The sequence below is a fragment of the Pongo abelii genome, chromosome Y (genome assembly GCF_028885655.2).
Source record: "Pongo abelii isolate AG06213 chromosome Y, NHGRI_mPonAbe1-v2.0_pri, whole genome shotgun sequence".
NCBI classification, from domain to species: domain Eukaryota; kingdom Metazoa; phylum Chordata; class Mammalia; order Primates; family Hominidae; genus Pongo; species Pongo abelii.
In genome coordinates this window covers 43,513,125-43,585,213 of record NC_072009.2, presented here as the reverse complement: position 1 = coordinate 43,585,213, position 72,089 = coordinate 43,513,125, and the positions used below count along the sequence as shown (strand labels likewise).

At 38.4% G+C, this 72,089-nt stretch overlaps 1 pseudogene; it reads right to left on the bottom strand.

The window, feature by feature from the left end:
* Nucleotides 1–24,076: 24,076 nt before the first annotated feature.
* Nucleotides 24,077–26,470, bottom strand: LOC129053470 (testis-specific chromodomain protein Y 1-like; annotated as a pseudogene).
* Between the last annotated feature and the right edge of the window lie 45,619 nt (nucleotides 26,471–72,089).

Genomic DNA, 72,089 nt, shown 5'->3' with positions numbered 1-72,089 from the left:
ATGGTAAAAGATACCACTGTAGAAAAATTGTGGGTGGCATTCTTGGACCTTTAAAGCAGGGCCCACAATGAGGCATGGGAAAGGAGGAAAAAGCAAGAGATAAACAAAGGCATTAGTGATTGAATTACAGGTCTGCAAAATCCAGGACTTTTGAGCTGTACCTTCTAACTGCTGAAAGTTTGGCAAGCCAGGACTCTTCAGGAAGAACTGCAGAGAAAACAAAACGATGCCGCTTCAACCCAGTCCAGCCAGTGGTGGTGACCACTGGAAGGTGGAAGGCCTGCAGAGACATAGTTTTTATTCCAGGGTCAGATTTTAGATGACCAGGTAAGACTTATGCATCCCAGGGCTCAATTCAGGCTTTAATTGTGTCTCACCAATGCACCACAAGTAGCAAATTCTCACTGTGTGACATCACAAAGAGTTATTTATCTCGGGTCCAAAAACTTGACGAAGGTGCACATAAAGTGTCGTTAGAACTGAAGTTTAAGAAGGAAATTAAAATAGCTCTCCACAGTGGAAACCCAAATTTTTTGTCCAGTGTGACGCTGGTGTTTGGTGTCCTCATGTACTGGGAAATGGAAGAATGTGATGACTGATCTTGGAAAAAGCCTTATTCAGCTTGGCTTTGGAATTTTGCTTGGGACCAAACAAGTGTTGATGTGAAAGCTTGGCCGACGACCTCTACCCATGACTAATCAGAGGCTGACGTGATTATTTATACTAGTTCAGGTTATATTCCAAAGCGTGTCCAGAAAAGTGCCCACTGAAACTTGTTGTCGCCCACCGTGTACTTTCCTCACCTGAAGAAAAGCCGCTATTTTTGGAAGTCCACTGCTTATACAAAAGATGAGGATGTTTCCTTGTTGTTCTTGTTTTTCAATCCGTATGTTTGTGAGCATATTTTGTGCATAAAGAACAAAGATCTGTCTATGTTGGACTGTGTTTCTTCATGTGAGTGGGCTGAAGGTTTGTGCAAGTTTACTAATACGTGTCTGTAGCCTATTTTTTGGTAAGCTGGATCTTTGTTCCTAGAAGTTATACCAAGGGCCCCCTCAGCTACCTAAATATTCTCTGCTGTTAGCAAGAGTACAGCCCTACTACCTAACTAACTTCCGTTAGACAGAATTGATCTTTCTAGCTACTTCCTACTAGGGAAGGGGGGTTGCCCAATGAGACATAACAGCTGGAGCTCCACCTGAGGTCAGGATAAGGTTTCACAGAAACATGGTGTTTTCATAAGTGGTTTCATTTGCAGTACCATTTGGAGTTTGGTTTCCTCTATGTGAGAAGAAAAATTTGGGTTATCCAAATATATGTTATAAAATCAGATAAGCTGAGGAAATAAACAGCTTAAAAATTCTGAGGCTGCTGACATGCCCTGTAACTGACAGCTGTAGTTATGCCAGAGAAGTTGTGGATGCATAGGGCTTGGTTTTGCTTAGCTTTCTTAGTCTTATCCCCACAAAGACAAACACCACTTGAGACTAGAAGATAATGTCCAATGTAAGATTTGAAAGAAATTTTTCTATTTTTCTTGTTCATTTCTGTAGAAATCAAATATAATAGGCCTGAGTTGACAGCAAAATAGTCTAAAATTTAATAGTTAAAATAATTATTGGCATAAACTGTGGGCCAAATTATTGTTCTTAAATCAGCTTTCTACATTGCCATTGATGAAACTCTTCTTCTTGAGGAACCTCTGATAAGACCTCTTAAAGCCAAGCACAACCATGAGTTTTACTTCCAAATACTCATGTGTTGCAGGAAGTTACAGACCCCAAACAGAGGGACCTGCTGAGGCTGTGGCAGAATAATGTAAATTGTGAAGATTTCATGGACCTTTATTAGTTCCCCAAATTAATAATCTTATAATTTCCTATGCCTGTCCTTATTTAATCTCTTAATCCCATCATCTTCATAAGCTGAGGACGTATGTCACCTCAGGACACTGTGACGATTGTGTTAACAGCACAAATTGTTTGTAAAGCATGTGTGTTTAACAATATGAAATCTGGGCACCTTCAAAAAGGAACAGGATAACAGTGATGTTCAGGGAACATTGGAGATAACCATTAGGTCTGACTGATTGGGAGCTGGGCAGAATAGACACATATTTCTCTTATTGCCAAAAACAGGTAAGAGAAATATCATTGAGTTATTTCCCTTGTAGGGAATATTAATAATCAACAGCCCTTGGAAAAGAATGCATTCCCAGGAGGAGGCCTATAAAATGACTGCTCTAGGGGTGTCGGCCTTATGCAGTTGCAGGTAAGGGATGAAACACACCCTCACCTCCTGCAGCACCTCCAGGATGGCTTGGATTAGGACATTCCAGCCTGGTGAATTCCAGTAAGACTGGTTCTCTGCTCTAGAACCCTGTTCAGATGTTTATCAATGACACTGCATGCACAGCAGGACATGGAACTTCATTAGTAATTCTAGGTTCACCCTGACATTGTGATTTCACCCTGACCTTGTGCCTTGTGATCTTTTATTGCCCTGTGCAGCGTGTGACCTCTGTCTCCCATATCCTATGCATACACTCCTTTCCCTTTGAAAATTGCTAATAAGTCTTGCTGGTTTTGAGCCTTAGGGGGCATCACAGAACCTGCTGACATGTGATGTCTCCCCCAGACACACAGCTTTAAAATTTCTCTCTTTTTTTGTAACCTATCCTTTTATTTCTCAGACTGCCTGACACTTAGGGGAAATATAAAAGAACCGAGGTTGAAATATAAGGGGTTGGTTCCCCCAATACCTATGACTTGGTTAAACTTTTTGCTTCTTGAGATCCAAGCAAATGGGATTTCTGGGCATGTTAATAAATGACATTCTTTGATATTTGAGGTTTCATAAAGACTGTTTCAGGGTCTAAAAAGGCCTTTGTTTTACAGCTTATTTATAATGACTTCTAGCCCTTTTCTACCTTCTGGTTTGGGAAATAATGCTTCTGGCCAGAAAAAATAGTGCAATCCTTAAGGTAAATACAGATGCATACAGTGATTGTAGCCCAGCAACATTTCCCTCGACATCCCATGCTTCTTAGTTAATATTACTTTCCACTTAGTGGAGAAAAAGAGTTTGTTCTGCAGCCATTCATATGGAGGCTTCTATATGGACCACAATATCTCTACCTAGTAATAAAGTGGGATTTTTAGGAATTATTAAATTGGTATGACTAAATAGAAGGTTGTTTCAACTATAACTAAGGGGCTGAGAAAATATTCTATAAAGGTCTTTTGCTGACACATCCATCATTGTCACATCAGGGGAGGAGAGAAAGCCAAGATTGAAAAGCAGAACAAAGACATCCACTCCAATTTCCAGAAGAAAGTCTACTTTCCTCCCTTCCACCTTCAGAGTCACCCAAGGATTTTGAAGAGTTTGGAACTCAAAGAGTATGGCAGCTGTTAGAGCTGGGGAATTGATCTCCAGGAACTATCAGTCTTGCTGGACCATTTGTGAGATTGGTCCTGGACTTAGTGGTGTATGGCTCATTAATCAGCACACCCTTCTGTGGTCACCACCACTGGTTGGAGAGTGTTGAGGTGGCTCTCTATTGTTTTCTGAGCATTTCTTGGGAAAGTGTCCTCTCTTGCCACACTGATAGCAGTTAGCAGGTGCCACTCAGGGACTTGGATTTTTATAAAACTGTATTGGGTTAGCTAGAGTCCCTGTTCTTCTCTTGTCTTTACTCTTCTTCTTTAATGACTCGTCATGTTTCCTATTGTAAAATCTGAAGTGCCCACATTCAGGAAGTTCTTCACAGTGTTATTGAGATGAGAACGCTAGCTTGAGTTAGGGAGGCAGCAAGGAATTGGTCCCTGGAAATCCACCAGTCTGCCGGTTCATTTCTCATTTACACGTAATAGATAAGCAGCCTTAAAAATATCTGTCTGCAGACACCAATAAGATAACTAACACAGAGTGTTGTATCTCGAGGTCCATATTGTCACAGACAGAAGAAGCTTCAGTCCATTCAGATAAAAATCTTGTGCAAAACTCTGGGTCACTGTGAGAAGAGAACCAGCCAATGCACAAAAATACCTTTGTCTTTTGTGTAATCAGTTGGCTCCCAGGAAGTAGTTTATTGTCCATTTTTTGGCATAAACACAGTGAGTGCTGGTGGGTTCTGGTTGGCACATTTGTTTCTTTTGGAACTGTGAGTCCAGCCTTTATAAATTACTGTTTAATTCCTGATTAAGCCTGGGCCAAATTCTTGAGCCAAACTTTTACATCACCTCCTGATAGGTCATGAGATGAGCTGAGCAGTAGATATAAATTATGACTACACCTCCTGATTATTTGTAGGCAAGTTTCTTGGGTTAAGCTTTCTAATTATTCTCAGGCGAAGACCGTGAGCCAAGCTGAATCGCATGATCTTCAAAGCAGTACACTGACTGAAAACATTTCTTTCTCTTGCTAGTTTGTAATAACCCTGAACCCCAACCTCATATTGGGAAACACATTTGAGTCCTTATTTTGTTTGACAGAGAGCTTTCTTCTCATGCTTTTTTTTTTTTTCTTTAATCTCAACTTTGTTTCTCAGCTTCTTACTTTTTTTTTTAATTAAGGCAAAGATCTTTGGGTATAATTACAGACAAAGGGATACTATTACAACTTGGTGCATTGTTGAGACTACACATATGTTGCTGCATGGGCTGGGAAGGAAATAATTCATCAGAATGGTAAAAGTAGACTTTAAACTTTCAAATTCATTTAAAAAATATCTTGTTTGTTTTAAGACTTTTTTTTTTTTTCATAAAGAGACTGGCAATGACATGTGATATAGAGGAGATCCTAGGTATGCTAAAAGTTCCAGCTTGAGGCTACATCTCAGTGTTATCTGATTACCATTAGACTAATTCTGGTCTGTGACAACTCATCAGGCCATTGACACAAGGACTTCCCATTTTTATCTATAGAATTTACAATTTTTCTTTTCACAGCTATAATGTCTTTCATATTTTTTCTATGCAGTGTTGTGGGCAATTTTACAGCCTAGGTATGCAGGTTTCCTTAACACAGTCACTCCTTGTCTTAGTAATTAGTAGTGAAATTTAAAAAGGTTTGTTTTTGGGATTTCTGTGAAACAAGAGGAATTCAAGATTTCACTATAAATTTTTACCTATAAAGGACAATTTTGTCCCTCAATAATAGATAATCATGGCACTGTATGGGAGGGATTTGACTGCAAATAAATACTCTTTCCTTTATTTGGAATTTTTTACAAAAATATTATTTTCTTTCACATAAAAGTTACACCATGAGACAAGTTAATTTTTGACTGTTGGGAGGCATTTAGTGGAGACAACATATCTAACCCAAAATCTCTCTCTCTAACTTTTGAATAAAAAGAATTTTGTGTCAGAATATTCAACCTAGGATTTCTAATCTTACATCACTCACTAGTGAAATGAGTTTTCTTTCCTACCTGGAGCCTGGTCAATCCATTGTCCAAAACTTACAGTTTTGAAATTCTTTTCCCATTTACATTCTGCCATCAGTGATTAGCCCCTATGTCCTATCTTTAAACAGGCAGCCTCCACTATTAATTGTTGGTAGAAAAACAGTGTTAAAGAGCAGATTTTAACCTCTTTGCTTTCCCCATCTAATGAAGGGCCATTCAGACATTCAGTTTCTACCGTTTTGAGCCAGCTGTTCTGCATGGCAATAGTTTTGCATTTAAAATGTTTGAAAGTCAATCTTTCTCATTCTCAGCGATTCTGATATTTCACTGGGAACATGGTTAGGAAAGCCAAAGTTAGTATGAAGATGCTTCCTCTCTTAAAATGTCTGGCACAAATTTTATTACTACATACCATTTGCAAGACCTCTGGGGTAACTTTCAAGCCTTTGGGGTTCAGTGGGTCTAGGATAAAAACAGGGCAGAAAGCTACAGCCTTTCACAGGTGAGTGTAGCTAGTGCTTCTGACTAGCCCCTCCAGATTTATGTGTAAAGGCTATGCTTGCATTTCTAAGCAGCACCTATTACAGTTTTGGGGGCACAGATGAGACAAAGGAAAAAGATGAAAAAGGATACCCTAACACTTTCTATGTATCCGGGGTAACACCAAAGGAGGAAGTCATCTGAATGATAACTTGTTTAGCGTCTGTTTCTAAATACCAACAAAGCATCTGTAGACTGCACTCCCCTTGAGTGCACTTGGAAGTCCTGGAACTCCATTGACCCTGAGTCTCTAAATTTATAAACAATAATAATAATATTCAACAGGCAACAAGGTAGCCATGTGGCCATGATCCTGATAGGAGGACAGGTCCTCTCAAAGAGGCATAATTTCAATAACATCTAACAACTACGTCTTTTTGCTATTCAAAGAAACCTTTAGATTTTGTAAACATTGTAAAATTACCCCTGCACCTTTGGGAACCATACGAGGTAAGTCTACGTACACAATTTTCCAAAGTCAAAGAGACAAATCTCTAGAGAACCATCAAATGCAATTTCTGAGTGCCCTGTCTGACTCCTTTAACCGGGGCTCAGAATAGTTGTATAAAAACACCTCTTATTGTGCAATCCCAGTAAACCTCCAACTTTACTGCTGCCCCTATAACAAATGCACAATGAATATTGTGCTACTAAGGTTTAAATGTCCTTCTCATGACAGTAAACTTATACACATAAAGTTGGACTTAAGACAGTTCCCTGATGAACCTGATAGACATACACAGGTTTTCCAACATTTCAACCAACAGTTTCATCTTATGTGCAGAAATGCAGTGCAACTTTTAAGCCACATTTTAACTACTGCTGAAAAACCGGCAGCACTGCACACAGCAAAGGAATTTGAAGATGAACAACGGACATCCTATAGTCAGTCAAAAAATAAACAGAAGTGAAAGATGAAAAAATGGGTAAAAAAAAGACAGAATTACTATTTGCAACAGAAAGAAAAACAGTGCTGTTTGAAAACCCCAAATGAAGCCTTAGTAAACCTACAGGTGAATAGAAAAGGAATCACTTTCTACTGTGCATATTAGCAGGCTTCAAAAGAACCAGAACAAAACTTGTTAATTACTCTGAATTGTCCTTGTTGAAGTCAGAAACTAGAAAAAATCTCACAGGTTATTTGGAAAGGCTGAGAGAAGCTTTAGCAAAACATTCATCTCCATCTCCTAATTCAATCAAGGGATACACAAATTTAAAATACTAGTTTATTTCTCAGCCATCCTCTAATATCAGAACAAAGCTACAGAAGCAGGCCATGGAATCAGATAGCACTGTGGAAAACTTTCCGGGGTGGCTTTTTTTGATCTTTTAAAACAAGAACTGGAAAGAGGAGACCTAGAAAGTAGAAGGGAGTCACAAGAGAATGAGAACGGCATTATTGGCCACTTCAGAGGCCTATAAGGTCCAGAATCTCCAAGATGCATCTGCTGATTTCTACTAGTGTGACAAGCTACGGCACTTTCAAATGAATTGCTCAGACAGAAAAAGAATATATCTCAACTTTGTCCAGCCTATGAGGGAGACCAGTGAAAGTAGGAGTGTTCCCAGAGACTTAGGTCACCTGGTCCAGTGCATATTTCCCAGATTGTTCAGCAGGAATAATGGTTCCCCAGTTCTACCAGCCATTCTGATCTACAGGATTCCAGTAATTCTGGAGGTAAAATGGAAATTAAACAACAACAAGAAGAACATTTTTCTAAATTCTAGAGCCTGTTTCTTCTTCTCTCCAATCCAGGGCTCTCCTCCTCCAATAGTGAAGAGAGTTAACTAGCTTGCCTTCTATAGACAGAAAGAGAAGTGTCCCCAGAAACTTCTCGGCCCACTGATCAGTGCCTCATTTCCACATAAGATAAAAAGCAGCCTGTAAAAAAACATTCAAGCAGCAGGCACCAATAAATGAACTAGAACAGAAAGTTGTGTCTGAAGAACTGACTGCAGCTACACAGAGAGAAGAACCTCCAGCTCACTCAGAAACTTGCAGAAACTTCAAGCTTACTCAAATGGGAAAACAAGGCCTGAAATAGAAATGCATTTGTACATTTTATAATCAGTGGACGTCCAGATATATTTCTTTTCCTTTGGTGAACATAAAGAGAGTGGGAGAGTGGGAGCAAGTGCCTTTCAGGGAACAATTTTCTTTTCTTCCTGGATTGTGAACCCTACCTCTATGAATCATTAGTTCAGCCTCAGATCAGTTCTGGACAAAATCCTAGGCCACAGGTTCACTTCAGCTTCTGAAAGGTTGTTGGCTAAGCTGAGTAGCCCCTGTGAATATTCACTTTAGCCACTAATAAGAACTGGGCCGAGGTCTCAGGCTAAGCTTTCTGATTGGGCTGGGATCTAAGGCCCCAGGTCAAACGACGTCACACATTTTTAAAGACAGCCCACAGACTAAGTGCATTTCTTACCATTCAAAACACACAAAAACGCTAAATCCAACTTTCATATTGGTTAACCCATTTTGATCACACGATTGCTGGCATCGAGCTTTTTTATTTCACTTTTTAAACTTTCCCTTCAACCTTAGTGCTCTTTAGTCTTTGAAAAATATGTCTGGGATCTTTATTTTTCTGAAACATAGAAAATAAACCCCCAGTATTACCTTAGATAAGTAGAGACTGTTATGTGTTTGTGTACTGGTGAGGTGACAATAATAGCAAGATTGTGATGGGCTTCCTGGGAACACACTAACACACTGCTAAACTATCTGGCAATAATTAAAAAAAAAAAAAAACTATTGGGTCTCAAAATCTACAGCTCAGCTTTCTCAGACTTCGATACAGTACCTGGGTCTGGTCTTATCAGAAGTTACCAATGTACAGGGTCATGAAACAATTCAGCCCATTTTTCTTAACAGTTAAGAATATTCTTGGGCATTATTTGATTTTTCAGATGGCGGCAGGTACCTTAGTACAGAGAAGTAGCTCATCTTAAATACCACCTCATAGAAGAAACTAAAGCAGATAAAACTCACTGGTTAACTTAAGAACCTAGTACTCAAAAAAATTTAACCAGTTAAACAAATCTTACTTAAGGCAGAAGCCCTCAGTTTTATCATAGTAAAGGCGTTTAATCTCCATATATCAGAAATAGAGAAAACAGACCTTGAAATTATGGATGAGGCTTGAGGTCCAGCTCAAGATCCAGTGGTGTACCTAAGAAAGAAACTCAGCTTGGTTTCTAAAAAGAAATGGGTAACCCACCTCTGAGCAGCTGTGTCAGTGACATTGTTGGTGCCGGAAACCATCAGGTTAACCATAAAAATAACATATCTGTTTCCACACCACCCAGTATACCAGTACTGTGTTTCCTTAAAAAAGTCTCTTGCGAACTGACAGTCACCTCCTTAAATATCAAGCTTTGCTGCTGAAGGATCTGCAGCCCATTTGAAAGCCTGTACTTGCCTGGGCCCAGCAGCATTCTATCAGGGGAAATTTGAGCTGCTGAACGTGACTGCATACATATAGTGGTGTAAACCAGTGAAATAAATAATAAACACTTCTGTTGATATTCTCTGTAAAGTTAAATTAACGAAAACACTCTTAGAAGGCAATCAGCTTAATTAAAAATGGAGATTTATGCTATATGTATATTGAAGACATTCATGTTTGTCTCTTCATGAATCTTGTTTCCTTGAAAAAGTTTTTCTTTCAATCTACTAAATTACCTTTCTCCACTCTCTCTTGACACATCTGGTGCATGCATAAAAGGTTCTTGGATAAAAGCTGATGATGAGGGACATCTTGAGGCTAACAGAAAAGGCACCACCCATTGTCTTTTATGAGATATCTGCATTTCTTATGTAGCTCTTGGAATTAGAAGTGAATAATACCTCTGAAAATGAAAGCATGACTCTTCCTTACAGCTCTGAGTTTCTTTGGAGACGTGGTCTCACTCTGTCACCAGGCTGGAGTGCAGTGGTACACCATCAAATCATTGCAACCTCTGCCTCCTAGGTTCAAATGATTCTCCTGCCTCGGCCCCAAATTAGATGAGACTAAAAGTGCCCACCAACATGCCCAGCTAATTTCTGTATTTTTAGTAGAGATGGGTTTTCACCACGTTGGCCATGATCTCTTGACTTCTTGTTCCCCAATCATGGGCCTCCTAAAGTGCTGTGACTACAGGTGTGTGTCACCATGCCCAGCATCAGTGAGGCTTTTTTATTAGGCCCTGGAAACTATTCATATCCCAGTTCTTAAAGGGCCTCAGCAAGAGGCCAATAATCCAATTGCAAATTTGGTAAAATAAAATTTTATAACTTCTGGAACTTCTGTTTTCTGTGTGGTTACATATGTGTTATGTACATATTTTAAAAATCTAATTAATTAACTTAGTGAAGAATAGGTACTTGGACTAAATATTTTGCTTCCAAAGAAATGAAGGCTGTTGCACTTTTCAGTTCATGTGACTTTAACTTATGAAAAACAACAACCACCTAAGGCTGGAAGATGTATAAAAATAATTACTCCTTTAACAATGCTGTAATAAATCATACTTTACCTGCACCCAGACCGTAATTTTATAAACTCACAATGTTTTACATTCAAGTTATTAATTTTATTATTATTATTGTTATACTTTAAGACTTAGGGTACATGTGCACAATGTGCAGTTTAGTTACATATGTATACATGGGCCATGCTGGAGTGCTGCACCCATTTGCTCATCATTTAGCATTAGGTATATCTCCTAATGCTATCGCACCCCCTCCCCCCACCCCACAATACTCCCCAGAGTGTGATGTTCCCCTTCCTGTGTCCATGTGTTCTCATTGTTCAATACCCACCTATGAATGAGAATATGTGGTGTTTGGTTTTTTTGTTCTTGCCATACTTTACTGAGAATGATGATTTCCGATTTCATCCATGTCCCTACAAAGGACATGAACTCATCCTTTTTTATGGCTGCATAGTATTCCATGGTGTAGATGTGCCACATTTTCTTAATCCAGTCTATCATTGTTGGACATTTGGGTTGGTTCCAGGTCTTTGCTATTGTGAATACTGCCACAATAAATATACGTGTGCATGTGTCTTTGTAGCAGCATGATTTATAGTCCTTTGGGTATATACCCAGTAATGGGATGGCTGGGTCAAATGGTATTTCTAGTCCTACATCCCTGATGAATCACCGCATTGACTTCCACAAGGGTTGAACTAGTTTACAGTCCCACCAACAGTGTAAAAGTGTTCCTATTTCTCCACATCCTCTCCAGCACCTGTTGTTTCCTGACTTTTTCATGATTGCCATTCTAACTGGTGTGAGATGGTATCTCATTGTGGTTTTGATTTGTATTTCTCTGATGGCCAGTGATGATGAGCATTTTTTCATGTGTCTTTTGGCTGCATAAATGTCTTCTTTTGAGAAGTCTCTGTTCATGTCCTTTGCCCACTTTTTGATGGGGTTGTTTGTTTTCTTCTTGTAAATTTGTTTGAGTTCATTGTAGATTCCGGATATTAGCCCTTTGTCAGATGAGTAGGTTGTGAAAATTTACTCCCATTTTGTAGGTTACCTGTTCACTCCGATGGTAGTTTCTTTTGCTGAGCAGAAGTTCTTTAGTTTAATTAGATCCCATTTGTCAATTTTGGCTTTTGTTACCATTGCTTTTGGTGTTTTAGACATGAAGCCCTTGCCCATGCCTGTGTCCTGAATGGTAATGTCTAGGTTCTCTTCTAAGGTTTTTATGGCTTTTGGTCTACCGTTTAAGTCTGTAATCCATCTTGAATTAATTTTTGTATAAGGTGTAAGGAAGGGATCCAGTTTCAGCTTTCTATATATGGCTAGCCAGTTTTCCCAGCACGTTTGATTAAATAGGGAATCGTTTCCCCATTGCTTGTTTTTCTCAGGTTTGTCAAAGATCAGATAATTGTAGATATGCAGCATTATTTCTGAGGGCTCTCTTTTGTTCCTTTGATCTATGTCTCTGTTTTGGTACTTGTACCATGCTGTTTTGGTTACTGTAGCCTTGTAGTATAGTTTGAAATCAGGTAGTGTGGTGCCTCCAGCTTAGTTCTTTTGGCTTAGGATTGACTTGCCAATGTGGGCTCTTTTTTGGTTCCATATGAACTTTAAAGTAGTTTTTTCCAACTCTGTGAAGACAGTCATTTGAAGCTTGATGGGGATGGCATTGAATCTGTAAAACACCTTGGGCAGTATGGCCATTTTCTTGATATTTACTCTTCCCACCCGTGAGCATGGAATGTTCTTCCATTTGTTTGTATCCTCTTTTATTTCATTGAGCGGTGGTTTGTAGTTCTCCTCGAAGAGGTCCTTCATGTCCCTTGTAAGTTGGATTTCTAGGTATTTTATTCTCTTTGAAGCAATTGTGAATGGGAGTTCACTCATGATTTGTCTCTCTGTGTGTCTGTTTTTGGTGTGTAAGAATGCTTGTGATTTTTTTACATTGAGTTTGTATCTTGAGACTTTGATGAAGTTGCTTATCAGCATAAGAGATTTTGGGCTGAGACAATGGGGTTTTCTAGATATACAATCATGTCATCTGCAAACAGGGACAATTTGACTTCCTCTTTTCCTAATCAAATACCCTTTATTTCCTTCTCCTGACTAATTTCCCTGGCCAGAACTTCCAACACTATGTTGAGTAGGAGTGGTGAGAGAGGGCATCCCTCTTTACTTCCAACTACGTGGTCAATTTTGGAATAGGTGTGGTGCAGTGCTGAAAATAACTGACTTTGTGTCAGTTTTCAAAGGGAATGCTTCCAGTTTTTGCCCATTCAGTATGATATTGGCTTTGGTTTTGTCATAGATAGTTCTTATTATTTTGAGATACGTCCTATCAATACCAAATTTATTGAGCGTTTTTAAAATGAAGTGTTGTTGAATTTTGTCAAAGGCCTTTTCTGAATCTGTAGAGATCATCATGTGGTTTTTGTCTTTGGTTCTGTTTATATGCTGGATTACATTTACTGACTTGCGTATATTGAACAAGCCTTGCATCCCAGGGATGAAGCCCACTTGATCATGGTGGATAAGCTTTTTGATGTGCTGCTGGATTCCGTTTCCCAGTATTTTATTGAGGATTTTTGCATCAGTGTTCATCAAGGATATTGGTCTAAAATTCTCTTTTTTGTTTGTGTCTCTGCCAGACTTTGGTATCAGGATGATGCTGGCCTCATAAAGTGTGTTAGGGAGAATTCCCTCTTTTCTCTTGATTGGAATAGTTTCAGAAGGAATGGTACCAGTTCCTCATGTACCTGTGGTAGAATTTGGCTATGAATCCATCTGGTCCTGGACTCTTTTTGATTGGGAAACTATTGATAATTGCCACAATTTCAGAGCCTGTTATTGGTGTTTTCAGAGATTCAACTTCTTCCTGTTTTAGTTTTCGGAGGGTGTATGTTTCAAGGAATTTATCTATTTCTTCCAGATTTTCTAGTTTCTTTGCGTAGAGGTGTTTGTAGTATTCTCTGATGGTCATTTGTATTTCTGTGGGATCGGTGGTGATATCCCCTTGATTATTTTTTATTGCGTCTATTTGATTCTTCTCTTTTTTCATCTTTATTAGTCTTGCTAGCGGTCTATCAATTTTGTTGATCCTTTCAAAAAACAAGCTCCTGGATTCATTAGTTTTTTGAAGGATTTTTTGTGTCTCTATTTCCCACAGTTCTGCTCTGATTTTAGTTATTTCTTGCCTTCTGCTAGCTTTTGAATGTGTTTGCTCTTGCTTTTCTAGTTCTTTTAATTGTGATGTTAGGGTGTCAATTTTGGATCTTTCCTGCTTTCTCTTGTGGGCAACTTAGTGCTATAAGTTTCCCTCTGCACACTGCTTTGAATGTGTCCCAGAGATTCTATAATGTTGTGACTTTGTTCTCATCGGTTTCAAAGAACATCTTTATTTTTGCGTTCATTTTGTTATGTACCAAGTAGTCATTCAGGAGCAGGTTGTTTAGTTTTCATGTAGTTGAGTGGTTTTGAGTGAGTTTCTTAATCCTGAGTTCTAGTTTGTTTGCACTGTGGTCTGAGAGACAGTTTGTTATAACTTCTTTTCTTTTACGTTTGCTGAGGAGAGCTTTACTTCCAACTCTGTGGTCAATTTTGGAATAGGTGTGGTGCAGTGCTGAAAAAATGTACATTCTGTTGATTTGGTTTGGAGAATTCTGTAGATGTCTATTCGGTCTTCTTGGTGCAGATCTGAGATCAATTCCTGGGTATCATTTTCAACTTTCTGTCTTGTTGATCTGTCTAACGTTGACAGCGGTGTGTTAAAGTCTCACATTATTATTGTGTGGGAGTCTAAGTCACTTTGTAGGTCACTCAGGAATTGCTTTATGAAACTGGGTGCTCCTGTATTGGGTGCATATATCTTTATGATAGTTAGCTCTTCTTGTTGAATTGATCCCTTTCCATTATTTAATGGCCTTCTTTGCCTCTTTTGATCTTTGTTGGTTTTATTTCTGTTTTATCAGAGACTAGGATTGCCACCCCTGCCTTTTTTGTTTTCCATTTGCTTGGTCGATCTTCCTCCATCGTTTTATTTTGAGCCTATGCGTTTCCCTGCCTATGAGATGGGTTTCCTGAATACGGCACCCTGATGTGTCTTGATTCTTTATCCAATTTGCCAGTCTGTGTCTTTTACTTAGAGCATTTATTCCATTTACGTTGAAGGTTAATATTGTTATGTGTGAATTTGATCCTGTCATTATGATGTTCCCTGGTTATTTTGCTCATTAGTTGATGCAGTTTCTTCCTAGCCTTGATGGTCTTTACAGTTTGGCATAATTTTGTAGTGGCTGGTACCGGTTGTTCCTTTCCTTGTTCAGTGTTTCCTTCAGGAGCTCTTTTAGGTCAGTCCTGGTGGTGACAAAATCTCTCAGCATTTGCTTCTATGTAAAGCATTTTATTTCTCCTTCACCTATGAAGTTTTAGTTTGGCTGGATATGAAATTCTGGGTTGAAAATTCTTTTGTTTAAGAATGTTGAATGTTGGCCCCCACTCTCTTCTGGCTTGTAGAGTTTCTTCTGACAGATCCACTGTTAGTCTGATGGGCTTCCCCTTGTGGGTAACCCGACCTTTCTCTCTGGCTTCCCTCAAGTTATTAATTGTTAAAAGGTATTATTATAATGTGTAATTGAGAATACCGTATATGAATTTAATCTCCAGGTGTGGTAGAAGAGTAAAAGTTGCTTGTAGTGAAAATAAATTCTAGAAAGACATGGAAATGTACATTTTGCCTAGAAGTAAAGGATTTTCTTTAATTAACGAAAATAAAGCTAACTGTTTACTCAAACTGTGAAAATAGCTTTAAAAAAATTAATCTTGCAAAAGAAAACTGTGTGCACCCAGGCACTAGATTGAAAAGGGTGTTTTTTGTTTTTTTTTTCTGCCATTAAGCATTGAAGTGAAAACACAAGAAAAATTTCTTGAAACATTAATCTTCTCTTTAGCAAATTTGTAGAAGGTTGTTAAAACGTTGTAATAAGTTTGTGAAAATCTCACCTCTTTGTCAATCTTTCTCAGGTTAAATAAAATTTTACATAAGTTTTCATTAAGCTTAGGGTTAATATTGGGAGACAACTACAAGGGGAAAATTTGTCATTCTGAAAGAGATTATTATGTAATATTGAAGGCTGATAAAAATGTTTCTGCCCTTTCAAACATTTCTACCAACTGTATTTTGGCAGAAACAATGATTTATGGAAATCTGGAATTGGATATCATAACATTAAATATCTTAATCCTCTAAAATATTTGGCAGGCTTCCCAGAATAAAATTTTAATCTCAAGGATGTGTTTTCTGAAACCTGTGTTTTTGAGGCCTCATAGAGCCCCTGGGGCATATAAAATAGTTAAATAATATTATAAAACATATTTAAACACATGTGATTTTGATGGGAATATTTTATTTTTTCAGAATATATTTTAGTGAGTAATACTAACACAAGTCTCAAAACCACATTGGGTTTTTCATGTTCTTAATATCTGAAAATATGCTATCAATTTTAATTAAGGTGATTATGTTAAGCTGTTGTAAACCACAGAAGTAACGAAATGTCTTTGCCTATTCTGTTTCTAACCACACTAGACATTTTGTCATTTACAGACATTTAATCTTCATCAAGAATAATGGCTTAAAATTAGCTGTAGAGCTTTATCGGCTGTTGTCAACTGTAGGTTTTTTTATAACAGGAAAATTTACAAAACTTAGGAATAGCTAAAACGCTTATAAGTATCAAGTAGGACAAAAGTTAAAATAGACTAAACTGAGAGAAGAATGAAGCAATCTCTTTACCTTTATTTTAGAACATTTCTAGTTCTTGTTTTGTTTTTTGAAGTCAAGTGCACTTTCTTTTAAGCTAGTTACAGCTTTTAACACTGTCAATTGGTATTCTCCAGTTAAAAAAACATGGAATACACTTTTTTTCTCTATGCCTAGGTCCTCTAAAATTCGGAAAGTGTGTGTGATTTTTCTTAACTTACAACAATATAATTGTTTTAATCAGTGCTACAAAAAATGTATTTTCGTTTGCAACATAACCCAATAGAATAAGCTGGTTGATTTTCAAAGGCTTTGACTGGAAGAGCGTGCCTTCTTTAATGAATTACATCTGACTTTTAGAACCAATAAAAGCCCTCTAAGAAACCCAGCCTTATACTTTGTTTACACAGTCCCAATACAGGTCTTCTAGTCTGTGGTAAGAAAAAAAAAAACCACTTCCTATCAGGTCTAGGAACCACATGCAGTTGGAATCTCAAAAAACAGAGGAGTTCTTCCAAATAATATGTATCTAAGGGTCAAACCTATGGCTGGACTCAGCTTTATAATGTCCTATTTAATATTCCTTGTAGAATAGAGATTCATAAAAGCCCATGAGGAAATCCCATGTAAAGGTATTTCTCACAGCGCTGTACAAAAATTGTCTGGCTAAGTGTAAGACATGTCTGTTTTGCCAATGACTAAAGTTTATCATGATTCATTCTTAACAAAAATTAGGACTAGAAAAAAGATATGTGTCTCAAAGCCTGTCACACCCCATCACCAATTTCTCACTTTATAAGTTGTTTTTAAGATTTTCTTACAATTTTAATTAACCTTTCTTATTTATTTATTTTTTTCTGTCCACCAACTGGTGAGGTCCAGCTACAGTTCTTGGAAAACAGAAAGATATGAGTAATAGAGAAATCTAGAACAATATTCTAATTCTGGGAATGTATTCCACAAATATTTTCAGATAATAGAAGAAAATATGGTTTCTGTAACAGAATTTTTGCTTTGAAGGATCAAATCAAGAAAGCTAAATAAACCCAAGTCTCATGTAACAAAATCTTAACAGGTATAAATATAGCCACAATTATACGGGCATGTTAGCAGCCTTGAAGTATTTCAGCTGTTCTTACTCTCCTTGTCTCGTTGTGATATGCTTTTTCTAATAATCAAACTGGTTTTCTTTTTTTGCCTTAAGTCTATCACACCTTAAAATCTAATGCAAATTAAACCATGAATTAACATATCTTTCTTCTACAAACACTTAAACCAACCCTCAGTAGAATCCTACCTACTGTTTTCTACACAACACTCTTCTCCAGCAGAAAGCATCCGGAAAGACCAATACCAAACTCCTAAGAAAAGTTAGAGTTTTCATTTCTGAGGGAAGATAAAGACAACTTAGCTAGCTTTCCATATGAAAACAGCAAGGCAATGGTTTCTAGAAGACCCCCAATCAACAGCTAAGGGCCTGATTCCAACATAATAATCAGACCAAAAAAGTGTAGGCACCAGTAAGGGATCTAACACAGAAGGTTGTGCCTGATAGTATGGCTGCAGCAACAGAAATAGCAGAACTTTCAGTCCATTCAGATAAAATCTTGTACAAACCTCTCACTCATTCAGATGGGGGAACCAATGCCTGGCATAGGCATGCTGTTTTCTGTATACTCAGAGGGCTTTCCGAAAACCAAGTTGTTTGTTTTTTTTTTTTTTTTGTGGGCATAAACCCAGTGAGATCTAGTGGGTAATGGCTGAATATTTCTTTTTGTATTTGACTGGTTGCTCAACCTATATGAATCATCATTTCAGTCCCTGATTATTCCTGAGCCAGCATCCCAGGACAAACTTTTACTTTAGGTCCTGTGCCAAGCTAAGCAGTCTTTGCAAATTACCACTTCAGACTGCTCCCAGGCAAAGTGCCTGGGTTAAGCTGTCTAACAGGTCCTGGGCCTGTGCAAAGCTAAGTCACACATTCTCCAAGACAGCTTGCAAACTAAGTATATATCTTTATTTTTTAGGCCATAAAAACCTTAAATTCCAGTGGACAACTTATTCAAGCTTCTATCTCTGCTGGCAGAGAGCTTCTTTTGCCACTTATTTGAACTTTTGCTTCAAACAGTTTCCTTTGTCTACAATCCTTAATTTTCTTAAATGTAAAAGAAAAGACTCTTAGTGTTATCTGAAATGAAAGAAAGGCTGTTACATCCTGGTGCATTGTTAAAAGAACAATATTATCTGAACCTATGACATATTTTTGCAGCTTTCTTTTGATGTCAGGGTCTGTTTGAGTAATAAACTTTTCTCTTAAGATTAACTTTATCTTAACTCAATAGGGAGGTAGGAACATGTGTTTCACTAAAGCCTCTCTCAGGATTTTTAAAAAGCCTCTATAATTTTTATGTGTTTTAACCTATTATGAATAGTTTAGAATAATTATGAAGTTTTGTACTGTTCACTAATAAGCCTTCCAGTAGACTCACTAATTTTTTTTCAGTCTGCTATAGGATCAATAAGATTCCAATCGAGTTATCAGCAGTCCATCCTTTCCTATTATGAATAAGAATTCTGTTATCAGTTCAACTTTTTTTTCCTTTCCACCCTCCCTTTTTCAATATTTTGTAAAAGACATGTGGTTGATCCATGGATAACTCTGCTCTCTGTAAAGCTGCATGCTTTATGGCAACAGTTAGGGTTTGGTTTAGGAGTAATGTGTCATCTATTCAGGTACGATTAAGCACTTGAGTTAGATTTTGAAATATCTCTGTATGTCCACTGGGGTCCTCAGGGGCATTTGCTTATGTTTTTCATTTTTTTTAATCTAAGTCCCTACAATGAGAAGAAAATTTCTACTGTACTAGTATCACATCTATGGAGTATTTTCTGCAGGGGCAACAGTGAGGTTCGGTTTTCTTTAGTGGCACCAGAAGACAAGCTGATGAAAAGGCTCTTGGAGGTTCTAAATGAGGGTGGCATGTATGGCATTTAGAAGATATATTTGAGTGTTCCTCAGGGGCTTGTCTCTGACTTAATGAATTATCTCTCTGAAATTTGCCTGTTATGACTGCCAAGAGGGCAGAATCAATTTTACCATGCTTAGAAAGATCTGGGTTTTGTCCCAAGTCAAAGCAAGGTTGAATAAAAAAAGAAACAATCAAACTCTTTTCTTTGCCATCTGAAGAAAAGATGTATCTGTTGAATAGTACTAAAACGAACACTTCCCTCAGAAAGCTAGGCATGTCTGTCCTGGAGTTCTTAGGGCTGTCATGCCCTTGAGCAACAAATACATAAATAAGCCACTTTCTTTTTTCAGAGTCTCACAGTCAATGAAATTTCTGTGTTTCAGACAGTAATCTAGAGAAGTGCACACTGCAGATAGTTTGTGAACTTTCTAAAGAAATATAGAAAAAATCTTCCTATTATCTTTTTCCCCCTTTTGAAATAGCCCTGACTGAATAGAAAGATAGGATATTCCTTGTTTTTGCATTCCCCTTGTCTTTTCTGAGTCTGGTGATGGACATAGTTGTCCCCCATGGATGCAAGCTAAACCTTCACCCACAGTTCCAGAGGAACTAGAGACCAGGACAAGTAACGTTTACCTGCACAGGCTTTAGCTCTCCACTGGTGACTCCTGGTTGATTTCTTAAGTCTGCTCAACCCAGAAGATAACCAAAGTAACTTGGGAACCTAAAAAAAAGATGGTATAGTCATTGGATTCTAGCAAGACAGTTGTATAGAGTAAGAATTTTAATGCTATTTGTGGCTTGCCTTGCTATGGCTTAGAAAAAAATATTGAAATTGCAGGAAATAAGATCAATTGACTTTGAAACAAAAAATTATCTGTTAGTTTAAATGTCAGTGCTGCTGGAGGAAGAAGGTGTGCCTCAAAACAAGTAAAGCTTGTATGGCTGGCTTTCATAAGACAGTACTTAGCTAAAATGTGTCTCTCAAAGGCACCTTCTTTCTGATTATTGAAAGTGGAAATTTTCTGTTTTCTGATAGGGCACAGAGTCTTATTACTATTAGAGAGATATAGGAGAGAGAGGAGTTAAAAAACCAAGGGTTTTGTGCAAAGTACTGGCAAGGCTTCCCCACAGAGAAAAAGCTCATTTCACTAGGTTGCATTTTAAGATCTAAAATGTTCCATGAAAATGCTGAATCCCGGGTTTATATACTCAAAAGTGAGGAAAAGAAGGTTAACGATCATCACCTGTCCCCACAGTATGTTTCTCTTCAGAAAAAAGGTGTGTCTCACAAAGAATCTCTTTAGATATATATGGTTGTGTGCATCTTTTTAAAGAGAAATAACCAGCCAAAAAAAAAGAAATTTTATTTGAATGTATGCCATTCCCTACAGTGACGTGAATATCTATCATTGGCGGACAAAAAGATCCTTATCAAATAAAAATGTTTAGATCACAATTTTGAATTCTTCCTATTTGAAAGAAAAAAATCACAAAATAGCAACTCTTTGAATTATATTTCTAATGACTGACTTTTACCAGTGAGCTTACATCTCCAAATCGCAACATTGCATACAAAGGTGAAACAGGAGGGATATTAGCAACACAATGCAAAATATAAATAAATAAAATGCCACAGAAGAGCCTGAAATTTTTGGTGGCAATACTCTGACAGGCTGTCAGAAATGAGTTAGTTTTGAGGTCTTCACATAACACCGTGATATAGTCTTATCCAGAAATCCTCAATTAACTTAGATATCCTTTCAGTCCTATGTGACAGCTGGATCCTCTGTGAAAGAAAATAGTTGGAACAGAGGAAATATTTTCAACAGTGGAGGGTGAAAGGAGACTGCCAATGTGTCTCCCAACATCCCTTTCTCCTAAGCTTTGTAAGAATGGCAGGCAATCTATCGGATTTTACCTGGCACTTGCCCAGAGCTTTCTTTGCTCTTCAGAAATTAAAAAAAGAAAAAATAAAGAAACAAACACAGAGAACAAGGGGCAGATGTGAATGCAAATAGAAGACAAGCTGCAGATATGAATGTAAGTAGTTTGGAATTGCACTCCTACTCACCTTTTTTATTTAATGGATTCTCACTCTGTCACTTAAGCTGGAGTCCAGTTGCAAGATCTTGGGTAACTGCAAGCTCCATCTCTGGGATTTATGCCATTCTCTTGCCTTAGCCTACCAAGTAGCTGTCACTACAGGTGCCCACCACCACATGCAGCTAATTTTTTGTATTTTTAATAGACTTCATGGGAGCTTCACCATGTTAGCCAGGATCGTCTCGATCTCGATCTCCTTGTGATCTGCCTGCATTGGCCACCCACAGTGCTGTGATAACACTCATGAGCCACCACGCCCAGCTACTAGTGACCTTTTTAATTAAAGCCTTTCAAAGTCCATGAACCAAAAACAAACTTTGCTTTACCCCTGTGAACCAAAATCTATCAGGTGACACACAGATTTTTTTAATCTCAAGAAAATTAAAAATTATGAATGCAAAAGGGGAGATGATAGCAAATGTGTAATATGTTAACTTCTGGTGGAGTAGAGTCAGTCGCCCACTCTGAGAAAGAGTCTGATATTTTTATGGACTCAGAAGAAAGAAAATGTACTAACTAGTTTTGAAGAAAGTACTACTTATCTTTCCTGGGTCCTTGTGCCTGGAACTATTAATAGCTGATGCAATGACTCAGCTTGGCTCAGGGACTTGGCCCTGAGCCACACAAGAGCTAAAGTGAAAGCATGGCCCAGGACCTTGGCATGAGACCAGAGGCTAAAATGATAATTTACAGAAATTTGGCTCAGAGCCCAAAGCATATTTAGTAATATAAGGTGCCCTTTGTAACACACTGGAGTCCAATATGTACATGTTCTGAAAAAGAGACTATTTCCTGGAAGCAATCTGGTTACACAAAAGACACAACATTTTAATGCGTGGTCTTGTTTTTTTATCTGAGTAGCTGTGGGCATGTCTTAAGCACACACACAAAAAAAGTTGGGCTTTAAAAAAAAAATTATTTGGTTGGGCCATGGGATTGTACAGGATTCTTAAAATTCTCTCTGCAGCCTGATAGTCCAGGCTGTTTCTCAGCCTGTAGAAATTTTCCCAATAATCCACCAGAACTATATTGCTTTTCTTTGTCAATATTATTGAAGACCTAGAAAGTTTCTGAGGGTTGAAGGCACATTGTTTGAAGTTTCCTATGTGCAAGGCTTTTCGCCCCGTGAAACAACCAACATCTTTGTAAATATTGTAAAATTGTTCATGCCTTCTTAGCAGTCATATCAGAAAAGCCCACAAGAAACAATTCACAAACATCAGAGAAACATTCTCCCTGGAAACAATCAAAACAAAATTTTCTTACTCCAGGTTTTCTCATCTTCTTGATGTAGAGAATCTTTTAGTCACATCATCATCAGCTTTTCCAGTTTTTACATCCAACCCTCCATGTTCCTTACTACCCCTATAGGAAATGCCCAATGAATGAGGTGCCAGTAAAGTGCAAGTTTCTTTTTCATTACAGTGCCTTAAATAAATAAAGTAAGACCTGGGGAAGTTTTATGATACATCAATACATATATAGAGACTCCCTAATATCTAGCCCTTTTTTGGGGGGTCTTAAATAGGAAGACGTTTTGTTATTGCTAAGCCAAAATCTTACTGTTTCTGACAAATAGCCCTACAGTCAACAGAAAGATGCTGGGCCAAAACACATTTCTTCTATAGCATGTCAAAGAGAGAAAAGCAGTCAAAGAGAGAAAGAGTGAAGAAAAGACAAGATCCTAATCTCCAGTAGAAAGAGAGACACAGCCCTTTGAAAAACCTAATTTAAGCCATAGTGATTCCATAGATAAGAAAAAGAAAAAAAGAAAAGTAGAAGAAAAAAGAAAGCAGGACATTTGCCCTTTAGATATCCTAGATCTAAACCTTTCCCAAGCCAGGGCTGAGATGACGTCTTTGGGTCTTTGCATTTTCTGGCATTTATTCTTTTTTGGATGACACTGCATTCTTCAGTGCCTGCAGAAGAGAAAGCTTGTGGTATGCCTGATTCACCTAAAGATCTGCAGGGAATTGTCACCTGTACGAGCACCTGACCTGCTTACCTCATCACAGATAACATGCAAAGCTGTGTGCAGTGGCTGGACTCAACCAACACTCACTCATGCATCTGCCTCCATTCTGTGCCTGGCACATCCATAGCAAACTGAAACCTAAGCCCATAGTTTGAGCTGAGTGCAGGCTGTAAGATGGGTGTGTAAAATTAGACAAGCAGGCTCAAGGGAAACTTGCACAAAGGTGACATCATCCACAGAGACTGTTGGCTGGTGAAGCGACACCCTAGAGATCTTGTGACAAAGATGACATTCATCACCAGTGGCCAGTGGATTATTCAATTATGCCTATGTAATGGAGCCTCGATAAAAATCAGCAAGACAGTATTCATAGAGCTTTTGGGTAACTGAACACATACAGTGTTCTAGAAATTTGTGTGCTCATAAAAAGAGACACTGATACTTTTAAAGGCCATACAGAGTGTAGGTGTCTTTGTTTTGAAAGAAGTTTCTGCCTTTAATAATGTGTCCAGAATTTTAACTTATTAACAAGAGCACACTCTAAGGTAACCTAAATCTTCACATTACAAACATTAGAACCTGGATATTTCCACAAAAATGATTCCATAATTCACTAATAAGGTGCAACAAGTTTTACTTTAGAGAGATAAAGTTTTCTTTTGTTAACTGGGTAAGAACTAGACATTTATAAAGGAAAATGAAATCAAGTGATATCTCACCACAAATTCTAGTCATATGTTCAGTTTAGGAGAATGATCATCAGTGAATTTTGTGCCAGAAATATTTATTCTAAAAGAAAAGTCTTTTAATTTATAATTGTGTGTCTCTGAAGTGCTTGTGCCACTGTAAAGTCAAGGGCACCATCTCATACAGTTCTGTGTCCTTCTGGGAGGGAAGCTAAGGCTGCCTTATAACCCAGTAGAGGTATTGTAGCATACAAAAATAAGAAAAATCAACATTATTACAGGATTCTCTGTCATAAACATCCAATAAAACACAACTCTGGTCTTATATATAGTAGTAGCCATAGATACATATTAGGGCTTCCAAGAAGAATCTAGTACCCAACAGTCTGCTTTTATATTTGGGCTTATGTGAGCATAAAATAACCACATTTGGGCAAACAAGCTGTTTTATTATTTCTTTTAAAACTACAGTGCTTAAAAATGATGTAATAATTTCAATACCTGGCTTGGACATTTCCGGTTTTGTTTCCAAGCCTTAGCTATGGGTGAAACTGTTTTGGGCTATGAAGATGGATTAGGGCATCTTGCAACTCATGATGCATTTGGTTCAGCTTAGTTCTCGCGTCCTAAGCAGACAGCCTGACAATTAAAACTCATCAGTCTTATTTTCAACATACTTTAACATGGATTCTATCCCTTGGGCTGAGCTCCAGATCTTCCTCAGTACCTCACACTCTCTCTCATTGGCCTGTTCCAACTCCAACTTAATATTACAGCGAACAAGGGCCTTAGATTCTTCCAGTACAATTTGATTATATGAGGCAAGCTCCTTAATTTGAATCATAACCTCTTGGGTGAAAGTTCCACTCAAAAATACCTGAGAGACCAGGCCTTTGGCACATGACTCCCGTGCTGTCAGCTTTTGCCCAGCAAATAACATTTCATTGGCAGATGCTTTACCCATCATTTTTTGAAATGCAATAGTTGAACAGCCATCTGGACTCTGTCCAAAGTTCATATAAGGGGTTTGGAACCAAGCCTTTTCATTAGCCCACACGAGATCACAAAGAGGCAGGATGGATGCACCTAGTCCAATGGCAGGGCCATTGACTGATACAACAATAGGCTTTTTAAATTGAATAAAAGTATTCACAAATTACTTGATGGTATCCACCATTTCAAGGCTTGCTCTGTTTCTGTCATTCCTTAAGTGTGTCACAAAGTACCCAAAATCAAGACTGCAACAAAAGACACTTCCAGCTGCACTGAACAGCATGAGCTTGCTGTCATCCACAGCAGCACTATTCAGAGCTTTAACCATTTCTTTAATTGCTTCTGTATTCAGTGCATTTTTTTCTGTCGATCTAGTTGATAGCACTATCTGGGTGAATCCATCCTCTTTCTTCACTACAATGTCTCTGTATGTGCTGGCACTTTCTGTTAACCTTACGGTAAAGTACGTCTTCTTGATAAAAGGCTGGTCTCTGCTGTCATCAGTAATATTTCTTTGCCCACCTTTCACCTTTGAAACTGAGGTATGCACCTCTGTTGTTCCATTGGCTGCTAATGAGTCTATTAATACCACTATACCTTTTTGGGTAACTGAACCTGTGGCCATGGAAGCAGTAACTGAGCCAGACATCTGTGACATTGGTGGGTGTATCTGAGTCTTGTTCTCTATTCCAGTTTGTTCTGCACCAGGACGTGACAAATTGTCCTGGAGGAATTTCCCTTCTGTCACCTTGAAGACCACCGTGTCCTACTGATCTGCTGCAACAGGGTCCAGTTTCCCATGTTTCTGAAAGCCACTCAGAGTTTTCTTGTCGTTAAAGGGGCTGTCAGGTGCAAGGATCTTGATAGTTGAATTTATTATCTCCATATTCTGTGTGTTGGAGAGAATTGAGGCTGCCTTCTTCCTAACGATCTTGCTGGCAGCAAATAACTTGCTATTTTTGGATCTGTGGTGTCTATCAGTCACTAGCGTTTTAGGAGAGTTCTTAGAATAGCTCGCTTTTGTAGATCTGGAAGTTCTTCTTCTGGCATTGTTTGAAAAAATTCTACTGGTTCTAGTCCATGTCAGTTTCTTCCGTTTTTCAGTCTGTCGTCTATTAAAATCATGTATACATTTTTCACAGTCCGTGAGGTGCTGCTCTGGTTCCCAAGTGTCATCCTGTTTGTCCTAACCTTTCCACCAAATCAAACACTCTGTATTCCCATTTCTATCTTGTCTTTTGTCAACAATACTTTCAACCTCAAACTCCTGGGAAGCCATGAGGAAAGACACAGGATTGGAGCAGTTGCTGTGCCAACATTGTTTCAGTTGTGTCTCTACATAGCCACTCCTTTCTGCCTCCAGTTCTTCACCAGCTTCTGCGTATGGATGAACCTCTTCTATTTCGTCACCACTGGTGTAGTGAAAATTGTGTGAAATAGCAGCTATGCTATGGTGCATGAGAGCTTGCTCAGTAGCCTCAGGTGAGAGTAGCTAAATCCACAGCCACAACCTTCTGGTGTAGAACAGAAAGCTTTCTTCCTGCCTGTTACTCCTTTGTGTTTGTTTGTTTAATTGTGGTTGCTATGACGATTGTATGGAACATTCTAATGTTCTAACATTTTTAAAGTTACACTAGCTTACCTTCAGTAACATACAAAACCTTTACTCCTGTATAATTTACCTCCACTATTTCACTTACTGAGTCCTCAAAATTATACCTTTATTCATTTTGTGTCAAAAACACAAATTAGAAGTGCTTTTTTAAATTAAATATATTTGTGTTTTTTTTTTCTTTTATTGTAATTATTATTATTATTATTATTATACTTTAGGTTTTATGGTACATGTGCCCAATGTGCAGTAAGTTACATATGTATACATGTGCCATGCTGGTGCACTGCACCCACCAACTCATCATCTAGCATTAGGTATATCTCCCAATGTTATCCCTCCCCCCTCCCCCCAACCCACAACAGTCCCCAGAGTGTGATGTTCCCCTTCCTGTGTCCATGTGTTCTCATTGTTCAATTCCCACCTATGAGTGAGAATATGCGGTGTTTGGTTTTTTGTTCTTGCGATAGTTTACTGAGAATGATGATTTCCAATTTCATCCATGTCCCTACAAAGGACATGAACTCATCATTTCTTATGGCTGCATAGTATTCCATGGTGTAGATGTGCCACATTTTCTTAATCCAGTCTATCATTGTTGGACATTTGGGTTGGTTCCAAGTCTTTGCTATTGTGAATAATGCGGCAATAAACATACGTATTTGTGTTTTAAGGTACATGGAGAACAAATTGTGGAGGTGCATATTGTTAATTTTTTTTTTTTCTTTTTGATATGGAGTCTCACCCTGTCACCCAGGTTGGAGTGCAGTGGTGCGATGTAGGCTCATTCAAAGCTCCGACTCCTGGATTCACGCCATTCTCCTATGTCAGCGTCTCGAGTAGCTGAGACTACAGGCGCCTGCCACGTTGTCTGTAAATTTTTTTTGTATTTTTAGTAGAGAAGGGTTTTCACCGTGTTAGCCAGGGTTGTCTTGATCTCCTGACCTTGTGATCCATGCAACTCGGCCTCCCAAAGTGCTGGGATTACAGGCGTGAGCCACCGTGCCCGGCCAAATGTTGCATCTTATATATTTGTACATATATTTATCTTTACCTTAACCTTTGTTTGTTCATACTGCTTTTGAGTGTCTGTCCATTCTACCCTGAAGTACTCCATAAGACATTTCTTAAAGGGTAGTCTACTTGAAAAGGGTGCCAGCTTTTATGTGGGAATGTCATAATGTGTCCGTCACCTTTGATGGACAATTTGGTGGATCATAAGGTTTAGGTTTGACAGTTTTTTCTGACATCACTTGGAACATATTAGTCTACTGCTTTCTATCATCTTAGTTTTCAGATAAGTAATCTACTGCTTTTCAGTGGTTGTTAAGATAAGCAATCCACTGGCTATTTTTAGGGTCCCTTTTACATGACTAGCTACTTCCCCTACTTCCTTTGAAAATCCTCAAGATTCTCTTTGTGTTTGTTTTAGACAGTTTAATTATCAGCTAACTTTGAGTTTGTTTCTTTGAGTTTTTGTTACTTGGAGTCTGTTGAGCTTCTTGGATGCTTACTTATTGTCTTAAATTGTTGCATTCTTTATGACTATTTTGTTAAATAGTCTCCATGATCTTTTGTCTCTTCCTTCAATCTTTCAAAATGCATATGTATGGCTGCTTGATGGTGTCCCTCAGGTTTCTAGGCTGTATCAATTTACCTTGCCCCTTTTCGACTCTGTTCATGACCACTATATGGGTGAATGCCCCCAAGGGTATGTATCACAGTGTGGGGACAGTTTGTCAGTTGGTCTCGCAAGGCTGACGCATCCCATAGCTCAATTCCCAGACTTCAATCATTGTGGTCTCATTAGTGCACTACAATCTAGAAATCTCTAAATGTGAGGTATCACACAGAGTTCTTTCTCTCATGGCCAAGAAAATTAAGGAGGGTGGATGCAAAAATGTTGAATCAAAACTTTTATAAGTGAAAGTAAAAAACTCTTCACAGTGAGGGTGGAATGTGAGTGGTTTACCTATTATGAGACTGTGCTTTACAGTTTCTAAAGGCAGAGAAGTAAAGGAATGTGCTTAGTGTTTTTGGAGTAAGCGTTATTCGGCTTGGCCCTGAAACTTGGTCTTGGATTCACCTGGAGCTGAAGTGATGATTTGTAGAAGCTACAAGTCTCAGCCTTGGAACTTTGCCCTGGACCAAGAAAGGAGCTGAAGTGACAGCTTGGCCTGAGACCTTGGGCTGGGACCAATCAAAGGATGAAGCAATGTCTCATGGTCACAATAATTAAGGAGGCTGGACGATGCAAAGTTCAAGTAGGAGCTAAAGTAACACAACAGCCATCTGGACTCTGTCCAGATGTCATATAAGGGATTTGAAACCAAGCCTTTTCATTAGCTCAGAAGAAATCACAAAGAGGCAGTGTGGATGCACCAATTCCAAAGGATGGGCTGCTGACTGATATAAAAATAGGCTTTTAAAATTGATTGAAATTATTCACAGTGTTCTTGATGGTGTTCACCACTTCAAGGCTTGTTCTGTTTCTGTCCTTCCTTAAATACTTCAGAAAGTACCCAAAATCGAGACCACAGCAAAGGACACTTCCACCTACACTGAACAGCACAAACTTGCTCCCACCCACAGCAGCCCTATTCAGAGCATTAACCATTTCTTTAATTACTTCTATATTCAGTGCATTTTTTTATGTTGATCTAGTTTATAGCAACATCTGGGTGAATCCATCCTCTTACTTCACTACAATATATCTGTATGTGCTGGCATTTTCTGTTAGCCCTCTGGTGAAGTACATCTGCTTGACAAAAGGCTGGTCTCTGCCATTGTCAGTAACATTTCTTTGTCCACCTTTCACTCTTGCAACTAATATAAGCATGTCTGTTTCTCCATTGGCTGCTAATAGCCCCATTAATAACACTGTAGCTTTTTTGGTAGCTGAGTCTGCAGCCATGGAAGCAGTAACTGAGCCAGACTTCTGAGAAAATAGTGGGTGAATCTGGGTCTTGTTCTCTATTCCACACTGTCCTGCCCTGGGAGCTGATAAAGCCCTGATGAGATTCCCTTCCTCCTCCTTGAAGACCACTGTATCCTGCTGATCTGCTGCAATAGGGTCCAGATTCTTGAGTTCCTGAATGCCACTCACTGTGTTCTTTTGTGACTAGGGCTGTAAGGGACAAGTGTCCTTCTTGATAGTTGAATATAGTAGCTCCATATTCTTTGCGTCAGACAGATGTGACCCTGGATTACTGCTAACATTCTGGCTGGCAGCACGTAACTGGCTGCTTTTGAATTTGTGGTGTTGGCCAGACGCTAGAGTTTTAGGAGCATTCTTAGAAAAGTTGGGCTTGGTAGATATAGAAGTTCATCTTCTGGTATTGTTTGAAAAAGTTCTAGTTGTTCTGGTCCATGCCAATTTTTTATTTTTTCTGTTTTTTAGTCTGTCATCTGTTAAAGTCATATATACATTTTTCCCCAGTGCTGCTCTGGTTCCCAAGTGTCATACTGTTTCTTCCTAACCTTTCCAACACCAAATTTTATTTATTTTTCTTTTTTTTAGACAAAGTCTTGAGCTATCACTCAGGCAGGGGTACAGTGGCACAGTTGCACAATCTCGGCTCACTGCAACCTCCGCGTCCTGGGTTCATGTGATTCTCCCGCCTCAGCCTCTGGAGTAGATGAGATTACAGGGGCCTGCCACCACACCTGGCTAACTTTATGATTTTTAGTAGGAACAGGTTTTCATTGTATTAGCCAGGATGGTCTCAATCTCCTGAACTCGTGATCTGCCCGCCCCAGCCTTGCAAAGTGCTGGGATTACAGGGTCACACCTGTAATCCACTTCTTTCTGCCTCCAGTTCTTCACCAGGTTCTGCCTATGGATGAGCCTATTCTATTTCATCGCCACTGGTGTAGTGAAAATTGTTTGAAATAGCAGCTATACCATGTGCTTTAGGCTCTCCACACTTACACCCTGGTGGGACAGCTTGGGCTTTGTCTCATGGTACATGATAGCTGGCTTGGTAGCCTCAAGTGAGAGTAACTAAATCCACATCTCCTACTTTCTGGTGTGGTACAGAAAGCTTTACACCTGCCTGTTATTCTTTTTCTTTTTTAATTGTCATTGATACTGTGATTACATTGAATATTCTAAATTTATTCCACTTTTAAGATTATACTAGCTTACTTTCAATAACACACAAATCCCTTAACGCTGTATAGCTTCACCCCCATGATTTCCTTATTGAGTTCTCAAAATCATACCTTTATGCATTGTATGTCAAAAACACAAGTTAGTTATAGTATTTTTATTAAGTATATTTTTGTTTTAAATTACATGGGAAACAAATTGTGGAGGTGTGCGCTCTTATTTTTTATGTTTTATCATATCTTATACGTTTATCTTTACCGTAATATATATTCATTCATACCGCTCTTTATTGTCTGTTCATTTTACTCTGAAGTATCCTATAAGGCATTTTTTAAAAAGATAGTCTACTGGTGAAATGTCCCAGCTTTTATCGGGAAATGTCATGATTTCTCCCTCACTTATAAGGGACAATGTTTTGAACATCAGATTTCTGTTCAAAAGTTTCTTCTTACACCATTTGGAATATGTTAATCTATTGCTTTCTGTCCGCTGAGTTTTCAGGTAAGATTGCTGATTAATTTTGAGGGTTCTTGGAACATTACTAGCCACTTCTTTTGTTGCTTCCAAGAGTTTCTCTATCTTTCTTTCAAAGGGTTTAATTATCATATAATTTGAGTTTGTTTCTTGGAGTTTCTCTTACTTGGAGTTTGTTGCGTTTGACATTCTTTACCATTATTGTTTCTAAATAGTCTTCCTGATTCTTTTTGTCACCCTTTGAAATTCCAGTATGCATAATATGGCTGCTTGATAGTGTTCCACAGCATTTTAGGATTTGTTCTCATTACTTTACTTTTTTTTCTATCATTTCCTAACTTAATAATATTAACACTCTTTCTTTGGTTTGCTGATAGTGTGTTCTTCCCCCAGCTCAAGTCTGCTTTTAAATATCTGTAGTGAATTTTTTTTTTACTCTTATCTCTAGACTCTTTTAGGTTTTAAAATAATTTTACTTTTTTATTAAATTTGTTCACAACTTTTTGTGCTTCTTTTGTTTCTTCTATTAGCTGACTCTGAAACTTAATTCTGAATATTATGTTTTAGTAAGACCACCATTTGGGCTGTCTAAAAAAACTTTCAGATCATAATTTCTTTTTAATTGTTAAAATGAGCCATATTTCTCGATTTCACTGTACAGTTTATCTCTAGACTTCTTTAGGTTTTAAAATAATTTTACTCTTTAGATTAATAATTTTTGTTCATAATTGTTTGTGCTTCTTTGTTTATTCTATTAGCTTATTAAGTATCTAAATTTTAAATATTACATTTTGGTAAGGCTGCCATTTGGGCTGTCAAAAAACTTATTTTTTCGTAGTTTTTTTTGTAGTTGTTCTTAAAATGAGACATACTTCCCTATTTCACTCAGTAGTTTGTGATTTTGCCGGGGGTGAAAAAGAGCATTGAAATTTTAAAGTGCTGTAACTTTGAAAATAAGATTTTCTACTTCTATGGTTTGGTAGCATTTTGTTTATTCATTACATAGGCTCTTTCCCTCCTGTAAATCAGCTGTAGTGAGCTTATTCTGGGGTCTTTTTTGAGGCACATTGTTTTGGGGCACGTATCGTTAAAACCACATTTCATTTTATATATATATATATACATTTGTGTGTGTATATATAATTAATATATATGATTTATATATACTATATCAGATATATTATATATAATATATATCAGATATAGTATATATAATATATTATATATTACATACGATATGTATATATGATATAAAATATATAATATATGATATATATCATATATACTATACATAATACATGTATTATATATAGTATATATAATACATGTATTATATATCATATGACATATATGATATATAATATATATTAATTATATTATATAATATAATTATATATATTATATATAATATTATGTTACATAATATATAATACTATATATAAGTCTATATTATATATAATGTATAATTTAATGACATGTTATATATTATATATAATATGTAATATATTATATTATATAATATATATTATTTTGTATATGATTAATTATATATGATTAATTTTGAAAGTTTTAGTCTACAAATGCCTTCAGAGAAAAAGAAGAACAACCAGGAAAAAAATATTTTTGCCTTTTAAATCTACTGAAAGTTGGTTGCACAGAGGGACAAAGAGCCTGCATAATGTTCAGGGAATAAAACAATGACTATTCACCTCTGTCGGGACCTCCATAAGCAGAAGCAGCAATCGGCAAGTGAGTTCCTCCTGAGATTTGGAGGACAGAGTCCCTTCTGTTTACCATGGCTCTTGTAAGCTGCTCCAGAAATATTTGGAAGGCAGCATCCCACAGAGGTGGTTAATAAAGAATAAGTAGCTGCTGCTGATCTGGGCTAGAAAATTGATGAAATTTAATTTTTATTTACTTTGCAAATCTTTTTTTGGAAGCTGGAAAACTTCATGTAGACTCGGAATTCTATAGTAATTGCATCATACTAATCCTTCCACTGCACCTATTGTATACTTGAACAGACAGATATACGGTGATCCGTTGTACATTGCATAACTTTCCCAGAATCTACTATCATTTTACTTTGGCCTATTTGCCTTTACACCTAACGCACGCCTCCCATAGACGTCACAAATGTGACTCCTTTGTTTAAGGGTACACTTGCAACAATGTGTGACTTTTTAAGCAAGAGCTCACATTTACAGTTCTTACAAGTAAAATGTTACATACTCTGACGTTGACTTACATGTTTTCCATACACTCTTTCTTCTGCTTGATCCTGAATTTATTTTTTGCTCTTTTAAAAAATTTGGCTAATATTTTAAAACCTTCTGTTGTATTTTTTATATTACAATTAGGTGTATTTGGGATTTCAATTATTATTGAAATTTTAAAATAGCCTATTATGAACAATACTAACTTGTGTGAATAATTTAGTGTTTAATGTCGACAATATAAAAATATGCTGCTCTTGTAGTTGTCCATCCTTCTCAATTTATATTATTGTCTGTGATTATATCTGTCCACACAGACTGTTCATTAACAGTTAAGTTTGCCAGGGTTGAAATAGTAATAGCATTTTTCTTATAGAGAAGCTTTAGTCACAATTTCCTTTAGCTCTTCTTTACCCAGACATGTTTGCTTGAATTTCATTTTACCAGTTATATATATCAGGTTTGATAGCATTTTTCTGTTAAACTTCGATATCCCACCACCTTCTGACTTCATGGTTTCAGCTGAACAATCATTTGTTACTTTAATCAAGACCTTCTTGTACTTAGCAAATTGCTATTCCTTATCTGCTTTTACAATTTTCTTTGTATTGGCTCTTGATTGCCCATAATGTTTTCTGATGTGGCTATCATTGACTATATTGTGGTTAAAGATTTTTGTCCTCTTTCATCTTTAGATTGAGATTTTTAAGTTCAGGAAATGTTCAGCCATTTTTGCCTTACATATTTTTGGCTTCTGTTATTCTTCATTTATAAGATGTCCATATTGCATGTACCAGTACACCTCGTGGTGTTCTATTTACTGTTGATTTTTTTTTTTTACTTTCTTTTTAAATTTTAATCCTCAGACTGTGTTTTCAGTTTTTATTCCTTCAGATTGAACGAATATTTACCTGCTCAAATGTGCTGTTAAACCCCTTTATTATAGACTTTATTTCGGTAGTTATCCCATTTTTTTAAGGGTTCTTTTGTAATTTGTCTCACTGACGCTCTCATGTGATTCTTTGATCATTTGTCTATCATTTCTCTTTAGTCCTACTTAAGACTGCTGTTTTTAGTTCTTTGTCTATAAAATTTGGGACACACTTAATTCCTGCATTTAGTTTACATTGTTCATAACTTTCTGTCTGTTTCTGTGTTTCTGCTTTTCAGAAAACTATATTTGAAATGTCATAATGTGCTAACACTGAAAGTTACCTCTGCATTTGAAATGTCATAATGTGCTAACTCTGAATGCTTTTTGTTATTTCTGAAATGCAATGTGTTAGTTATTAAAAGCTTAGCTTGCATTCCATTGGCACTTTGAATAAGAGCAATATGAAAACTATCACTTTTAAATACAGGGTATGTATTAACATTCTACTTTAACTCTCAGGGGGATTGTTTATATCTCTCTCCTAACATTCACTTTCTTCTCACTCTGAAGCTACAGATAAACTTGAGGGTTAAAGTATATTGTTTTACATTTCTTTTAGAATGTTACTGTTGTAAAAATATGCATGATTTTTCTAAGTGCTTCAGTATGTTAAACTGCTTTTGAATATTCAGATTTTTACAAATACTAGTCTCTCTAACTTTTGTTCCTGTTTATCCTTAACCTAGTGTAAAAAAACCATATTTTTGTACACAGCAACTTAAATATTTGTGACAAATTCCTGGAATTTCCAATCAGTAGTGACTTCTGAGTTAGGCAAAGGAGAAATAAATGTTTATTTTATCAAATTTTCATATGTCCTCTAGAAAGACTGGGGAAAAAAAATACAATTTAGCACATAAGGGCTTCTTTGCTTTTTCCAGGAGCAGGAATCAAGTCCTCATTTTGACCGTGTGGATTTCAATTCTGAAGGTTTCATTTGTGCCTAGGAGGTGATATAACAATCCTTAAAGAAAAAAAAATTTACGATTTTATAATTGTCTTTCTGGATTAAATGTTTACTTGGTTGATATAAACTATTGATTTTCAGGGTCCAGACTGTCTTTGATGGTTTGAAACTTTTTTTTTCTTGGAATGTTTTGAAACTACCATCCCTGCAGTTTTGCTTTTATTTTTGTCTATGAATCACTGAGTGTTTTCTAATTTCAGAGTTTATGGTTATTTATGAGGTTTATGTTTTGTCTCTTGTTTAAAATACTTAAAGTGAATGTTACACTTCTAATTTTGAATCCCAGGGGTTAGGTTTTTGTTTTAGTGGTTATGTTAGAAAGTTTTTTTTTTTTAAGTCAAATTATCAATTTTGTAGAAAATGTATGAATTAAGATTCTCTGTTATAAAGCACACTTTGATTCCTGTAAAACAAATATACAGTAAGTGGCTTACAAAGTGACTTTCAAATAAATATCTAAAGACAATAATAAGAAAATAATGTAAGCATACAGCAAGATCAATAAGTACAATGATTCCTGGTGGAAGCTGGTATGAATTGTTTTTAAAAATCCAGCTACCTGTGGCTGCAGCAGACTGTAGAAGGGGAAAAATTATAGAGGATAAGCTCATAGACATAACAGACAGTCCACGTGATTGTCTGGGGTTTTTATAGGTCTGCAGATTTTACTTTAGATTTCACTCTAACCCTGGTTCATGACTGAAAGTGGTATTGGTAAGGTTCTTACTAGCATCTATTGCTGAGAGGTTAGAAATGCTGCTAAATATACTAAAATCTTGAGTGTCAGACACCTTTGAGAAGTTAACAGTGTTGAAACATCTGTTGATAAAATTATTTTTAGTGGCTCACAATTGTAACTCTTTGATATTATATTTTGAAGATTTCTTAACTCCAACTTTGGTTTCCATAAAGCAGAGGGATTTGAAAAAGTGTATATAATTTCCATTGATTCAACTTAGGGTAAACATTAATAAAGTAAGGTCAGTTCAGTTAATCAATGATTAGAAATTAAACAATATATTTTCTATTTCTCTGTTTTTCCTTCCAATTACTTTTTCAACATTTTTGTAATACATGAATGTCAAAAAATAACACCTTTGTCAGCCTCTGTTTTGGAGGTACCAAGGGAGAAAAGTCAATGAATGGCATTTGGGATAGAGCTGATCTTTAGTACAGTTGAAAGGCATCAATAATACACGTGCATACAGGTGCATTGGCACACTATATTATGGATACACATTGTGCTTGAGAAAACACAATGTGTGTCCATAATATAGTCATGAATGATCCCAGTCATAATATAGTCAAGAATGATCCTAGGATATTACAATAAGGGAGCCAAATGAAAGCAAATTTTCAAGGATTATAGCTGGGGTTGGAGGATTTTCAATTTTGCTAAAGTTAGTTAGTAGAACCAATGCTCAATTATCACCCACATTTAAAAAATAATTTGATAGAAGTTTGCATAGTGGGCATCTTTGATCAGAATTATTTGTTCTCTGCCTCGTTCGAACATAATAAAATAATGCATTCAGAAGCAATGCATATTAGACAGTAAGAGAAAACAAAAATCAACAAATGAGGAAACTGATGTAACAGGAAAAATTTCTAAAAATGTTAAGATAGATCCAAAAGGAGGTGAATTTCTACAATGGAAAATCTTTTTCATTTGAATCAAAAATTTGTTTCAGAACGTGAGCAACTAGCAGCAAACTGGTAATTATCTACATTTACACTGCTTCCTTAGTTCCCACTTAGCACCTGAGCTGTAGGCTCTGTTGTTGATGCTAGGGCCTTCTCCACTTGGCAGAACTCCTACCCATATAGGGCTTGCTTTTTCTCCAAGATTAATAAAATGCCATTGAATACCTAAAAGGAAAAGGCAAGATTAACTTTTTTTTTGCTTAATATACTAAAGGAGAGCTCTGTTGTTAAGACACAATCTTGGAAAAATGCAGAGAGTGTGAAATTGAGGCATTGGAGACAGTAAGTGGTGTACAGAAGCTGGCACTATTTGTAGAAGCAAAGTTGTTCAGGTAAAGCTTGTAGTGAAAGAGAAATATTTATTGAAACCTGTGACTGACCTGATTTTTCAAACTGCTGGCACTATTTTATTATTATTACTGTTACTATTACTATTACTACCTGTAACAGTTTTTTCACTGAGGGAGCTAGGCTTTATAGATTACTTAAATTTAAACATGATGTTCATGGGTACATTTTACAATGATTACAGAACCAGTATTTACTAAAAGTTTCTGAAAGTTTAAATTGTCATTTTCTAAGAAGACATAATACACCTTTGTTTTTAAAGAAATGAAGTGTATTTACTAATTGGTAGCCATTTGTTAAATAATTCATCTGATATATGTTCTAGAGGCTTGGAATTAAGTAAGTAGAAAAATAAGTACTTTAAAATTTCTTTTTTTTTTTTTTTTACATAGATGTGTATGGACCACTGAAGCACATATACACGTGTATATATGACAGGATTGTTTTGTATGGAATTAGTTTACAATGTCACCATTGAACAAGCTGCCTTATTAAAAGAAGCTTTACAGTTTTAGTATTTATTAAAAGAATGCTTTTTGATTGTATCCTAGGGATAGGGATCAGCTCAAGACGTGAAGGAAGAAGACGGGTGACTTCTCCATTTCCAGCTGAGGTACCGGGTTCATCTCACTGGGGAGTGTTATCAAGTGGGTGCAGGACAGTGGATGCAGTGGACCGAGTATGACTCAAAGCAAGGTGAGACATCACCTCACCCAGGAAGCAAAAGGGGTCAGAGAATTCCCTTTCCTAGTCAAAGAAAAGTGTGACAGATGGCACTTGAAAGATCAAGTCACTCCCACCCTAACACTGCACTTTTCCAACGGTCTTAGCAAATGGCACATCAGAATATTATAGCCTGTGAATTGGTTGGAGGGTCCTATGCCCACAGAGCCTCACTCATTGCTAGCATGGCAGCCTGAGATCAAACTGCAAGGTGGAAGTGAGGCTGGGGGAGGGGCGCCCACCATTGCTGAGGCTTGAGCAGGTAAAGGAAGGGGCTGGGAAGGTCAAACTGCGTGGAGCCCCCCGCAGCTCAAGGAAGCCTGCCTGCTTCTGTAGATTCCACCTGTGGGGGCAGGGTATAGCCAAACAAAGGGCAGCAGAAACCTCTACAGACTTAAATGTCCCTGTCTGACAGCATGGAGGAGAGTAGTGTTTCTCCCAGCACACAGCTGGATATCTGAGATCGGACAGACTGCCTCCCCAGGTTGGTCCTGGATCCCCAGGTAGCCTAACTGGGAGGCACCCATCAGTATGGTCAGAATGACACCTCACATGGCCGGGTAATTCCCTGAGACGAAACTTCCAGAGGAACGATCAGGCAGCAACATTTGCTGTTCACCAATATCTGCTGTTCTGCAGCCTCTGCTGCTGATACCCAGGGAAACAGGGTCTGGAGTGGACCTCCAGCAAACTCCAACAGACCTGCAGCTGAGGGTCCTGACTGTTAGAAGGAAAACTAACAAACAGAAAGAATATCCACACCAAAACCCCATCTGTACATCACCATCATCAAAGACCAAAGATAGTTAAAACCACAAAGATGGGGACAAAATAGAGCAGAAAAAATGGAAGCTCTAAAAATCAGAGCACCTCTCCTCCTCCAAAGGAACACAACTCCTCACCAGCAATGGAACAAAGCTGCATGTAGAATGGCTTGGACGAGTTGCAGGAAGAAGGCTTCAGACGATCAAACTACTCTGAGCTAAAGGAGGAAGTTCAAACCCATGACAAAGAAGTTAAAAACCTTGGAAATAATTAGAGGAATGGGTATCCAGAATAACCAATGGAGAGAAGTCCTTAAAGGACGTGATGGAGCTGAAAAGCAAAGCACAAGATCTACTTGAGGAAGGCACAAGCCTCAGTAGCTGATTCAATCAACTGGAAGAAAGGGTATTAGTGATGGAAAATCAAACAAATGAAATGAAGTGAGAAGAGAAGTTTAGAGATAAAAGAATAAAAAGAAGTGAACAAAGGCTCCAAGAAATATGGGACTATGTGAAAAGACCAAATCTATGTCTGATTGGTGTACCTGAAAGTCACAGGGAGAATGGAACAAAGATGGAAAACTCTCTGCAGAATATTATCCAGGAGAACTTCCCCAATCTAACAAAGCATTCCAACATTCAAATTCAGGAAATACAGAGAACACCACAAAGATACTCCTCGAGAAGGGCAACTCCAAGACACATAATTTTCAGATTTGCCAAAGTTGAAATGAGGGGAAACAATGTTAAGGGCAGCCAGAGAGAAAGGTCGGTTTACCCACAAAGGGAAGCCCATCAGGCTAACAGCCGATCTCTCAGCAGAAAGCGTACAAGCCAGAAGAGAGTGGGTGCCAATATTAAACATTCTTAAAGAAAATAATTTTCAACCTAGAATTCTATATCCAGCCAAACTAAGCTTCATAAGTGAAAGAGAAACAAAATTCTTTACGGACAAGCAAACGCTGGGAGATTTTGTCATCATCAGGCCTGCCCTAAAAGAGCTCCTGAAGGAAGTGCTAAACATGGAAAGGAACAACTGGTACCAACCACTGTCACTACATGCCAAATTTGAAAACCATCGAGGCTAGGAAGAAACATCATCAACTAATGAGCAAAATAATCAGCTAACATCATAATGACAAGATCAAATTCACACATAACAATATTAACCTTAAATGTAAATGGGCTGAATGTTCCAATTAAAAGACACAGACTGACAACTTGGATAAAGAGTCAAGACCATCACTGTGCTGTATTCAGGAAACCCATCTCACGTGCAGAGACACACATAGGCTCAAAATAAAGGGATGGAGGAAGAGCTACCAAGCAAACGGAAAACAAAAAAAGGCAGGGGTTGCAATCCAAGTCCTGATAAAACAGACTTTAAACCAACAAAGATCAAAAGAGACACGGAAGGCCATTACATAATGGTAAAGCGATCCCTTCAACAAGAAGAGCTAACTATCCTAAATATATAGGCACCCAATACAGTAGCACCCAGATTCATAAAGCACGTCCTAAGTGACCTACAAAGATACTTATAATCACACACAATAATGGGAGACTGTAACACCACACTGTCAACATTAGACAGATCAATGAGGCAAAAAGTTCACAAGGATATCCAAGAATTGAACTCAGCTTTGCACCTAGCGGACCTAATAGACATCTACAGAATTCTTCATCCCAAATCAACAGAATATACATTCTTTTCAGCACCACGTGTCACACCTATTCCAAAATTTACCACATAGTTGGAACAAAAGCATGCCTCAGCACATGTAAAGGAAGAGAAATTATAGCAAACTGTCTCTCAGAGCACAGTGCAATCAAACTAGAGCTCAGGATTAGGAAACTCACTCAAAACCGCTACACTACATGGAAACTGAGCAACCTGTTCCTAAATGACCACTGGGTACACAGCAAAATGAAGGAAGAAATAAAGATGTTCTTTGAAACCAACGAGATCAGGGACACAACATGCCAGAATATCTGGGACACATTCAAAGCAGTGTGAAGAGCTAAATTTATAGCACTAAATTCCCACAACAGAAAGCAGGAAATATCTAATTCGCATCCTAATATCACAATTAAAAGAACTAGAGAAGCAATGCCAAACACATTCAAAAGCTAGCAGAAGGCAAGAAATAACTATGATCAGATCAGAAGTGAAGGAGATAGAGACACTAAAAACCCTTCAAAAAATCAGTTCATCCAGGAGCTGGTTTTTTTTGAAATCATCAACAAAACTGGCAGACCACTAGCAAGACTAATACAGAAGAAAAGATAGAAGAATCAAATAGATGCAACAAAAAATGTAAAGGGAATACGATCACCAATCCCACAGAAATACAAACTACCATCCGAGAGTACTATAAACACCTCTACGCAAATAAACTTGAAAATCTAGAAGAAATGGATAAATTCCTGAACACATACAACCTCCCAAGTCTAAACTAGGAAGAATTTGAATCTCTTAATAGACCAATAACAGGCTCTGAAATGGAGGAAATAATTGATAGCTATACAACCAAAAAAATTCCCGGACCAGATGGATTCACAGCTGAATTCTACCAGAGGTACAAGGAAGAGTTGGTATCATTCCTTCTGAAACTATTCCAATCAATAGAAAAAGAGGGAATCCTCTCTAAGTCATTTTAGGAGGCCAGCATCATCCTGACACTGAAGCCTGGCAGAGACACAACAAAAAAAGCGAAATTTAGACCAATATCAATGATGAACATCGATGCAAAAATCCTCAAGAAAATACAGACAAACAGAATCCAGCAGCACATCAAAAAGCTTATCCACCATGATTAAGTGGGCTTTATCCCAGGGATTCAAGGCTGGTTCAACATACGCAAATCAATAAATGTAATGCAGCATATAAAGAGAAGAAATGACAGAAATCACATGATTATCTCAATAGATGAAGGAAAGGCCTTTGACAACATTCAACAATCCTGCATGCTAAAAATTCTCAATAAATTAGATATTGATGGGACGTATCTCAAAATACTAAGAGCTATCTATGACAGACCCACAGCTGATATCATACAGAATGGGCAAAAACTGGAAGCATTCCCTTTGAAAACTGGCACAACACAGTGATGTCCTCTGTCACAACTCCTGTTCAACATAGTGTTGGAAGTTCTGGCCAGGGCAATCAGGCAGGAGAAGGATATAAAGGGTATTGAATTAAGAAAAGAAGAAGTCAAATTGTCCCTGTTTGCAGATGATAAGATTGTATATTATCTGTCCCCAACATCTCAGCCCAAAATCGCCTTAAGCTGAAAGGCTACTTCAACAAAGTCTCAGGATACAAAATCAATGTGCAAAAATCACAGGCATACTTAGACACCAATAACAGACAAACACAGAGCCAACTCATGAGTGAAATCACATTCACAATCGCTTCAAAGAGAAAAAAATAGATTCACCAAAGTTGAAATGAAGGAAAAAATGTTAAGGGCAGCCAGACAGAAGGGTTGGGTTACCCACAAAGGGAGCCCATCAGACTAAAAGTGGATCTCTTGGCAGAAACTCTACAAGCCACAAGAGAGTGGGGGCCAATATTCAACATTCTTAAAGAAAAGTATTTTCCATCCAGAATTTCATATCCAGCCAAACTAAGCTTCATAAGTGAAGGAGAAATAAAATACTTTACAGAGAAGCAAATACTCAGAGATTTTGTCACCACCAGGCCTGCTCTAAAAGAGCTCCTGAAGGAAGCACTAAAAATGGAAACGAACAACAGGTACCAGCCACTGCAAAAACATGCCAAATTGTAAAGACCGTCGAGGCTAGGAAGAAACTGCATCAATAAAGAGCAAAATAACCAGCTAACATCATAAAGACAGGATCAAATTCACACATAACAATATTAACTTTAAATGTAAATGGGCTAAATGCTCCAATTAAAGGACACACACTGGCAAGTTGGATAAAGGGTCAAGACCCATCAGTGTCCTGTATTCAGGAAATGCATCACACGTGCAGAGACACACATAGGCTCAAAATAAAAGGATAGAGTAAGACCTACCAAACGAATGGAAAACAAAAAAAGGCAGGGGTTGCCATCTGAGTCCTGATAAAACAGACTTTAAACCAACAAAGATCAAAAGAGACAAAGAAGGCCATGACATCATGGTAAAGGGATCAATTCTAAAAGAAGAGCCAACTATCCTAAATATGTATGCACCCAATATAGGAGCACCCAGATTCATAAAGCAAGTCCTGAGTGACCTACAGAGAGACTTAGACTCCCACACTATAACAATGAGATACTTTAACACCCCACTGTCAACATTAGATAGATCAATGAGACAGAAAGTTAACAAGGATACCCAGGAATTGAACTCAGCTCTGCACCAAGAGGAACTAATAGACATCTACAGAACTCTCCACCCCAAATCAACAGAATATACAGTTTTTTCAGAACCACACCACACCTCTTCCAAAATTGACCATATAGTTGCAAGAAAAGCACTCCTCAGCAAATGTAAAAGACCAGAAATTATAACAAACTCTCTGTCAGATCACAATGCAATCAAACTAGAACTCAGAATGAAGAAACTCACTCAACTACATGGAAACTGAACAACCTGCTCCTGATTGACTACTGGGTACATAACTAAATAAAGGCAGAGATAAAAATGTTCTTTGAAACCAAGGAGAACAAAGACACAACATACCAGAATCTCTGGGACATATTTGAAGCAGTGTGTAGACGGAAGTTTACAGCACTAAATGCCCACAAGAGAAAGCAGGAAACATCCAAAATTGACACCCTAACATCACAATTAAAAGAACTAGAAAAGCAAGAGCAAACACATTCAAAAGCTAGCAGAAGGCAAGAAATAACTAAAATCACAGCAGAACTGAAGGAAATAGAGACAAAAAAAAAAAAAAGAAAAAAAACCCTTCAAGAGATTAATGAATCCAGGAGCTGGCTTTCTGAAAAGATTAAGAAAATTGGTAGGCCACTAGCAAGAAAGATAAAGAAGAAAAGAGAGAAGAATCAAATAGACACAATAAAAACTGTTAAAGGGCATATCACCACAGATCGCACAGAAATACAAACTACCATCAGAGAATACTGTAAACACCTCTGTGCAAAGAAACTAGAAAATCTAGAAGAAATAGAGAAATTGCTCAACACATACACCCTCCCAAGACTAAACCGGGAAGAAGTTGCAACTCTGAATAGAACAATAAGAGGCTCTGAAATTGTGGCAATAATCAATAGCTTACCAACCAAAAAGAGTACAGGACCAGATAGATTCACAGCTGAATTCCACGAGAGGTACAAGGAGGAACTGGTACCATTCCTTCTGAAACTATTCCAATCAATAGAAAACGAGGGAGTCCTCCCTAACTCATTTTATGAGGCCAGCATCATCTTGACACCAAAGCCGGGCAGAGACACAAACAAAAAAGAGAATTTTAGACCAATATCCTTGATGAACATTGATGGAAAAATCCTCAGAAAAATACGGGCAAACCGAATCCGGCACCACATCAACAAGCTTATCCACCATGATCAAGTGGGCTTCATCCATGGGATGCAAGGCGGGTACAACATAAGCAAATCAATAAATGCAAATCAGTATATAAACGGCACCAACGACAAAAACCACATGATTATCTCAATAGATGCAGAAAAGGCCTTTGACGAAATTCAACAATGCTTCATGCTACAATCTGTCAATAAATTAGGTATTGATGGGACGTATCTCAAAATAATAAGAGCTATCTGTGACAAACCCACAGCCAATATCATACTGAATGGGCAAAAACTGGAAGCATTCCCTTTGAAAACTGGCACAGGAGAGAGATGCCCTCTCTCACCACTCCTATTCAACATAGTTTTGGAAGTTCTGGTCAGGGCAATTAGGCAGAAGAAGGAAATAAAGGGTATTCAATTAGGAAAAGAGGAAGTCAAATTGTCCCTGTTTAGAGATGACACGACTGTGTATCCAGAAAACCTCATTGTCTCAGCCAAAATCTCCTGAAGCTGATAAGCAACTTCAGCAAAGTCTCAGGATACAAAATCAATGAACAAAAATCACAAGCATTCTTATACACCAATAAGAGACAAACACAGAGCCAAATCATGAGTGAACTCCCATTCACAATTGCTTCAAAGAGAATAAAATACCTAGGAATCCAACTTACAAGGGATGTGAAGGAGCTCTTAAAGGAGAACTACAAAGAACTGATCAAGGAAATAAAAGAGGATACAAACAAATGGAAGATCTTTCCATGCTCATGGGTTGGAAGAATCAATATCGTGACTATGGCCATGCTGTCCAAGGTAATTTGCAGACTCAATGCCATCCCCATCAAGCTACCAATGACTTTCTTCACAGAATTGGAAAAAACTACTTCAAAGTTCATATGGAACCAAAAAAGAGCCTGAATCACCAAGTCAATCCTAAGCCAAAAGAACAAAGCTGGATGCATCATGCTAATGCTACCTAACTTCAAACTATACTACAAGGCTACAGTAACCAAAAGAGCATGGTACTGGTACCAAAACAGAGATATAGATCAATGGAACAGAACAGAGCCCTCAGAAATAACTCCACATATCTACAACTATCTGATCTTTGACAAACCTGAGAAAAACAAGCAATGGGGAAAGGATTCCCTATTTAATAAATGGTGCTGGGAAAACTGGCTAGCCATATGTAGAAAGCTGAAACTGGATCCTTTCATTACACCTTACACAAAAATTAATTCAAGATGGATGAAAGACTTACATGTTAGACCTAAAACCATAAGAACCCTAGAAAAAACCTAGGCAACACCATTCAGGACATAGTCATGAACAAGGACTTCATGTCTAAAACACCAAAAGCAAAGGCAACAAAAGCCAAAATTGACAATTGGGATCTAATTTAATTAAAGAGTTTCTGTACAGCTAAACAAACTACCATCAGAATAAACAGGCAACCTACAAAATGGGAGAAAATTTTCACAACCTATTCATCTGACAAAGGGCTAATATCCAGAATCTACAAAGAACTCAAACAAATTTAGAAGAAAAAAACAAATAACCCCATCAAAAATTGTGCAAACGACATGAACAGACACTTCTCAAAAGAAGACATTTATATAGCGAAAAAGTACATGAAAACATGCTCACCATCACCGACCATCAGAGAAATTCAAATCAAAACCACAATGAGATACCATCTCACACCAGTTAGAATGGCAATCATTAAAAAGTTAGGAAACAGCAGGTGCTGGAGAGGATGTGGAGAACTAGGACCACTTTTACACTGTTGGTGGGACTGGAAACTAGTTCAACCATTGCGGAAGTCAGTGTGGGGATTCCTCAGGGATCTAGAACTAGAAATACCATTTGATCCAGCCATCCCATTACTGAGTATATAACCAAAGGACAGTAAATTATGCTGCTATAAAGGCACATGCACGCGTATGTTTATTGCGGCACTATTCACAATAGCAAAGTCTTCGAGCCAACCAAAATGTCCAACAACGATAGACTGGATTAAGAAAATGTGGCACATATACACCATGGTATATCTTGCAGGCAGAAAAAATGATGAGTTCATGTGCTTTGTAGGACATGGACGAAACTGGAAATCATCACTCTCAGTAAACTAACGCAACGACAAACAACCAAACACCACATGTTCTCACTCATAGGTGGGAATTGAACAATGAGAACACATGGACACAGGAAGGGGAACATCACACTCTGGGGACTGCTGTGGGGCGGGGGGAGGGTGGAGGCAGGAGAGATAGCATTAGGACATATACCTAATGCTAAGTGAAGAGTTAATGGGTGCAGCACACCAACATGGCACATGGATACATATGTAACAAACCTTCACATTGTGCACATGTACCTAAAACTTAAAGTGTAATAATAAAAAAATAAAATAAAATAAGAGAATAAAATACCTAGGAATCCAACTTACAAGGGACGTGGAGTACATCTCCTAGGGGAACTGCAAACCACTGCTCAATGAAATAAAAGAGGATATACACAAATGGAAGAACATTCCATGCTCATGTGTAGGAAGAATCAATATCATGAAAATGGCCATACAGCCCAAGGTAATTTACAGATTCAATGCCATTCCCATCAAGCTACCAATGACTTTCCTCACAGAATTGGAAAAAAAGAAACTATTTTAAAGATCACATGGAACCGAAAAAGAGCCTTCATTGCCAAGACAATCCTAGGCCAAAAGAACAAAGCTGGAGGCATCACGCTCCTGACTTCAAACTATACTACAAGGCTACAGTAACCAAAACAGCATGGTACTGGTACCAAAACAGAGATGTAGATCAATGGAACAGAACAGAGCCCCAGAAATAATGCTGCATGTCTACAACCATCTGATCTGTGACAAACCTGACAAAAACAAGAAATGGGGAAATGATTCCTTATTTAATAAATGGTGCTGGGATAATTGGCTAGCCACATGTAGAAAGCTGTAACTGGATCAATTCCTTACACCTCATAAAAAAATCAATTCAAGATGGATTAAAGACTTAAATATTAGACCTTAAGCCATAAAAACCCTGGAGGAAAACCTGGACTATACCATTCAGGATATAGGCATGGGCAAGTGTTTCGTGGCTACAACACCAAAAGCAATGGCAACAAAAGCCAAAATTGACAAATGGGATCTAACTAAACTAAAGAGCCTCTGCACAGCAAAAGAAACTGCCATCAGAGTGGACAGGCAACCTAAAGAATGGGAGAAAATTTTCACAATCTACTCATCTGACAAAGGACTAACATCCAGAATCTACAAATAACTCCAAAAAATTTACAAGAAAATAAAAAACCATCAAAAAGTGGGTGAAGGATATGAACAGACACTTCTCGAAAGAAGACATTTATGCAGCCAAAAGACACAAGAAAAAATGCTCACCATCACTGGCCATCAGAGAAATGCAAATCAAAACCACAATGAGATAGCATCTCACACCAGTTAGAATGGTTATCATTAAAAAGTCAGGAAACAACAGGTGCTGGAGAGGATGTGGAGAAATGGGAACACTTTTACACTGCTGGTGGGACTGTAATCTAGTTCAACCATTGTGGAAGTCAGTGTGGGGATTCCTCGGGGATCTAGAACTAGAAATACCATTTGACCCAGCAATCCCATTACTGGGTATATACCCAAAGGATTCTGAATCATGCTGCTATAAAGACACATGCACACGTATATTTATTGTGGCACTATTCACAGTAGCAAAGACTTGGATCCAAGCTGAATGTCCAGCAATGATAGACTAGATTAAGAAAATGTGGCCCATATACATCATAGAATACTATGCAGCCATAAAAGATTATGAGTTCCTGTCGTTTGTAGGGACATGGTTGAAATTGGAAATCATCATTCTCAGTAAACTATCGCAAGGACAAAAAACCAAACTCTGCATGTTCTCACTCATAAGTGGGAATTGAACAATGAGAACACACGGACACAGGATGGGGAACATCAGACACTGGAGCCTGTTTTGGGGTAGGGGGCGTGGGGAGGGATAGCATTTGGAGACATACCTAATGTTAAATGACGTGTTAATGGGTGCAACACACCAACATGGCACGTGTATACATATGTAACTGACCTGCACGTTGTGCACATGTACCCTATAACTTAAAGTGTAATAAAAGAAAATGCTTTTTGAGAATACTTACAAACTGTTTAATTTGCCATCCCTTTATATATTTTTATATATGCACATATGTATGTGTGTGTGTGTGTACCTATATGTATATATAAATATGACAGGGAGGTTATAAGTACTTATGCACGTGATCCCAGTAGGCTGCCTGCAAGCTGAGCCAAAAGGAGAGCAAGTCTGCGTCCCAAACCTGAAGAACTTGGAGTTCACTGTCCGAGAGAAAATGTATCCAGCATAGAAGCAAGACATATGCTTTGGAAGCTAGGCCCATCTCACTTTTTGACATGTTTCTGTCTGTTTGATGTTTGCTAGAAGCTGACGAGATTGTGCCCACCAGATTAATGTAGATCTTCCCATTGACTCAAATGCTAATTTTTGGGGGGGAAAAAACGCATCCAGGATTAATAATCTGTATCCCTCAATCCAATTAATTAGACACTCAGCATTAACCATCACAAATCCGCCCCTTGTTAACTTGAATCGAAATGCATCTTCTGCTATAATACATAATCTTCAAATGCAGAACAAAAATGAGGTAATACCTACACCTAACATAATTCAATTATCCTCTTACAACCAGGAATGCAACAACACCCAATGAAAACACTATTTCATGAAGTTTGCAATATGCAAATGTTGATAAGAACTCAATAAATCTTATGTAGCATGATAAAGGAAAATAAAAAACATATTCTCAGTACATGTGTATACATGCACAACTCTTTTTTTTTTAGCAAAAGAAGGAGGAAACACTTAAGACAACGTCCTCATTTCTGCAGCTGGTCATGTGTTTATAGCAGGTATGGATGACTAACTTCTTCTACTAGCCATTCTGTGTTCCTTTTGCCTTCAGCAAGCTCCTCAGCAGGTTGCGGTTTTTATTGTTTTGTTGTTGTTTTTGTTGCCTCTTTTTGTTGTTGTTACCCTGGTGAGTGACCAAAACCTTAATACCTGAAGGGTCTGATGCAACTGTAGCCCTGTCAGGATTGGGCTGTTGTAGTTTTCACTGACATTAATCACACTTCATGGTAATTCTAAAACACATGTTAATGCATCTTCTGTATGTTATACCACACTCTTTCTTCCCTCCATCGTGGAGGAGTAGGCTGATTTCATCTTGATAGTTCAGGTCAATCAACCCAGTCAACACTGTTACTGCCTTTTTAGAATGTTGGCATAAAGGGAGGAGGAGGCCCAAGTGTCCAGGTGGCAATCTTGACTTCCACTTTAATGTAAACATTGTTGTTTCATCTGGTGGCAGCACTTTTCCTCGGGGAGTTAAGACCTCTAGGCCAGCAGAACATAATATCATAAAAAACAGGAAACAAAAATGTTGCTAGTGAAACACCAGTAGTGATAGTGAGTGGCAAAATTTCTACTTCCATCACTTGATTCCTGGACCAGTGAAATTTGGCTATGGAAGTAACAATACCATATATTGGATGCTGATTCAGAGAATACGTGGTCTTCTGGAGAACTTTGCAATAGCCCTGCAAAGTATTGTTACATAGTTGACATTGCAATTGTAACTTCAAAAGGCCACTTCAGAATCCTATTAATTTAGTTGCTTCAGGATAATGAGAAACATGGTAAGACCAATAGATGTAATGAGCAGGAGCTCATGGTCACATTTCTTTAGCTGTAAAGTTAGTGCACTGGTCAGAGGCAATGTTGTGTTGAATACCATAATGGTGAATAAGGCATTTTGCGAGACCACGAATGGCAGTCTTATCAGAAGCATTGCGTGAAGAGTGGGGAAACCCATATCCACAGTAACTGGCTATTCCAGTGAGGACAAACTTCTGCCATTTCCTTGATGAAAGAAGTCCGATATAATTAATGTGTCACCATGTAGCTGGCTGATCACCCCAAGAAACTGGGCCATACTGAGGGCTCAGTTTTGGTCTCTGCTGCTGGCAAATTGGGCACTCAGCAGTGGCCATAGCCAGGTCAGCCTTTGTGAGTGGAAGTCCGTGTTGCTGAGCACATGTGTAACCTCAATTTCTGCCACCATGGCCACTTTGTTCATGGACCCATCAGGCAATGACAGGGGTGGCTGGGGAAAGAGTGAGAGTGGTGTCCCCAGAACCAGTGTTTTTATCCACTTGATTATTAAGCTCTCTATCCACTAAGGCCACTTGTTGGCTAGAACTCACATGGAATACAAATATTTTGACAGCTTTTGACCACTCACAAAGGTCCGTCCACATACCTCTTCCCCAAACGTCTGTCTTTGTCATCAATGTTCTAATCATGCATCTACCAGGTGCCTGACACCCAGCCAAACCATTGGCCATGGATCATGAATCAGTATATAGTTGGAAATCTGGACATTTGGGCATTGACACAGGCTGAAGAAAAGAAGGTGGCATAGCTGCAGTGGAGACTGTGAGGATTTGAGCCACTTCCTCATAACTTAGTTGTGCCTTAGAACCTGCTCAGCCTGGGCACGTGTATACCACATCCATTTCATGATGAAATGCTGCTGTGCACAACCCACTTTAAGACTCGATGGGCCAGAAAACACCAAGTTCATGACAAGCAGTGTAGTTCACATGGTGACTTGATGATCAACGTTCAAATATTCCACCAAAGTCCAGCAGTGGGCCAAGAGTTGTCACTCCAAAGGATACTAGTTATCTGCAGAAAATGGCAGGGCCTTGCTTCAAAATCCTAGAGGCGTATTCTCTGATTCACCTGTGGGAACACTGCAAACTACTGTCACGTCATTGGCATTGTAATTGTAACTTCAAAAAGCCATTTCACCGTTCTATTTATCCAGCTGCTTCAGGATAATGGGAAACATGGTAAGACAAGTAGATTTAATGAGCAGGACACTGCTGCCACAGTTCTTTAGCTGCGGGCTCCAAACAACATTCCTATCTGCCACTGAAACTTCAAGCACCATTGAATCTCCTGGTTCATATGGCCCAAAGGGTAGAGGTGTTTGCAACGCAGCCTGAAGTGGTTGCAGAGTCTTTTCCTGTTTTGGATGCCCCTGAAAGCTGGCAGCCCTTTGGATCACTAATAAGTGGGCTGGGGGACATATTCAGATGAAAAGTGTGATGCTTCAAAAATCTGAAAAGGCCTAGTAGGTACTATGCCTCTTTCTTGGTTATAAGAGGGGCCTCACACAACAACTTGTTCTTCACCCTGTAAAAGATATTGTGACAATCTTCCCAAGACTGGACCTCTAGGAACATTATGGAGGTAGAAGGTCTCCGAATTTTAGTCATATTTATTTCACATCCTCTGGTACATAACTGTCTCACCAATAATTCAAGTGTGCTTGCTACTTCTTGCTCACTCATCAAATCAGCCTAATCTTATCAATGAGATGGACCATTGTGATATTTTACAGAAGTGGAAAGCAATCAAGGTCTCTCTGAATAAGACTATGACAGGAAGCCAGAGAGTTAATATACCTCTGAGCAAGGATAATAAATGGGTATTGCTGGCCTTGCCAGCTGAAGACAAATTGCCTCAGGTGGTCTTTATAGACAAGAATAAAGAAAAGGGCACTGGCCAAGTGAATGGCTGTATACCATGTAACAGGAGATGTATTAATTTGCTCAAACAATAAACCACATCTAGTATATCAGCTGCAAGTTGATTCACAACTGTGTTAAGTTGTGATACTCCAATATCATCATCCAAGGTCCACCTGTCTTTTGCACAGGCCAAATGGGAGAGTTGAATTAGGATGTGTTGGTAATTACCAATCCAGCATCTTTGAAATTTTTGATGGTGGCACCCATCTCCATAATCTTTTCAGGGTTTTGATATCATTTCTTATTTACTATTTTTCTCGGTAGGGGAAGCTCTAGTGGCTTCCATTTGACCTTTCGTATTGTTGTAGCCCTCACCTTGCAAGTCATGGAAATGTGGGATTCTGCCAGCTGCTAGGTATATCCATGACAGTTATGCAATTTAGCACTGGAAAAGTGACCAAAGGATGACTGCAGGGACTCACTGGGCACTCTGTAAATCTGACCTAATAAGCTAAAGCTCTATTAATTACCTGATCTCCCTGAGCTCCTACTTTAACTGTAGGACCACAATAACATTTTGGATCCCCTGGAACCCACATCAGCACAGAGCTAGTGGCCAGTAGTTTCTGCAAAGTCTGATTATTTCCCTTTCCCTAATAGACAATTACCTCGGCAAAGCCTGGAGGTCTTGGGGAAAGATGGTGTAAAGATTCACTGCATAAATAGTCAGTTATGTCATGGGTTTCTTGGTCAAGGGAACCCAGCCTCCCCTTCATTCAATGGATTCTCCGTCTTTAAACTGTCTCTAGCCTGGTAATTGATGGAGGGGCTTCATTTCTCTGTTTTCATCATCCAGAATAGTGTTTTGTCCTTTTGACCCAACGATTTCTGTATGTATAACGTAAGTATGAATGCAGTAAGCTTTCCGTCAATTTGACTTCCATGAACACCGTGACTAATTAACCAGTGAAAAGGCCCTACAGGAGTCACATTATTTGAATGCCACTATCCCTTAGCTGTGCTCACATTACCTTTGATGGTTGAGTGGTGCCACTTGACCCCGGTCACATCGGGGTCCAATTATTGTTAGTATTTAAATTTGGTAGTTGAGTGACTGTGGTTTCCAGAGAACAGCAATTACAGGTCAATTGTGCCCACCAGATTAAGGGTGGATCTACCTTCTCCAGCCCACTGACCCTAGTGTTTATCTCTCTTAGGCAACACTCCCAAAGACACATGCCAAACTAATACTCTGTATCCCTCAATCCAGTTAAATTGATACTCAGTGTTAGCCATCCCAGGCTCGTGGCAGTAAATTTGCTGGTCCCCAGTGAGGCTCCATCTTCAAGCCGGTTACAGCCTGAAGTCTAGGTCCTAGGCCGATGGACAAGAATAGGAACCACCGGTTCTGTTTTGAAACGCACACATTGTGGCCAAATAATCCAATCAGCAAGCACTTTCTTTCCTTTGAAGCACATAATATTCCTGGACTCAGCTAGATTTGAGGACTATTCAAACCACCAGCTGTGGAGAGGAGCTACCTACCCAAGGGCCATCTCTCTCCTGAGAGCTTAAGAGATGTCAGGACTATCAGCAGTGGGCTGGAGCTACCCACCACAGTCTCTGCTGAAAGCTGGGTAGATAACAGGATGACCAGCTAGAGTGAGGAGCTACCCAATCGAGGGTCTTCTCTTTGCTGAAGGCTTAGCCAATCTTGGAACCACCAGGTGTGAAGTAGACCTACCCAATCCAGGGTCTTCTCTCTGTGGACAGCTTAATATCTCACAGTATGATCAGCTGGATGGTGAAGCTACCAAGTCCAGGGTTTCTCTCCTGCTGACAGCTGGAAACTAATTCTTGACAGCTTGCCTGTAGAGGTAAGCCACCCACTCTAAAGCCATCTCTCTGCTGAGAGCTGGACACTCATCTGAACATCCAGCCTGTGGAGAAGAGCTACCCAATCAGGATCCCTTTTGAGTTCTGTTCCTCAGTAAATCTTATCTATAAATTTCTCACTCTCCACGTGTCCATCTACCTCATTCCTCCTGGATAAAGAAGAATTATTTGAGAATCACTGAATGGTGGCTCTGAAAGAACTGTAACACAAACAGGGAAAAAAATGTCTCTTACTCATCACATTGTGAAAGACAAAAATAAGAGGACAGCTGTGGCTCTTCAGGGTGCACAGACCTAGGGTATCTGAAAACCAGGGCTGTGACCCCGTCTTTAGGGCTTTGCTGTTTCTGGCATCCTGAAACTTCTGGGGACCACTACATTCCACAGTATCAGCTGTGGAAGCTGCTTGCAGTATGCCTGGTCCAGCTGCTGCATCTCAGTGAGGTGGCATTTCTCTTGGCACCTAAAATTTCCTGCTTTGCAACAGCTGGCAGACCTGGCCGTGTATAGCAGATGGACCCCACGCTTGCTCAAACACCATTGCCACTCTACCTCACATTTGCCCTTGGCAGGTGTTAAGTCCTGGGCCGTAACACAAGCTGAGTGTAGCCTGTCAGGCAGAGTGGGTAGAGCAAGCTTAGCAGGCCTGGGAAAACTCAGGCAAAGGCACCACTGGCCACAGAGGTTCTCAATTGGCAAGGTGACCCTCCCAAAATCCCATGATGAAAGGAGCATAGCTAGCTGTGTATAAATGCCTTTCTTCTATTGGATCTTGAAATACTTAAAATTCCGTCTCCTACAATTTGGAATGTTTACACCTTATTTGAAAATCATTACATTTCAAAATCTTTTAGAAATTAAAGTTGAAATATTGGTATTTCCACTGAACCACCCTATCCCTCTTACTTACACAGACATCTAGTCTCTGAGAATATAGTTCTGTAATTCATGGCATTGGGCTTCAGGTTAGCACCTTCCACTTATTATAAAACTATCTAATAGAACAGAATTTCTGATTTTGACATTTTGTACTCATATAACTTCTTTATGTGAGGAGCTTTTGCTGTGCATTGTAGGATGATGAGCAGCATTTTGGGCCTCTTCCATTGAGTGCAATTGTAAACCCCTCTTTTTTTTTTTTTTTTTCCCATGGAAGAAATACCCCAATATGTTTGTGTCTTGTGGAAGCAAAATTGATGACTATCTTTATCGTATAAGTTTATACCCATGAAAAAACTGATGGTAGTGAGTTAGTGCAGCCATAAGAATGTTTTACATTGTTGTTTGGAATGTAAATCAGTACAGACAATGTGGAAAACTGTGTGGTGATTCACACTTTTAGTCTTTCAGAATAACAATATCACTGGACTCAGCAATTTCACTACTGGGTATAGAGCCCCGGCAAAATAAGTCATTCTATTACAAGGATGCATGCATATGTATGTGTATTACAGCACTGTTCACAAAATCAATGTCATGGAATTAACCCAAATACCCATGAGTGACAGACTGGATAAAGAAAGTGGGAAAACCATAGCTTCAGGACAAATAGCTAATTTATGAAGAGCTAAATACCTAGGTGATGGGATAATGGGTTCAGTGAACAACGGTGACACACGTTTACCTGTGAAATAAATCTGTATGTCCTGCGTATGTGTCATGAAACTTAATATAAATTTAAATTAAATTAAAATTAGAAGGCTTTCATTTTTGTAGCAGTTATAGTAACTTTGAAAAGTGTGCCACATCTTCTTTAAGATATTTTATAAAATAGCTACAAGTCGGTGTTTTCAGAAACTGAAAAAAGTAAATAAGTAGTATATTTCAATTCTTAGCTGATTGAATCTTTTTCTTTCATTTTGAGGATGCAATCTTACACAGTCTCTTCAGCTGGAGTGCAGTGGTGCAATCTTGGCATGCTGCAACCCCCTGCCTCCCAGCTTCAAGGCATTAATCTGCCTTAGCCTTTTGATTAGCTGAGATTACACATGTGCACCAACACAGCTGATGGGGCTTCGCATGTTGGCCACACTTGTCCCAAACTCCTGACGTCAAGTAATCTGCCTGCCTCATCATCTGAAAGTCCTGGGATTATAGGTGTGAGTGCGGATGTCTGGCTGTTGAATGAATTTCTAATTGAGAAACATATCCATCTTGCAAAACTTTATTTTCTGTATCATACTTTTATGAGTTTCTTCCTATGTCTCATAAGTCAAGAAAAATAATATAATTTTAATGCATGCTCTTTTCATTAGAAATGAATGCATATCCATTTATATGTAATTAAAAGAGTAATTCTATTCAGAATGTCATTTTTCTGTTGCATAAAATTCTCAGGTTTTAGAAATGTCTTTAACAGTATAACTTTTGAAGCTAATTACATTTCTTGATATAAATGGTTGTTTTTTAAGGATCTTTTTTTGGTAAGAAAATTCAAAATTGTTTCAAGATACATTAAATGAGACATTTAATGATATCAAATAAACTTAAAGGTATTTTCTTTGAGAAAACAGGTTTTTCTCAATTTAGGTTTTCTACAAATAATATTATGATTACTTTCTCGTGCTAAAATTAATTTATGTTTTCATCTTCCCTGCATCAATAGTTCCCCTGCAATGTATAAGAAGTAAGAACTGCCAGCAGAACGGGCAGTTCCAAGATGTAGGACACCCACTACCGTGAATCCTAGTTTGAGCTACTTGTCGTGCCAGCTATTGACTGTGTAAAAAATTCTAAAAAAGAGAGTAGGCTCTTTTACTGCAATATATGACACAGATAAAGCAATAACTAGTGAGTAGTTTAAATTATAAATCTGCTTTTATTCATTAATATTCATTTAGCTTGGTTTGAAATGCTATTTTTTTCTTCTTTTTTTTTTTTTTTTTTTGGAGACAGAGTCTTGCTCTGTCACCCAGCCTGGAGTGCTGGAGTGCAGTGGCGCGATCTCGGCTCACTGCAAGCTCCACCTCCCGGGTTCACGCCATTCTCCTGCCTCAGCCTCACCGAGTAGCTGGGATTACAGGCACCCGCCACCATGCTAGGCTAATTTTTTATATTTTTAGTAGAGATGGGGTTTCACCGTGGTCTCAATCTCCTGACCTCGTGATCTGCCCACCTCGGCCTCCCAAAGTGCTGGGATGACAAGCGTGAGCCACCGCACCCAGCCTATTTTTTTTCATTTAGAAAAAGAAGTAACTCATTTCTTTGTTTTGTTTTTGGTCAACAAGCCCAACATTTTGTAGTCATCAGATATGTAAGTAGAAGAAGTTTAGTGAGAGAATACAATTGTTTTGAAGAAGACGCCTTTCTGTAATGGTTTCCTATAGATGGTTTTGGTAACTTAACACGAGTTGTTTTTATCATATGTGAAAAAATATGGAAATGTTACATTAACAAGGGGCCAAACTTAATGCTATAAAATGTTATATTTAAAATGTATGCACTGAAGTTGCTTAATGTTATTGTAGTTAAATTCTAAAAGAGGAATGGTTTTGAAAATCATGATATTAGAAGCAAACATTTGAGTGCATTTTATTACTTCTAAAGGACCAAATAAGTTCCACAAAAAGGTTAGCGATGTTTAAACTTACACAGAACTGAAACACAAAGTGGGAGGTAATGTAAGCAAATTAACATATATTGACATAAAACTTAGTGTATTTCAAGATTCAACTAAGTCTTAAGTATGTAATTAGCAAACGTATTCAGCATAGGCTTTTAATTAGTAAATATGAGATTACACATACATATATTTCCATGTGAGTATTTTTTTAGCACATCATAGGAGTTTCCAGCTAGCTCACTGTGTAAAAGATCAGATCTTTATTTGCACTGTGAGATCTATGTAGAGGGAAAAATTTGCTTTTAAAAAAAAGCAGTTTTTTGTTAATTTATTTAATGTTTGTATTGACATAGTAAATATATATTTGCAAATGAGATTTTTATAAACAAACACTGCTGTCGTTAAACACTTTAGCTAACTGTTTTACATAGTTAACATATATATATTTTCACTATATAGGATGACATGTACTAGCAATTATTAACTGATATCCAATTTTGTATTCCTTTTGCAGAGATTATCCCTGTGCCTGCGGTAATCCATAGAGATAGCTATTTATTTATTTTTTACACAAATGAATATATACAATAGACTATATTGTTAACTTTGCTTTGTACTTTGTCACACATCTGTCAGTATATGAAGATCCATTTAATTTTGTTTGTAGCTACCTAACTTTCAGTTCAACCTGCTCTAATTTATGCAGTCCACCTCTGAGATGGATTGACGTGTAAGTGGTATTCAGTTTTACACTAAATAAAGAAGAATTTACACTTCCACCATAATTTTAAACACACCATCTCATTGACTTCATCTCATAACAAAATTCTGAGTGTAGGCAAAGTGATTATCACTATTTGCTGAGGAAAGAAGCAGATATTTACGTGAAGGTTATAGCTTTATGAGTCAGAACAATATCTTAAAGGAAGTGCTCAATTAAATCTGGGAAATCTCTTTTTTTTTTGTAAACTTTTAACGGCAATGAATTGAATACAATCATTTTAAAGACTAAAATACACTAGCTGGCTAGTGTATTAGAATACAATCATTTTAAATGCTAAAATACACTAGCTGGCTAGTGTATTAGAATACAATCATTTTAAATGCTAAAATACTCTAGCTGGCTAGTGTATTAGGTCATCAGTCTTTTTTGCAGAAGGGAGGACTGAGCCTTGCAACCAGAACTTTTCTGGGTCTAAGCTCAGGACCGTCTCAATGCTCATTGTACAGCCTCGTAGATTTGGAGCCAGAGGAAGTTGCCTTCTGAAGCCACAGCTTTTCTAAACATCAACCCAGGGCTAACCAAATCCACAGTAGCTTTTGTTTGAGCGTGGGAGGTGTTTTGAGATAGTCTCTGGAAGGTCCAAAGGAAGGGAAGTTAGTGACAGCTTACACCACAGACACACTTTGTTAAAACTTAGTGGTAAAAGTGGAAATAATTAAATGTTGGTGGTCAAACACTCTGTGTTCCAGCCACAAGTTGAGACTGAGTTGGCACACTCTCCCACACCAGCAGGAGAAAGCAACCTGCAGACTGTGACTTCAGTCTCTGGCACTAGGGTTGTGTGAGATCTGGAATGACAGCAGCATTTAAAATCAGCAGAATTCCAAGTTGCTTGTCCTATTGAATCATGGAAAGGCTGTTGAGATTGATGGTTGTGGCAGTTCCTTTTTCAAAGAGGGAGGCTGAGGCCCATGAGTGGTGAGCATGGTTCATGTGGCCTGGGGTGACTGGGCTAAATGTAATGTCCACTTCTGTACTTTACAGTCTTTGTTGTAGCACATATGGTCTGTGTTCCTCCCTCCAGGCCTGTGTCCATTAGTGACGACCAGAATCAGGTTCCCAGGGCATGAGAGTCTCCTTTGTCTGGGAGCAGAGACCAGGTTGTCTCCAGGCAGGTGCCTAGTGTGGACTGAATTATAGGGGACCTATGGGAAGAGGGGGTGCAGTACCCCAAATCACACACTCTCCTTGTTGAAACAGCTAGATTGTGAGAAAATCCACACTACAATCATGGGCTCGCTTTCCATTCACTGCTAGAGCTGAGACCGGGCAGAGTTTGCCACAGCCACTGTCTCCCCTGGAGCTTGCCTATCCTCTCCACATGATTGTCCTCAGCCTTCCTCTTTCTCCTCCAACACTTATGCCTCCTGCACATTTTAACCTAGGGGAAATGCAAGTCAAAACTACAGTAAGATACCTCTTCACACCCATTATAATTGCAAAAAAAAAAAAGCTAACAGTTGTTGAAATGGAAGTGGGAATATGTGAAAGAAAAATTCTGCAGCTGCTTTGGAAAATAATTTGGTTGTTCTGCTAAGGCTACATATAAAATTACCATAGAACCCCCGAAATCAACTCCAAACTACATACACAAAAAGTGCAAAAGAGGCATTCAAACAAAAACATGTATACATATGTTCATAGCAGCATTCACAATAACTAAAATCTGCAAACACACCAAATAAATGTCCACCAACAGAAAATAAGAAACAAATATAGTATGTCCATACAATGGCATACTATTCAGCTGTGAAAAGGATTACAACTCTAACGCTGCAATGTAAAGAAACTTAAATTTTGGCTCAAGAAGGTGAATGCAAAAGTCACATAGTGTCTGATTTTATTTATATAAATATTTATAATAGGTAAGTCCACAGAGACAAAATGCAGATTATTGGTTACTGGTGTCAGAAAGAGGACAGACTGGGTAGGAGCTTCTTAATAAGTAGGGTATTTCCTTTTGGAATGATGAAAGTAATTTGGAACTAAGATGCGGTAGTTGCACACACATATGCACATACTAAGGATCACTAAGGAATTCATTAAGATACAGTTAGTTGTATATTATGTGAAGGAATTTGACCTCACTAAAAAGACAAAATTTCTTCCTCAGTATTCTCTCAGCAATGTGAGCTGTCTTTCCACAGAGTTCTTGTAGCATGGTGTTCTGGTCCCTTCACAGTCCAGAACTGCCTGCGGCCAGGGCAGCCACACACTAGACATGAACTTCTGCCACCCTGTCCAGCAACTCCTCGACCTGTTACCAGTGGAAGTTATCTGAGTTACTGGCGTCAAATCTATCATGGTCTGCAGTAACGTCAACTCTTGCCTCCTCAGAAGAAAGAATTTGACTGAGGGGAATAAAGTAGTAGAGGAGACAGAAAGGTTTCACAGAAAAAGTGGATGTTTATTTAAAATGTTTTAGAGTAAGAAAAAATGAAGAGTGCATTTGGAAGAGATCCAAGTGGTTGATTTGAATATATGCCATATATATGACTTGCAAATATTTTCTCCCATGCTGTTGGTTTTCTTTCCACTATACTGACAGTGTCCTTTAATGCACAAAAGTGTTTACTTTTGATGAAGCTCAACTGATCTATTTTTTCTTACATTTTGTGTTCATTCAGTGGTATAGCCAAGAAATCATTTACAAATCCATAGCCAATAAGCACATGAATAGATGTTCAAAACCACTAACCACTTAATACGTGACTATCTAAACCACAATGAGGTTACTGCTTTATCCCCATTGGAATTTTTCATTTTTTTTTTTAAGAAAAGTTTGAGAGTATGTGGATAAATTGGAACCCTTGTACATTGTGAAATTGTGGTGATGGTTGCACAATTTGAGCACAGTTAATGCTTCCAAATTATACACTCAAAAATGTTTGAAGTGGTACATTTGTTTATGTATGTTTTTCCACTTACAACGAAAGCTTCCTCAGAAATTGTCCTAAATTAGTTGCACGTGTGATGAAAGAAGACGCTCCTCTCCTATCATGAGTAGAAGCCTATTTATTTATTCATGCCAGTATACACACTCCTGGCTCTTCCACACACTCAGCATAATCTCATCAAGCAGAATGAGTCCCTTCTCAACTGGCCCATTTGTGCTTCTTTCCATCATTGCATTCTCCTTTTCAACTCACTACCTGCCCACTAAAAACAACTGTAACTTACAAGTCTGCTTACTGTCTCTAGAAACATTACTTCTCTGTAATGTAATAGAAATGAAATCATACAATATGTCATCTCTTCAGAGTGGCTCTTATCACTTAGCTTTATTTATGCCCGATTCATCCATGGCTTTGCATGACTTCATAAATCACCCCTTTTCTTTTGATGAATAGTATTTCATTTTATGAATTTACCTGGCTTGGTTAATATTGAAGGGCATCCTGATTCCTTAAAATATTTGGCCACTGTCAAGAGAGCAGTTATGCACAAATGCATATGGTTGTTGGTTAGACGTGAGTTTCCAAATCAGTTGTCTAGATAGCTAAGTGTGCAGTTGTTAGCCTATATGATGAGACCATGTTTACCTTTGGAAAAAACTGCCAAACTGTGGTAGAAGAAAACAACCATATTTTAAAGTTGCTGTACAATTATGCATTCCTTCAGCTCAACAATGGATGAGATTTTCTGTTGCAGTTTTGATTATATTTAAAAAGAAATTTAGACATAGTATAGCTGTTTAGCCCTCTCACTTTTATATTAATTTGCCTTCCCCGAATGACAGGTATTGTTGAGCATGATTTTGTTGTTATTGTTTGTTCATTAATCTATGATTGCTGCCAAAAAGCATATAGGTGTTGTGCCACAGAAAACCAATTTTAAGAAACGTACTCCCAGCTCTACTTAGTAAAACATAATAAAATTATTCTAGTGCACATAGTCATTTATCTGCTATTTTTTCTAATCTTATGGTGACTACAATAAAATAGTGAACTGTAGCTAATAAGACAATGTGGTGTATTAGCGTGATTTTTCCCTGTGTAAATGTCCCTTTCAATCAAGTGATTTCTTTACGGATTTCAAGGGAGCAACACGAATGTCCAGAGGACAAACTAGTTTCTGTTGGAATTGAAAAAAGCTCTGATTTCAGCTTCACTACATATCTTGCAATGCTGAATCACTGATAAAAATTAGAACTATGAAGGTTTTGGCTCTTAAATCTGCTTCTCCAAAGGTAGGCCAAAATTTGAAATCACATGTGTTTGGTCTGTTAGTTTATCATCTTTCACAAAACATTACACTGCATCAGACTCAAATTTGAAGACTGGAATTAATTTAATAATGGTTCACTAACGGTTGTTTCTTTTTGTGTTTAGATATCACAAGTACTTATTTCAGCATTACACGTTTTAAATAAAAGCCAGAAAGAATGACAGATGAAATTAACCCCTTGAATTTGTAATGACTTGCTATTTGTCTTTTACTTACTACTGTTACTGTGTTTTCTGTCTTGAGAATACCAAAATAATAATGCATTGTACCAAGCATTCTAAAATAACTGCCTAAAAATGTAATTGAATCCTTTTTGTTTTGTTTTGTTTTCTTCTGTTTTGCTTTTTTGTTAGTTTGTTTGTTTTGAGATGGAGTCTTGGTCTGTTCAAATGGCTGTGCTGCAATGACATGATCTCAGCTTTGGTAACCTCAGTTTCCCGGGTTCATGCAATTCTCCTGTCTTAGTTTCCTGAGGGTCAGGGTTTATGGACCCAGCCACCACTACCAGCTAATTTTTTACATTTTTAGTAGAGAGCTTGTTTCACCATGTTGACCAGGATGATCTCAAACACCTGACCTAAGGACATCCTCCTGGCTCAGCCTCCCAAACTGCTGGGATTACCGGTGTAAGCCACCATGCCTGGCCATGCCAATTCTTTTAGTTCTTTATGGAATCAAATGTAAGTTGAAAATCATCTTTCCTTATACATGTCAGTGCCTCAAGTTTGCTAGGAAAAATATAGAACTTCCAACCAAAGGATACTTATCGGCATCCAGAATTTTAAGAAAAGTTGTGAAATAAAATATCCAGCTTCTGGCTCTTTCCTGGTGAGCATGTTCAATGGCTGGGGAATCCTTGGAATCTGGGGGAAGGGTAGAGCTGGCATATGTGGGGTGATCTTTGGAGCCACTGCCACTCTGGCAGCCACTGCTGCTCCTCAGGAAATGGCTTGGAGCCTCAGCCTTCAGAAGAAGTAACAGAGGCTCAGCAAGGAGTATTTTGTGTGCCAGGTTTTCCATCTCCATATCTTTTTTGGTGATGTATCTATTCAGGCCTCTACTTATTAATTGGATCATCTTATTTCTTTGTATGTTTTGCATAAAAGTCACTTTTCAGATGTGTTTCCTAAATTTTTCTCAGCGTGTAACTTTTTTTTTTTTTTTTTGGTTCTCTTAACCGGAACATAGTTTTGTTTTGTTTTGTTTTGTTCTTTTGCTTTTTTTGTTCTTTTGCTTTTTTTGAGATGGAGTCACCCCTTGTCACCCAGTCTGGTATGCAAAGGTGTGATTTTGGCCCACTGCAACTTTTGTCTATTATGTTGAAGGGATTCTTCTGCCTCAGTTTCCTGAGTAGCTTGGATTACATGTGCCTGCCAACAAGGGCACATTTTTCTTTTCTTTTTCTTTTTTTTTTTTTTTGTATTTTTAATAGAGACAGCATGGCAGTCAGTTACTATGGGATGAAACGAAGGGGGTTGAATTTAGAAATAGAAACAAAGACAAAAAAGATCTGTTTTAAAAGAGGGGACAAGGGTCTCATTTCTTCTAGTCAGCAAAGGCACTGAGCTTCTACAGGCCTTGATATTTATTAGGCAGAACCTACAAGGAGGAAAGGTAATTGTTGGTCAGCTTCTTGATTTATCACTGCCTCACATAATTGCTTTCTTTATACTACAGGCTTCAGATGTTCCTATATATTACCACAAGAAATACTGTGCTTGGGGCATGACTGTCCTCAGCATTCCTTCTGGCACCAGACTTGGTGTGTCAGGTTGCCAACATGCTGCTTTCATGAGAACAGTTCCCTCTCTGTTCATAGACCCTCCAGTCATTACTGAGTTGGTCACAACCCTCATTCTTTTGGCCTGCAATGTCTTCTCCTTTTTGTTTTTGCATTAATTGAGTAAAGATAATTGCAGGCTGTGCAGCTCTCAACTGTTGTTTGGTGGTCCAGCTGCTTTTACAGACAATGAACATAAAACAGAGACATAATAACATTACTCTGATAATCACAAAAAAGACATTGAGGTGATGTTTGGAGGAGACCCAAAGGTTAAGGCTCTCTAAACCTTGCAGGAATTCTGCCCAAGTTCTCAGAGGTGGCTGAAATACTTGAGTACGCTTATTCAAGTTAAGAATTTTACTTTATAAATCAAGTTTCCATAGATATTCCCTTTGGTTTTATTCCAAATTGATTACATATATATGAGTATGCTTAAAATGACAATGCAATTGCTGCCGCAACTACAAGTTTCTTCTTGGTTTCCTAGCCACAGAACTGTAGTCTTTAACATTGCTACTTCCGTGTGTATCTCAGTGTTAAGTTTATCTTTAAGCATCCATGTGTGGTCGGCTGTACACATCCAATTTTCTACATATTGAGATGTTTGAATGGAGCTGCACATTGCTACTAAGGACAACACAACAGAAGTTATTAATTCACCTAAGGAGAATTACAAAAATTTTCATATCTAAAGCTCTACAAGCACAAGGAATAAGCTGAGTAAGAAAAAAGTTTACAAAATGGAAATCAGAGGTGGCCACTCAAGGCTCAGACAGATTTACAGAAATCTGTAATCCAGGATTGTGAACTAGAATTACTAGGGTGGTTATGCTGTATGTTTGTACGGTGCTATGATCAAGGGAATAAAACAGTTGGCAGGAATCACAAGTCAATTGGGCATCGTTCACCTGGAGTTGGTCCTTTTTGCTGCTAGAAAAACATAAGTTTAAAAACACAAATTGTAATTGAGTGGTAATGTTTTCTACAAGGGTAAGATTAAAACGGTGTTCAGCACAATTACTATAATTAGACAGTGTTCTGACACAAATGCTGCCATTCATATAGTAGAGTGCTGCCTTCCCTATCGACTCCTGAATTGGACCTCTCTTTCCTTGGTAATGCCATTGAGGCAAAGGTGGGCTAAAGCCTGTTTCATGCCAAGTGAAACTTGCTGCAGATTGGGATTGAATCCCAGTGCAATATAGTGAAGAGATACTGACCAGTGTCAGCGAAGTTTATGCCACGAGGTCAGAGTCTCATCTCTCCCGTCTAAATGTCCACAGGGACCCAGAAAATAATGTCTCCCATTAGCATGTACTGTTGTCTAGTTGGAGGCCAAGACACTGGGTTCAAATTGGGGGGTAAGAATTATCAAAGGGAGCCCATTCTATATAATTAATACAATTTGGGGGATGGGGCTGGGAGTGATTAGTAGCTACACCAGTAATGTTAACAGAGCTAAGGCCTAATAGGTACATCTTTTTTTCCATGTTAACTCAGTCATACTTGGGATTAATTTGCAAGGCCACTGCAGTTGAGTGATGTACCCTGGTGATGCATAAAGGAAGTCCCTCCAATGGAGCCGCATAATTGATAATCATTGTTCTGAGAGTCTAATTACTCTTTGTCATGGTGTGTTAGGGGTCCTGGTGCGCGTGCTTCCTGATCATGATAGATGTCAGGGGGAATGTCACTCCAAATTACAGTTGATAATACTGGGGGATTGGGAATATATGCCCAATATGTGTTTGTCTCTGCACAAGGAAAACCTACTGCACAGGATGTTACAGGTAGCGTGGCCATAAACGTGAGGTCAGGGGTGTTTGCCTGACCCTGGTGCTCTAGCAATTTCAACTGACTCATGGCTTGTAATGAAAGAGTTGGATCCATAGTTGGGATGCATGGCTCTCTCCAGTCTCCCTTTACATGGTCACAAACACTTTGAGGGCACCCACATAGATTATCCACCTCCTGTAAAAACACAAGTATGCCCTCGTCCTTACATCAGTAAATCTACTGAGCCTTTCCATTGTCCTTAGGGGGATTTTCATAATATTTTTGGGTATACTTTCCTTTTTCCCTATAACATTTACCAGTGTCCTTCTGCTGTAGTCTTACTATCTGTGCCAGGAGTCAAAAAATTTAAAGTAAATAAGTAAAAAAAAAAATTAAAGTAAAAGTAAATGTATTTTGTTTGAGGGGGTAACTGGTCTCTTGTTTCCCCTTTCTGTCTTTTTCAGCACACATTGTAATGTTTGATCTGCCCACTCTATAATTCTTTGTCCTTGGGTTTGTAAGGAATTCCTGTTTTATCAGTGATTGACCATAGCTGTAAAAAATTTAAAAAGCGTGACTAACATAAGCGTGTCCATTGTCAGTTTTTAATTGTTTAGGGACCCCACATATGAGCAAATGATGACAGACAATGTCATTATACATAACCAGCTGTCTCACCTGGTTTGCATGTAGCATGCCGCATAGGAGAATAAGTGTCTGTAGTCACACGAACAAAGGAGAACTTGCCAATGGCAGCTTTGTGAGTAATATCCATCTGTCAGATTTCATTTGAAGCTAAGTCTCATGGGTTACAGCCTTCTATGGGTGTGACTCCAGTGACATGCTGACAAGGAGGACAGGCTTGCATGGGCTGCAGCCTGGCTGTTAGGCAAATGAAACATACGAGTAAAGGCAGCGTTTTGATGCAGTAATACATGAGAAGGTTGAGCTTGTTGAAGTGCAGAACCAATCAATTTATTGGCTCTATTATTACCTATAAATAGTGGTGTAAGGAGTTGTGTGGGAGAGCAAATATGAGAAATATAAAAAGCAGCACAAGAGCAAACAGCTTGTTGAAGTCTTAGAAACAAGTTAAACAGCTCTGGTTCTAGGGTATTTTTAATAGTGGCAGTCCCAATATGACCGGCTACATTTACAACATAGGCTGAATCACAGAGAGTGTTAATAAGAGATGAAGCTGTGAGCTCTAAAGCCTGAATAACTGCCATTAGTTCTGAGCATTGAGCTGAAACTCTGGGGTTTTTTATTGTTTGAGCATGGTTAGTACCATAAGTAGTTTTGCGACCTTTGCAAGAGCCATCAGTAAGTAGATCTGGCTGCCTGAAGTGAGCTTGTGATGAGTAATCATGGGGAAGATGAAAAGTTTAACTTTTAAAATTGCAAAATTTTGTCTGATGGACAATGTGTATGTATTATTCCTACACAATCTGAAAGAGCAATTTGCCACACAGTCAACATTTACCATGCTGCAGCCTTTTGTTGGGAATCCAATATTTCTCCTCATGCTTTTAGACTGACTCTAAAAGGAGAACAGTAATTTTGTCTGAATCATATCTCTTAAGCGATTTTGATCTATTCCTACCCCTCGTTATACATTGAGTAGTTAAAGAAAGATAAACTTGTAGAGACTTTACTCTCTGATTGAATTTCAAAAAAAGCCATTCTATTACAATTACATATTTTTCTATGATCTGGCCTAAAAGTCCTGTTGGAGAATGGGGGGTAGAAAGGATAAAGGGAACCAAGGGCTTTTGTGGCTGTAGCTGGGAGGCATGTGATTGCTGACGAATCTGCTCCACAAGCTGTAACTCAGCTTCTGCTTCCTTAGTAAGTTGCTGGAGCAGCTAGTTTGTCTCCTAAGCCCATTGCCCCTAATGAAGAATTTCCATGGAGTGTTTGAGTTGATGAGTAGCAATACCTAGGATTGGGCACAGCCGATTTATATCTCCTAAAAGTTGTTGGAAATCATTGAAGGTTTGTAATCTGTCCATATGGAGGACTACTTTCTGAGGTCGAACATTTGTTTCAGTAACAATAGTGCCTAAGTATTGGTATGGGGATGTTGTTTCTCCATTTCCTTGAACTATTTTGAGATCTCCCCCTGTTTTGCTTCTCTCAACAATTGGGGTAATAACTCTTCCGTTGGAGCAGCCAAAAAGATTTCATCCATATAATGAATGAGTTAGGCACTAGGAAATATATCATGAGGCTTCTTTAAGGACTGTCCTACAAAACGCTGAAATAGCGTAGGACCGGTGAGCATGCTTTGGGGTAAAAGTTTGCTTATCCTTCTCATGTAAGGGTATAGTAAGGAAATAATCTTTAAGATCTACTACTATGGGAGGTCAATCACTTGGAATGGCTGCCAGGAATGGCAGACCTTGCTGTAATGCACCCATTGATTTAATCTGTGCATTAGTAGCTCTCAAATCTTGCAGCAATTTGCTGGCAAAACGGTCTGTTTTTAGATACTAAAATTTTGTTGAAGCTTTACCCTTGTGTTCATACATATGTATATGTATATGTGTGTATATATATATATATGTGTGTATATATACATATAAACATACACACACATATGTGTGTATATATATGTATGTAATATGCACATATGTAATACGCATATATGTAATACTCAGGGTTTATGGATGTATATATATACACTCTGGTATGTGTATATAGATGGTATGTGTGTATGTACATATATACGTATACACATACCCACACATATGTCTGTCTATATATATACACACATGTATGCACACATATATATAAGTGAGTGTGTATATATATGTATATATGCATGCTCTGGCTATAAATGTGTGTATATATGTACACACACGCACACAGTTTACACAAATTTATGTATACACATATATGTATGTGTGTATATATGTTTGTGTATACATATAATTCCTAATTCCTTATAAATATATAAAATTTTTTATATATATATACATATATATGTATATATATGTATTTAAAATTCCTTGTTTGTCTCCTAAGTACATTCAACCCAAAAACTTCCAGGTATGTGGGAAGCCAAAGAGAGATTATGCAGTAGTTAGATTGCAGAAAGAGTCTTTAACAGAGTTTGAGTCTTTATATTATCGTTGGTTCCCTTACTCTGGTCCTAGCAAAACATTGACATCTTCATAAATAAGACGAATTGACTTTGAAACTTAACATTGTCTTCTTATTTATATATCAATGTAGCAGGACGAAGAACAGTTGCCTCAAAAATAATTAAAAAAAAATTCCATTCCTTTCCTTCTTTTATAAAAACTTCAGCAATGAGGTTGGAAATTGTCTCTCAAGGGCAGCGTCTTGTTCACTGTTGATAGTGGAGATTCTCTGCTTACAGATGGGACACAGGGTCTTAAAATTATTAGTGGGACATGGGAGGAAGAGAATTTTAGAATCTAGACATTTTGGGCGAAGGGCTGACAAGGCTCTATGCAGAGAAAAATCCTATCTTACTAGGTGACACTGTAGGATCTGAAAAATTAGATAAAAACTCTGATTCCAAACACTTTTCTGTCAAAAGTTAGAGAAGGGGGGTGAAGCCAAGATGGCTGAATAGGAACAGCTCCAGTCTACAGCTACCAGTGTGAGCCACAGAGAAGAGAGGGGATTTCTGCATTTCCAACTGAGGTACCAGATTCATCTAACTGGGGCGTGTCAGACATTGGGTGCAGGACAATGGGTGCAGTACACCAAGCATGAGCCAAAGCATAGTGAGGCATTGCCTCACCCAGGGAGCACAAGGGGTCAGGGAATTCCCTTTCCTATTTAGAGAAAAGGGTGACAGATGGCCCCTGGAAAATCAGGTCACTTCCACACTAATACTGCACTTTTCCAATGGTCTTAGCAAATGGCACACCAGGAGATTATATCTCGCACCTGGCTTGGAGGGTCTACATGCATGGAGCCTCACTCATTGCTAGCACAGCAGTCTGAGATCAAACTGCAAGGCAACAGAGAGGCTGGGGGAGGGGCGCCCATCATTGCCGAGGCTTGAGTAAGTAAACAAAGTGGCCGGGAAGCTCGAAATGGGTGTGGCCCACTGCAGCTCAAGGAGGCCTGCCTGCCTCTGTAGACTCCACCTCTGGGGGCAGGGCATAGCCAAACAAAAGGCAGCAGAAACCAATGCAGACTTAAATGTCCATGTCTGACAGCTTTGAAGAGAATGATTGTTCTCCCAGCACACAGCTTGAGATCTGAGAATGGACAGACAGCCTCCTCAAGTGGGTCCCTGAACCCCACATAGCCTAACTGTGGGTCCCTGAACCACACATAGCCTAACTGGGAGGCACACCCCAGTAGATGCAGACTGACACCTCACATGGCTGGGTACTCTTCTGAGTCAAAACTTTCAGAGGAACGATCAGGCAGCAACATTTACTGTTCACCAATATCTGCTGTTCTGCAGCCTTCACTGCTGATACCCAGGGAAACGGTCTGGAGTGGACCTCCAGCAAACTCCAACAGACCTGCAGCTGAGGATCCTGATGGTTAGAAGGAAAACTAACAAACAGAAAGGACATCCACACCAAAACCCCAACTGTATGTCACCATCATCAAAGACCAAAGGTAGATAAAATCACAAAGATTGGGAAAAAAACAGCAGAAAAACTGGAAACTCTAATATTCAGAGCACCACTCCTCCTCCAAAGAATGCAGCTCCTCATCAGCAATGGAACAAAGATGGATGGAGAATGACTTTGACGACTTGAGAGAAGAAGGCTTCAGATGATCAAACTACTCCGAGCTAAAGGAGGAAGTTTGAACCTATGGCAAAGAAGTTAAAAACCTTGAAAAAAAATAGATAAATGGCTAACTAGAATAACCAATGCAGAGAAGTCCTTAAAGGACCTGGTGGAGCTGAAAACCATGGCATGAGAACTACGTGGTGAATGCCCAAGCCTCAGTAGCCAATTTGATCAACTGGAAGAAAGGGTATCAGTGATGGAAGATCACATGAATGAAATTAAGTGAGAAGAGAAGTTTCGAGAAAAAAGAATAAAAAGAAATGAACAAAGCCTCTAAAACATATGGGACTATGTGAGAAGACCAAATCTACATCTGATTGGTGTACCTGAAAGTGATGGGGAGACTGGAACTATTATCCAGGAGAACTTCCCAAATCTAGCAAGGCAGTCCAACATTCAGATTCAGGAAATACAGAGAATGCCACAAAGATACACCTCGAGAAGAGCAACTCCAAGACATATAACTGTCAGATTCACCAAAGGTGAAATGAAGGAAAAAATGTTAAGGGTAGCCAGAGAGAAGATTGGGTCACCCACAAAGGGAAGCCCATCAGACTAATGGAGGATCTCTTGGAGAAACGCTACAAGGCACAAGAGAGTGAGGGCCAATATTCAACATTCTTAAAGAAAAGAATTTTCAACCCAGAATTTCATATCCAGCCAAACTAAGCTTCATAATTGAAGGACAAATAAAATCCTTTACAGACAAGCAAAGGCTGAGAGATTTTGTCATCACCAGGCCTGCTCTAAAAGAGCTCCTGAAGGAAGTGCTAAACATGGAAAGGAACAACAGCTAGCCTGCAAAGATATGCCAAATTGTGAAGACCATCAAGGCTAGGAAGAAACTGCATCAACTAATGAGCAAAATAACCAGCTAACATCAAAATGACAGAATCAAATTCACACATAACAATATGAACTTTAAATGTAGATGGGCTAAATGCTCCAATTAAAAGACACAGATGGGCAAATTGGATAAAGAATCAAGACCCATCAGTGTGCTCTATTCAGGAGACCCATCTCACGTGCAGAGACACACATAGGCTCAGAATAAAGGGATGGAGGAAGATCTACCAAGCAAATGGAAGACAAAAAAAGGCAGGGGTTACAATCCTAGTCTCCGACACAACAGAATTTAAACCAGCAAAGATCAAAAGAGACAAAGCTATTACATAATGGTAAAGGGATTAAATCAACAAGAAGAGCTAACTGTCCTAAATATATATGTTCTCAATACAGGAGCATGAAGATTCATAAAGCAAGTCTTTAGAGACCTACAAAGAGCTTAGACTCCCACACAATAATAATGGGAGACTTTAACACC